A 72,089-nucleotide genomic window follows, 5' to 3' on the forward strand; every position below is an offset into this window, starting at 1 on the left:
TCTCACCATCATTCCCACACACTCTCCCCTTCTCTCTCTCTCTCACACCAGCATTCCCACACCAACACCCCCTCTCTCTCTCTCTCACCAGCATTCCCACACCCTCTCTCTCTCTCTCTCTCACCAGCATTCCCACACCCTCTCCCCCTCTCTCTCTCTCTCAACAGCATTCCCACACCCTCTCCCCTCTCTCTCTCTCTCTCACCAGCATTCCCACACCCTCTCCCCCTCTCTCTCTCTCACCAGCATTCCCACACCCTCTCCCCCTCTCTCTCTCTCTCACCAGCATTCCCACACCCTCTCCCCTCTCTCTCTCTCTCTCTCACCAGCATTCCCACACCCTCTCCCCTTCTCTCTCTCTCTCACCAGCATTCCCACACCCTCTCTCTCTCTCTCTCTCTCACCAGCATTCCCACACCCTCTCCCCTTCTCTCTCTCTCTCTCTCACCAGCATTCCCACACCCTCTCCCCTTCTCTCTCTCTCTCACTCACCAGCATTCCCACACCCTCTCCCTCTCTCTCTCTCTCACCAGCATTCCCACACCCTCTCCCCTTCTCTCTCTCTCTCACCAGCATTCCCACACCCTCTCTCTCTCTCTCTCACCAGCATTCCCACACCTCTCCCCCCTCTCTCTCTCACCAGCATTCCCACACCCTCCCTCTCTCTCTCACCAGCATTCCCACACCCTCTCCACTCTCTCTCACCAGCATTCCCACACCCTCTCCCCTCTCTCTCTCACCAGAATTCCCACACCCTCTCCCCCTCTCTCTCTCTCTCACCAGCATTCCCACACCCTCTCCCCTCTCTCTCTCTCACCAGCATTCCCACACCCTCTCCACTCTCTCTCACCAGCATTCCCACACCCTCTCCCCCTCTCTCTCTCTCACCAGCATTCCCACACCCTCTCCCCCTCTCTCTCTCTCACCAGCATTCCCACACCCTCTCCCCCTCTCGCTCTCTCACCAGCATTCCCACACCCTCTCCAATCTCTCTCTCTCTCTCACCAGCATTCCCACACCCTCTCTCCTCACTCTCTCTCTCTCTCACCAACATTCCCACAGCCTCTCCCCTCTCCCTCTCTCTCTCACCAGCATTCCCACACCCTCTCTCTCTCTCTCTCTCTCTCTCACCAGCATTCCCACACCCTCTCTCTCTCTCTCTCTCTCTCACCAGCATTCCCACAGCCTCTCCCCTCTCCCTCTCTCTCTCACCAGCATTCCCACACCCTCTCTCTCTCTCTCTCTCTCTCACCAGCATTCCCACACCCTCTCTCCTCTCTCTCTCTCACCAGCATTCCCACACCCTCTCTCCTCTCTCTCTCTCACCAACATTCCCACAACCTCTCCCCTCTCTCTCTCTCTCCAGCATTCCCACACCCTCTCTCTCTCCTCTCTCTCTCACCAGCATTCCCACACCCTCTCCAATCTCTCTCTCTCTCTCTCACCAGCATTCCCACACCCTCTCTCCTCACTCTCTCTCTCCAGCATTCCCACACCCTCCCTCCCCCTCTCCCTCTCTCTCACCAGCATTCCCACCCCTCTCTCTCTCTCTCTCTCTCCACCAGCATTCCACACACCCTCTCCCCTCTCTCTCTCTCTCACCAGCATTCCCACACACTCTCTCTCTCTCTCTCTCACCAGCATTCCCACACCCTCTCTCTCTCTCTCTCACCAGCATTCCCACACCCTCTCTCTCTCTCTCTCTCTCACCAGCATTCCCACACCCTCTCTCTCTCTCTCACCAACATTCCCACAGCCTCTCCCCTCTCTCTCTCTCACCAGCATTCCCACACCCTCTCCCCTTCTCTCTCTCTCTCACCAGCATTCCCACACCCTCTCCCCTCTCTCTCTCTCACCAGCATTCCCACACCCTCTCCCCTCTCTCTCACCAGCATTCCCACACCCTCTCCACTCTCTCTCAGCAGCATTCCCACACCATCTCCCCGCCTCTCTCACCAGCATTCCCACACCCTCTCCCCTCTCTCTCTCTCTCTCACCAGCATTCCCACACCCTCTCTCCCCTCTCTCTCACCAGCATTCCCACACCCCTCCCCTCTCTCCCTCACCAGCATTCCCACACCCTCTCCCCTCTCTCTCTCTCTCACCAGCATTCCCACACCCTCTCCTCTCTCTCTCTCTCTCACCAGCATTCCCACACACCTCTCCCTCTCTCTCTCTCTCTCACCAGCATTCCCACACCCTCTCTCTCTCTCTCTCTCTCACCAGCATTCCCACAACCTCTCTCTCTCTCTCTCTCTCTCACCAGCATTCCCACACCCTCTCTCTCTCTCTCTCTCACCAACATTCCCACAACCTCTCCCCTCTCTCTCTCTCTCCAGCATTCCCACACCCTCTCTCTCTCCCTCTCTCTCTCACCAGCATTCCCACACCCTCTCTCTCTCTCTCTCTCTCACCAGCATTCCCACACCCTCTCCCCTCTCTCTCTCTCTCCAGCATGCCCACACCCTCTCCCCTCTCCCTCTCTCTCTCACCAGCATTCCACACCCTCTCTCTCCTCTCTCTCTCTCACCAGCATTCCCACACCCTCTCCCCTCTCTCTCTCAATCACCAGCATTCCCACACACTCTCTCTCTCTCTCTCTCTCACCAGCATTCCCACACCCTCTCTCCTCTCTCTCTCACCAGCATTCCCACACCCTCTCCCCTCTCTCTCTCTCTCCCAGCATTCCCACACCCTCTCTCTCTCTCACCAGCATTCCCACACCCTCTCCCCTCTCTCTCTCTCACCAGCATTCCCACACCCTCTCCCCTCTCTCTCTCTCTCACCAGCATTCCCACACCCTCTCCCCTCTCTCTCTCTCACCAGCATTCCCACACCCTCTCCCCTCTCTCTCACCAGCATTCCCACACCCTCTCCTCTCTCTCTCACCAGCATTCCCACACCCTCTCCCCTCTCTCTCTCACCAGCAATCCCACACCCTCTCTCTCTCTCTCTCTCTCACCAGCATTCCCACACCCTCTCCCCTCTCTCTCACCAGCATTCCCACACCCTCTCCACTCTCTCTCAGCAGCATTCCCACACCCTCTCCCCTCTCTCTCTCTCTCACCATCATTCCACACCCTCTCTCTCTCTCTCTCACCAGCATTCCCACACCCTCTCCCCTCTCTCTCTCTCACACCAGCATTCCCACACCCTCTCCTCTCTCTCTCACCAGCATTCCCACACCCTCTCCCCTCTCTCTCACCAGCATTCCACACCTCTCCACTCTCTCTCACCAGCATTCCCACACCCTCTCCCCTCTCTCTCTCTCACCAGCATTCCCACACCCTCTCCCCTCTCTCTCACCAGCATTCCCACACCCTCTCCCCTCTCTCTCTCTCACCAGCATTCCCACACCCTCTCCCCTCTCTCTCTCTCACCAGCATTCCCACACCCACTCCCCCTCTCTCTCACCAGCATTCCCACACCCTCTCCCCTCTCTCTCTCTCACCAGCATTCCCACACCCTCTCCTCTCTCTCTCTCTCACCAGCATTCCCACACCCTCTCCCCTCTCTCTCTCTCACCAGCATTCCCACACCCTCTCCCTCTCTCTCTCACCAGCATTCCCACACCCTCTCCCTCTCTCTCTCTCTCACCAGCATTCCACACCCTCTCCCCCCTCTCTCTCACCAGCATTCCCACACCCCTCCCCCTCTCTCTCTCTCACCAGCATTCCCACACCCTCTCCCTCTCTCTCTCTCTCACCAGCATTCCCACACCCTCCCCCCCCTCTCTCACCAGCATTCCCACACCCTCTCCCCCTCTCTCTCACCAGCATTCCCACACCCTCTCCCTCTCTCTCTCTCTCACCAGCATTCCCACACCCTCTCCCCCCCTCTCTCACCAGCATTCCCACACCCTCTCCCCTTCTCTCTCTCTCACACCAGCATTCCCACACCCACGCCTCCTCTCTCTCTCTCTCACCAGCTTTCCCACACCCTCTCCCCTCTCTCTCTCTCTCACCAGCATTCCCACACCTCTCCCCCTCTCTCTCTCTCTCACCAGCATTCCCACACCTCTCCCCTCTCTCTCTCTCACACCAGCATTCCCACACCCCACTCTCCTCTCTCTCTCTCTCACCAGCATTCCACACCCTCTCCCCTCTCTCTCACCAGCATTCCACACCCTCCCCTCTCCCTCTCTCTCTCACCAGCATTCCCACACCCTCTCCCCTCTCCCTCTCTCTCTCACCAGCATTCCCACACCCTCTTCCCTCTCTCTCCCACACCAGCATTCCCACACCCTCTCCCTCTCTCTCTCTCTCTCACCAGCATTCCCACACCCTCTCTCTCTCTCTCACCAGCATTCCCACACCCTCTCTCCCTCTCCTCTCTCACCAGCATTCCCACACCCTCTCCCCCTCTCTCTCTCACCAGCATTCCCACACCCTCTCCCTCTCTCTCTCTCTCACACCAGCATTCCCACACCCACTCCCCCTCTCTCTCTCTCTCACCAGCATTCCCACACCCTCTCCCTCTCTCTCTCTCTCACCAGCATTCCCACACCCTCTCCCTCTCTCTCTCTCTCTCACCAGCATTCCCACCCCCTCTCCTCTCTCTCTCTCACCAGCATTCCCACACCCTCTCCCCCTCTCTCTCACCAGCATTCCCACACCCTCTCCCTCTCTCTCTCTCTCTCACCAGCATTCCCACACCCTCTCCCTCTCTCTCTCTCTCTCTCACCAGCATTCCCACACCCTCTCCCCCTCTCTCTCACCAGCATTCCCACACCCTCTCCCTCTCTCTCTCTCTCTCTCACCAGCATTCCCACACCCTCTCCCTCTCTCTCTCTCTCTCTCACCAGCATTCCCACACCCTCTCCCTCTCTCTCTCTCTCACCAGCATTCCCACACCCTCTCTCTCTCTCTCTCACCATTCTCCCACCCTCTCCCTCTCTCTCACACCATTTCCCACACCTCTCCTCTCTCTCTCACCAGCATTCCCACACCCTCTCCTCTCTCTCTCTCCAGCATTCCCAACCCTCTCCCCTCTCTCTCTCTCACCAGCATTCCCACACCCTCTCCCCTCTCTCTCTCACCAGCATTCCCACACCCTCTCCCTCTCTCTCTCTCTCACCAGCATTCCCACACCCTCTCCCTCTCTCTCTCTCTCTCACCAGCATTCCCACACCCTCTCCCCTCTCTCTCTCTCTCTCACCAGCATTCCCACACCCTCTCCCCTCTCTCTCTCTCTCTCACCAGCATTCCCACACCCTCTCCCCTCTCTCTCTCTCACCAGCATTCCCACACCCTCTCCCCTCTCTCTCTCTCACCAGCATTCCCACACCCTCACCCTCCTCTCTCTCTCTCTCACCAGCATTCCCACACCTCTCCCTCTCTCTCACCAGCATTCCCACACCCTCTCCCCTCTCTCTCTCTCTCACCAGCATTCCCACACCCTCTCCTCTCTCTCTCACCAGCATTCCCACACCTCTCCCCCTCTCTCTCTCTCTCTCCCAGCATTCCACACCCCTCTCTCTCTCTCTCACCAGCATTCCCACACCCTCTCCCCTCCTCTCTCACCAGCATTCCACACACTCTCCCCCCCTCTCTCTCACCAGCATTCCCACACCCTCTCCCCCTCTCTCTCTCTCTCACCAGCATTCCCACACCCTCTCCCCCTCTCTCTCTCTCACCAGCATTCCCACACCCTCTCCACTCTATCTCACCAGCATTCCCACACCCTCTCCCCCTCTCTCTCTCTCACCAGCATTCCCACACCCTCTCCCCTCTCTCTCTCTCACCAGCATTCCCACACCCTCTCCCCTCTCTCTCTCTCACCAGCATTCCCACACCCTCTCCTCTCTCTCTCTCTCTCTCACCAGCATTCCCACACCCTCTCTCCCTCTCTCTCTCTCTCACCAGCATTCCCACACCCTCTCCCCTCTCTCTCTCTCACCAGCATTCCCACACCCTCTCCTCTCTCTCTCTCTCTCTCACCAGCATTCCATCCCACCCCTCTCTCTCTCTCTCTCTCTCTCACCAGCATTCCCACACCCTCTCTCTCTCTCTCTCTCTCTCACCAACATTCCCACAGCCTCTCCCCTCTCCCTCTCTCTCTCACCAGCATTCCCACACCCTCTCTCTCTCTCTCTCTCTCTCACCAGCATTCCCACACCCTCTCTCTCTCTCTCTCTCTCACCAGCATTCCCACACCCTCTCTCTCTCTCTCTCTCACCAGCATTCCCACAACCTCTCCCCTCTCTCTCTCTCTCCAGCATTCCCACACCCTCTCTCTCTCTCTCTCTCTCACCAGCATTCCCACACCCTCTCCCCTCTCTCTCTCTCTCCAGCATGCCCACACCCTCTCCCCTCTCCCTCTCTCTCTCACCAGCATTCCCACACCCTCTCTCTCTCTCTCTCTCTCACCAGCATTCCCACACCCTCTCCCCTTCTCTCCCTCTCTCACCAGCATTCCCACACACTCACTCTCTCTCTCTCTCACCAGCATTCCCACACCCTCTCTCTCTCTCTCTCTCACCAGCATTCCCACACCCTCTCCCCTCTCCCTCTCTCTCTCACCAGCATTCCCACACCCTCTCTCTCTCTCTCACCAGCATTCCCACACCCTCCCCTCTCTCTCTCTCACCAGCATTCCCACACCCTCTCCCTCTCTCTCTCTCTCTCACCAGCATTCCCACACCCTCTCCCCTCTCTCTCTCTCACCAGCATTCCCACACCCTCTCCCCTCTCTCTCACCAGCATTCCCACACCCTCTCCCTCTCTCTCTCTCACCAGCATTCCCACACCCTCTCCCCTCTCTCTCTCACCAGCTTTCCCACACCCTCTCCCCTCTCTCTCTCTCTCTCACCAGCATTCCCACACCCTCTCCTCTCTCTCTCTCTCACCAGCTTTCCCACACCTCTCCCCTCTCCTCTCTCTCTCTCACCAGCATTCCCACACACCCTCTCTCCTCTCTCTCTCTCTCTCACCAGCATTCCCACAACCTCTCTCTCTCTCTCTCTCTCACCAGCATTCCCACACCCTCTCTCTCTCTCTCTCTCACCAACAATCCCACAACCTCTCCCCTCTCTCTCTCTCTCCAGCATTCCCACACCCTCTCTCTCTCCCTCTCTCTCTCACCAGCATTCCCACACCCTCTCTCTCTCTCTCTCTCTCACCAGCATTCCCACACCCTCTCCCCTCTCTCTCTCTCTCCAGCATGCCCACACCCTCTCCCCTCTCCCTCTCTCTCTCACCAGCATTCCCACACCCTCTCTCTCTCTCTCTCTCTCACCAGCATTCCCACACCCTCTCCCCTTCTCTCTCTCTCTCACCAGCATTCCCACACCCTCTCCTCTCTCTCTCTCACCAGCATTCCCACACCCTCTCTCTCTCTCTCTCACCAGCATTCCCACACCCTCTCCCTCTCCCTCTCTCTCTCACCAGCATTCCCACACCTCTCTCTCTCTCTCTCTCACCAGCATTCCCACACCTCTCCCCTCTCTCTCTCACCAGCATTCCCACACCCTCTCCCCTTCTCTCTCTCTCTCACCAGCATTCCCACACCCTCTCCCCTCTCTCTCTCTCACCAGCATTCCCACACCCTCTCCACTCTCTCTCACCAGCATTCCCACACCCTCTCCTCTCTCTCTCTCACCAGCATTCCCACACCCTCTCCCCTCTCTCTCTCACCAGCATTCCCACACCCTCTCCCTCTCTCTCTCTCTCTCACCAGCATTCCCACACCCTCTCCCTCTCTCTCACCAGCATTCCCACACCCTCTCCACTCTCTCTCACCAGCATTCCCACACCCTCTCCCCTCTCTCTCTCTCTCACCATCATTCCCACACCCTCTCCACTCTCTCTCACCAGCATTCCCACACCATCTCTCCTCTCTCTCTCTCACCAGCATTCCCACACCCTCTCCACTCTCTCTCACCAGCATTCCCACACCCTCTCCCCCTCTCTCTCACCAGCATTCCCACACCCTCTCCACTCTCTCTCACCAGCATTCCCACACCCTCTCCCCTCTCTCTCTCTCACCAGCATTCCCACACCCACTCCCCCTCTCTCTCACCAGCATTCCCACACCCTCTCCCCTCTCTCTCTCTCACCAGCATTCCCACTCCCTCTCCCCCCCTCTCTCACCAGCATTCCCACACCCTCTCCCCTCTCTCTCTCTCACCAGCATTCCCACACCCTCTCTCTCTCTCTCTCTCTCACCAGCATTCCCACACCCTCTCCCCCTCTCTCTCACACCAGCATTCCCACACCCTCTCCCCTCTCTCTCTCTCACCAGCATTCCCACACCCTCTCCTCTCTCTCTCTCTCACCAGCATTCCCACACCCTCTCCCTCTCTCTCTCTCTCACCAGCATTCCCACACCCTCTCCCCCCCTCTCTCACCAGCATTCCCACACCCTCTCCCCTCTCTCTCTCTCACCAGCATTCCCACACCCTCTCCCTCTCTCTCTCTCTCACCAGCATTCCCACACCCACTCCCCCTCTCTCTCACCAGCATTCCCACACCCTCTCCCCTCTCTCTCTCACCAGCATTCCCACACCCTCTCCCTCTCTCTCTCTCTCACCAGCATTCCCACACCCTCTCCCCCTCTCTCTCACCAGCATTCCCACACCCTCTCCACTCTCTCTCACCAGCATTCCCACACCGTCTCCCCTCTCTCTCTCTCTCTCACCAGCATTCCCACACCCTCTCTCTCTCTCTCTCTCACCAGCATTCCCACACCCTCTCTCTCTCTCTCTCTCACCAGCATTCCCACACCCTCTCCCCTCTCTCTCTCTCTCACCAGCATTCCCACACCCTCTCTCTCTCTCTCACCAGCATTCCCACACCCTCTCCCCTCTCTCTCTCTCACCAGCATTCCCACACCCTCTCCCCTCTCTCTCTCTCACCAGCATTCCCACACCCTCTCCCCTCTCTCTCTCTCACCAGCATTCCCACACCCTCTCCCTCTCTCTCACCAGCATTCCCACACCCTCTCCACTCTCTCTCAGCAGCATTCCCACACCATCTCCCCGCCTCTCTCACCAGCATTCCCACACCCTCTCCCCTCTCTCTCTCTCTCTCACCAGCATTCCCACACCCTCTCCCCTCTCTCTCACCAGCATTCCCACACCCTCTCCACTCTCTCTCACCAGCATTCCCACACCCTCTCCCCTCTCTCTCTCTCTCTCACCATCATTCCCACACCCTCTCTCTCTCTCTCTCTCTCACCAACATTCCCACAGCCTCTCCCCTCTCCCTCTCTCTCTCACCAGCATTCCCACACCCTCTCTCTCTCTCTCTCTCTCTCTCACCAGCATTCCCACAACCTCTCTCTCTCTCTCTCTCTCACCAGCATTCCCACACCCTCTCTCTCTCTCTCTCTCACCAACATTCCCACAACCTCTCCCCTCTCTCTCTCTCTCCAGCATTCCCACACCCTCTCTCTCTCTCTCTCTCTCTCACCAGCATTCCCACACCCTCTCTCTCTCTCTCTCTCTCACCAGCATTCCCACACCCTCTCCCCTCTCTCTCTCTCTCCAGCATGCCCACACCCTCTCCCTCTCCCTCTCTCTCTCACCAGCATTCCCACACTCTCTCTCTCTCTCTCTCACCAGCATTCCCACACCCTCTCCCTTCTCTCTCTCTCACCAGCATTCCCACACTCTCTCTCTCTCTCTCTCACCAGCATTCCCACACCCTCTCTCTCTCTCTCTCTCACCAGCATTCCCACACCCTCTCCCCTCTCTCTCTCTCTCACCAGCATTCCCACACCCTCTCACTCTCTCTCACCAGCATTCCCACACCCTCTCCCCTCTCTCTCTCTCACCAGCATTCCCACACCCTCTCCCCTCTCTCTCTCTCTCACCAGCATTCCCACACCCTCTCCCCTCTCTCTCTCTCACCAGCATTCCCACACCCTCTCCCCTCTCTCTCACCAGCATTCCCACACCCTCTCCACTCTCTCTCAGCAGCATTCCCACACCCTCTCCCTCTCTCTCTCACCAGCATTCCCACACCCTCTCCCCTCTCTCTCTCTCTCACCAGCATTCCCACACCCTCTCCCCTCTCTCTCACCAGCATTCCCACACCCTCTCCACTCTCTCTCAGCAGCATTCCCACACCCTCTCCCCTCTCTCTCTCTCTCACCATCATTCCCACACCCTCTCCACTCTCTCTCACCAGCATTCCCACACCATCTCCCCTCTCTCTCTCTCACCAGCATTCCCACACCCTCTCTCTCTCTCTCACCAGCATTCCCACACCCTCTCCCCCTCTCTCTCACCAGCATTCCCACACCCTCTCCCCTCTCTCTCTCTCACCAGCATTCCCACACCCTCTCCCCTCTCTCTCTCACCAGCATTCCCACACCCTCTCCCCTCTCTCTCTCTCACCAGCATTCCACACCCTCTCCCCTCTCTCTCTCTCACCAGCATTCCCACACCCTCTCCCTCTCTCTCTCACCAGCATTCCCACACCCTCTCCCCCTCTCTCTCACCAGCATTCCCACACCCTCTCCCCTCTCTCTCTCACCAGCATTCCCACACCCTCTCCCCTCTCTCTCTCTCACCAGCATTCCCACACCCTCTCCCTCTCTCTCTCTCACCAGCATTCCCACACCCTCTCCCTCTCTCTCTCTCTCACCAGCATTCCCACACCCTCTCCCCTCTCTCACCAGCATTCCCACACCCTCTCCCTCTCTCTCTCTCTCACCAGCATTCCCACACCCTCTCCCCTCTCTCTCTCACCAGCATTCCCACACCCTCTCCCCTCTCTCTCTCTCACCAGCATTCCCACACCCTCTCCCTCTCTCTCGCTCTCACCAGCATTCCCACACCCTCTCCCCCCCTTTCTCATCAGCATTCCCACACCCTCTCCCCCCCTCTCTCACCAGCATTCCCACACCCTCTCCCTCTCTCTCGCTCTCACCAGCATTCCCACACCCTCTCCCCCTCTCTCTCTCACCAGCATTCCCACACCCTCTCCCCCTCTCTCTCTCACCAGCATTCCCACACCCTCTCCCCTCTCTCTCTCTCTCACCAGCATTCCCACACCCTCCCTCCTCTCTCTCTCTCACCAGCATTCCCACACCCTCTCCCCTCTCTCTCTCTCTCACCAGCATTCCCACACCCTCTCCCCCTCTCTCTCTCACACCAGCATTCCCACACCACTCCTCCCTCTCTCTCTCTCTCACCAGCATTCCCACACCCTCTCCTCTCTCTCTCTCCAGCATTCCCACACCCTCTCCCCTCTCTCTCTCTCTCTCACCAGCATTCCCACACCGTCTCCCCTCTCTCTCTCTCTCTCACCAGCATTCCCACACATTCTCCACTCTCTCTCACCAGCATTCCCACATCGTTTCCCCTCTCTCTCTCTCTCTCACCAGCATTCCAACACCCTCTCTCTCTCTCTCACCAGCATTCCCACACCCTCTCCCCGCCTCTCTCACCAGCATTCCCACACACTCTCCCCCCCTCTCTCACCAGCATTCCCACACCCTCTCCCCTTCTCTCTCTCTCTCACACCAGCATTCCCACACCCACGCCTCCTCTCTCTCTCTCTCACCAGCTTTCCCACACCCTCTCCACTCTCTCTCACCAGCATTCCCACACCCTCTCCCCTCTCTCTCTCTCTCACCAGCATTCCCACACCCTCTCCACTCTCTCTCACCAGCATTCCCACACCCTCTCCCCCTCTCTCTCTCTCTCACCAGCATTCCCACACCCTCTCCCCCCTCTCTCTCTCTCTCACCAGCATTCCCACACCCTCTCCCCTCTCTCTCTCTCTCTCACCAGCATTCCCACACCCTCTCCCTTCTCTCTCTCTCTCACCAGCATTCCCACACCCTCTCCCTCTCTCTCTCTCTCTCTCTCACCAGCATTCCCACACCCTCTCCCTCTCTCTCTCTCTCTCTCTCACACCAGCATTCCCACACCCTCTCCCTCTCTCTCTCTCTCTCTCACCAGCATTCCCACACCCTCTCCCTCTCTCTCACCAGCATTCCCACACCCTCTCCTCTCTCTCTCTCACCAGCATTCCCACACCCTCTCCATCTCTCTCTCACCAGCATTCCCACACCCTCTCCTCTCTCTCTCTCCAGCATTCCCACACCCTCTCCCCCTCTCTCTCTCTCACCAGCATTCCCACACCCTCTCCCCTCTCTCTCTCTCACCAGCATTCCCACACCTCTCCCTCTCTCTCTCTCTCACCAGCATTCCCACACCCTCTCCCCTCTCTCTCTCTCTCTCTCACCAGCATTCCCACACCCTCTCCCTCTCTCTCTCTCTCTCTCACCAGCATTCCCACACCCTCTCCCCTCTCTCTCTCTCCCAGCATTCCCACACCCTCTCCCCTCTCCCTCTCTCTCTCACCAGCATTCCCACACCCTCTCCCTCTCTCTCTCTCTCACCAGCATTCCCACACCCTCTCTCTCTCTCTCTCTCTCTCACAGCATTCCCACACCCTCTCCCTCTCTCTCTCTCTCTCACCAGCATTCCCACACCCTCTCCCCTCTCTCTCTCTCTCCAGCATTCCCACACCCTCTCCCCTCTCTCTCTCTCTCTCACCAGCATTCCCACACCCTCTCCCTCTCTCTCTCTCTCACCAGCATTCCCACACCCTCTCCCCTCTCTCTCTCTCTCTCTCACCAGCATTCCCACACCCTCTCCCCTCTCTCTCTCTCTCTCTCACCAGCATTCCCACACCCTCTCCCCTCTCTCTCTCTCTCTCTCACCAGCATTCCCACTCCCTCTCCCCTCTCTCTCTCTCACCAGCATTCCCACACCCTCTCCCCTCTCTCTCTCTCACACCAGCATTCCCACACCCACGCCTCCTCTCTCTCTCTCTCACCAGCTTTCCCACACCCTCTCCACTCTCTCTCACCAGCATTCCCACACCGTCTCCCCTCTCTCTCTCTCTCTCACCAGCATTCCCACACATTCTCCACTCTCTCTCACCAGCATTCCCACACCGTTTCCCCTCTCTCTCTCTCTCTCTCCAGCATTCCAACACCCTCTCTCTCTCTCACCAGCATTCCCACACCCTCTCCCCGCTTCTCTCACCAGCATTCCCACACACTCTCCCCCCCTCTCTCACCAGCATTCCCACACCCTCTCCCTCTCTCTCTCTCTCACACCAGCATTCCCACACCGTCTCCCCTCTCTCTCTCTCTCTCTCACCAGCATTCCCACACACTCTCCCCTCTCTCTCTCTCTCACCAGCATTCCCACACCCTCTCCCCTCTCTCTCTCTCTCTCACCAGCATTCCCACACCCTCTCCACTCTCTCTCACCAGCATTCCCACACCATCTCCCCTCTCTCTCTCTCTCTCACCAGCATTCCCACACCCTCTCTCTCTCTCTCACCAGCATTCCCACACCCTCTCCCCCTCTCTCTCTCTCACCAGCATTCCCACACCCTCTCCCCTCTCTCTCTCTCTCACCAGCATTCCCACACCCTCTCCCCTTCTCTCTCTCTCTCTCACCAGCATTCCCACACCCTCTCCCCTTCTCTCTCTCTCTCACCAGCATTCCCACACCCTCTCCCTCTCTCTCTCTCTCTCTCTCTCACCAGCATTCCCACACCCTCTCCCCTCTCTCTCTCTCTCTCTCTCACCAGCATTCCCACACCCTCTCCCTCTCTCTCTCTCTCTCACCAGCATTCCCACACCCTCTCCCTCTCTCTCACCAGCATTCCCACACCCTCTCCTCTCTCTCTCACCAGCATTCCCACACCCTCTCCCTTCTCTCTCACCAGCATTCCCACACCCTCTCCTCTCTCTCTCACCAGCATTCCCACACCCTCTCCCCTCTCTCTCTCCAGCATTCCCACACCCTCTCCCCCTCTCTCTCTCTCACCAGCATTCCCACACCCTCTCCCCTCTCTCTCTCTCACCAGCATTCCCACACCCTCTCCCTCTCTCTCTCTCTCACCAGCATTCCCACACCCTCTCCCTCTCTCTCTCTCTCTCTCACCAGCATTCCCACACCCCTCCCTCTCTCTCTCTCTCTCTCACCAGCATTCCCACACCCTCTCCCCTCTCTCTCTCTCTCTCTCACCAGCATTCCCACACCCTCTCCCCTCTCTCTCTCTCTCTCACCAGCATTCCCACACCCTCTCTCTCTCTCTCTCTCTCAGCATTCCCACACCCTCTCCCTCTCCCTCTCTCTCTCACCAGCATTCCCACACCCTCTCCCTCTCTCTCTCTCTCACCAGCATTCCCAAACCCTCTCTCTCTCTCTCTCTCTCTCTCTCAACAGCATTCCCACACCCTCTCCCCTCTCTCTCTCTCTCTCACCAGCATTCCCACACCCTCTCCCCTCTCTCTCTCTCACCAGCATTCCCACACCCTCTCCCCCCTCTCTCTCTCTCTCACCAGCATTCCCACACCCTCTCCCCTTCTCTCTCTCTCTCTCCAGCATTCCCACACCCTCTCCCTTCTCTCTCTCTCTCACCAGCATTCCCACACCCTCTCCCTCTCTCTCTCTCTCTCTCTCACCAGCATTCCCACACCCTCTCCCCCTCTCTCTCTCTCACCAGCATTCCCACACCCTCTCCCCCTCTCTCTCTCTCTCACCAGCATTCCCACACCCTCTCCCCTTCTCTCTCTCTCTCTCTCACCAGCATTCCCACACCCTCTCCCCTTCTCTCTCTCTCTCACCAGCACTCCCACACCCTCTCCTCTTCTCTCTCTCTCTCTCTCACCAGCATTCCCCACTCTCTCTCCCTCTCTCTCTCTCTCTCTCTCTCACCAGCATTCCCACACCCTCTCCCTCTCTCTCTCTCTCTCACCAGCATTCCCACACCCTCTCCCTCTCTCTCACCAGCATTCCCACACCCTCTCCCTCTCTCTCACCAGCATTCCCACACCCTCTCCCTTCTCTCTCACCAGCATTCCCACACCCTCTCCTCTCTCTCTCACCAGCATTCCCACACCCTCTCCCTCTCTCTCTCTCCAGCATTCCCACACCCTCTCCCCTCTCTCTCTCTCACCAGCATTCCCACACCCTCTCCCCCTCTCTCTCTCACCAGCATTCCCACACCCTCTCCCTCTCTCTCTCTCTCACCAGCATTCCCACACCCTCTCCCCTCTCTCTCTCTCTCTCACCAGCATTCCCACACCCTCTCCCCTCTCTCTCTCTCTCTCTCACCAGCATTCCCACACCCTCTCCCCTCTCTCTCTCTCTCCTCTCACCAGCATTCCCACACCCTCTCCCCTCTCTCTCTCTCACCAGCATTCCCACACCCTCTCCCCTCTCCTCTCCTCTCTCACAGCATTCCCACAACCCTCTCCCTCCTCTCTCTCTCTCTCCAGCATTCCCAAACCCTCTCTCTCTCTCTCTCTCTCTCTCTCTACAGCATTCCCACACCCTCTCCCTCTCTCTCTCTCTCTCACCAGATTCCACACCCTCTCCCCTCTCTCGCTCTCTCCAGCATTCCCACTCCTCTCCCCTCTCCCTCTCTCTCTCACCGAGCATTCCACACCCTCTCCCCTCTCTCTCTCTCACCAGCATTCCCACACCCTCTCCTCTCTCTCTTCTCTCTCTCACCAGCATTCCCAAACCCTCTCCCCTCCTCTCTCTCTCTCTCTCACCAGCATTCCCACACCTCTCCCCTTCCTCTCTCTCTCTCTCTCACCAGCATTCCCACTCCCTCTCCCCTCTCTCTCTCTCTCCAGCATTCCACACCCTCTCCCTCTCCCTCTGCTCTCACCAGCATTCCCACACACCTCTCCCTCTCTCTCTCTCTCACCAGCATTCCCAAACCCTCTCTCGCTCTCTCTCTCTCTCAACAGCATTCCCACACTCTCTCCCCTCTCTCTCTCTCTCTCACCAGCATTCCCACACCCTCTCCCCTCTCTCTCTCTCTCCAGCATTCCCACACCCTCTCCCCTCTCCCTCTTCTCTCACCAGCATTCCCTCACCCTCCCCTCTCTCTCTCTCTCACCAGCATTCCCACACCCTCTCCCCCTCTCTCTCTCTCACCAGCATTCCCACACCCTCTCCCCTCTCTCTCTCTCACCAGCATTCCCACACCCTCTCCCCTCTCTCTCTCTCACCAGCATTCCCACACCCTCTCCAGTCTCTCTCACCAGCATTCCCACACCCTCTCCACTCTCTCTCAGCAGCATTCCCACACCCTCTCCTCTCTCTCTCACCAGCATTCCCACACCCTCTCCCCTCTCTCTCTCACCAGCATTCCCACACCCTCTCCCCTCTCTCTCTCTCACCAGCATTCCCACACCCTCTCCCTCTCTCTCACCAGCATTCCCACACCCTCTCCCTTCTCTCTCTCTCTCACCAGCATTCCTTCCCACACCCACTCCCCTCTCTCTCTCTCTCACCAGCATTCCCACACACTCTCCCCTCTCTCTCTCAGCAGCATTCCCACACCCTCTCCCTCTCTCTCTCACCAGCATTCCCACACCCTCTCCCCTCTCTCTCTCTCACCAGCATTCCCACACCCTCTCCCCTCTCTCTCTCTCTCTCACCAGCATTCCCACACCCTCTCCCCTCTCTCTCTCTCTCTCACCAGCATTCCCACACCCTCTCCCCTCTCTCTCTCTCACCAGCATTCCCACACCCTCTCCCTCTCTCTCTCTCTCTCTCACCAGCATTCCCACACCCTCTCCCTCTCTCTCTCTCTCTCTCACCAGCATTCCCACACCCTCTCCCCTCTCTCTCTCTCTCCAGCATTCCCACACCCTCTCCTCTCTCTCTCTCTCTCTCTCACCAGCATTCCCAAACCCTCTCCCCTCTCTCTCTCTCTCTCTCACCAGCATTCCCACACCCTCTCCCCTCTCTCTCTCTCTCTCTCACCAGCATTCCCACACCTCTCCCCCTCTCTCTCTCTCCAGCATTCCCACACCCCTCTCCCCTCTCCCTCTCTCTCTCACCAGCATTCCCACACCCTCTCCCTCTCTCTCTCTCTCACCAGCATTCCCACACCCTCTCTCCTCTCTCTCTCTCTCACCAGCATTCCACACCCTCTCCCCTCTCTCTCTCTCTCTCACCAGCATTCCCACACCCTCTCCCTCTCTCTCTCTCTCAGCATTCCCACACCCTCTCCCCTCTCCCTCTTCTCCTCACCAGCATTCCCACCCTCCCCTCTCTCTCTCTCTCACCAGCATTCCCCACACCCTCTCCCCATCTCTCTCTCACCAGCATTCCCCACACCCTCTCCCCTCTCTCTCTCTCTATCCAGCATTCCCACACCCTCTCCCCTCTCTCTCTCTCACCAGCATTCCCACACCCTCTCCAGTCTCTCTCACCAGCGTTCCCACACCCTCTCACTCTCTCTCACCAGCATTCCCACACCCTCTCCCCTCTCTCTCTCTCACCAGCATTCCCACACACTCTCCACTCTCTCTCACCAGCATTCCCACACCCTCTCCACTCTCTCTCAGCAGCATTCCCACACCCTCTCCCCTCTCTCTCTCTCTCACCAGCTTTCCCACACCCTCTCCACTCTCTCTCACCAGCATTCCCACACCCTCTCTCCCTCTCTCTCTCTCACCAGCTTTCCCACACCCTCTCCACTCTCTCTCACCAGCATTCCCACACCCTCTCCCCTCTCTCTCTCTCTCCAGCATGCCCACACCCTCTCCCCTCTCCCTCTTTCTCTCACCAGCATTCCCACACCCTCTCTCTCTCTCTCTCTCTCACCAGCATTCCCACACCCTCTCTCTGTCTCTCTCTCACCAGCATTCGCACACCCTCTCCCCTTCTCTCCCTCTCTCACCAGCATTCCCACACCCTCTCCCCCTCTCTCTCTCTCACCAGCATTCCCACACCCTCTCCCCTCTCTCTCTCTCACCAGCATTCCCACACCCTCTCCCCTCTCTCTCTCTCACCAGCATTCCCACACCCTCTCTCTCTCTCTCTCACCAGCATTCCCACACCCTCTCCACTCTCTCTCACCAGCATTCCCACACCCTCTCCCCGCCTCTCTCACCAGCAATCCCACACCCTCTCCCCCCCTCTCTCACCAGCATTCCCACACCCTCTCCCCTCTCTCTCTCTCACCATCATTCCCACACCCTCTCCCCTTCTCTCTCTCTCTCTCACCAGCATTCCCACACACTCTCCCCTCTCTCTCTCTCTCACCAGGTTTCCCACACCCTCTCTCTCTCTCTCTCTCACCAGCATTCCCACACCCTCTCCACTCTCTCTCACCAGCATTCCCACACCGTCTCCCCTCTCTCTCTCTCTCTCACCAGCATTCCCACACCCTCTCCACTCTCTCTCACCAGCATTCCCACACCCTCTCTCTCTCTCTCTCACCAGCATTCCCACACCCTCTCCACTCTCTCTCACCAGCATTCCCACACCGTCTCCCCTCTCTCTCTCTCTCACCAGGTTTCCCACACCCTCTCCCCTCTCTCTCTCTCTCTCTCACCAGCATTCCCACACCCTCTCCACTCTCTCTCACCAGCATTCCCACACCGTCTCCCCTCTCTCTCTCTCTCTCACCAGCATTCCCACACCCTCTCTCTCTCTCTCTCTCACCAGCATTCCCACACTCTCTCCCCCCCTCTCTCACCAGCATTCCCACACCCTCTCCCCCTCTCTCTCTCTCTCACCAGCATTCCCACACCCTCTCCCCCCCTCTCTCACCAGCATTCCCACACCCTCTCCCCCTCTCTCTCTCTCTCACCAGCATTCCCACACCCTTTCCCCTCTCTCTCTCTCTCTCTCACCTGCATTCCCACACACTCTCCCCTCTCTCTCTCTCACCAGCATTCCCACACCCTCTCCCCTCTCTCTCTCTCACCAGCATTCCCACACCCTCTCCCCTCTCTCTCTCTCTCTCTCACCTGCATTCCCACACCCTCTCCCCCTCTCTCTCTCTCACCAGCATTCCACACCCTCTCCCCTCTCTCTCTCTCACCAGCATTCCCACACCCTCTCCCCTCTCTCTCTCTCACCAGCATTCCCACACCCTCTCCCCTCTCTCTCTCTCACCAGCATTCCCACACCCTCTCCCCTCTCTCTCTCTCACCATCATTCCCACACCCTCTCCCCTCTCTCTCTCTCACCAGCATTCCCACACCCTCTCCCCTCTCTCTCTCTCACCAGCATTCCACACCTCTCCCCTCTCTCTCTCTCACCAGCATTCCCACACCCTCTCTCTCTCTCTCTCTCTCACCAGCATTCCCACACCCTCTCCCCCTCTCTCTCACCAGCATTCCCACAACCTCTCCCTCTCTCTCTCTCTCTCACCAGCATTCCCACACCCTCTCCCTCTCTCTCTCTCTCACCAGCATTCCCACACCCTCTCCCCCTCTCTCTCACCAGCATTCCCACACCCTCTCCACTCTCTCTCACCAGCATTCCCACACCCTCTCCCTCTCTCTCTCTCTCACCAGCTTTCCCACACCCTCTCCACTCTCTCTCACCAGCATTCCCACACACTCTCCCCTCTCTCTCTCTCTCACCAGCATTCCCACACCCTCTCCCCTCTCTCTCACCAGCATTCCCACACCCTCTCCACCTCCTCTCACCAGCATTCCCACACCCTCTCCCCTCTCTCTCACCAGCATTCCCACACCCTCTCCCCTCTCTCTCTCACCAGCATTCCCACACCCTCTCCACGCATCTCTCACCAGCATTCCCACACCCTCTCCCCTCTCTCTCTCTCACCAGCATTCCCAACACCCCTCTCCCTCTCTCTCTCTCTCTCTCACCAGCATTCCCACACCCTCTCCCCTCTACTCTCTCCTCTCACCAGCATTCCCACACCCTCTCCCCCCTCTCTCTCTCACCAGCATTCCCACACCCTCTTCTCTCTCTCTCTCACCAGCATTCCCACACCCTCTCCCTCTCTCTCTCTCTCATTTCCACCCTCTCTCTCTCTCTCTCTCACCAGCATTCCCACACCCTCTCTCTCTCTCTCTCACCAGCATTCCCACACCCTCTCCCTCTCTCTCTCTCTCACCAGCATTCCCACACCCTCTCCCCCTCTCTCTCTCTCTCACCAGCATTCCACACCCTCTCTCTCTCTCTCTCACCAGCATTCCCACACCCTCTCTTCTCTCTCTCACCAGCATTCCCACACCCTCTCCTCTCTCTCTCTCTCTCACCAGCATTCCCACACCCTCTCTCTCTCTCTCTCTCTCACCAGCATTCCCACACCCTCTCTCTCTCTCTCTCTCTCACCAGCATTCCCACACCCTCTCTCTCTCTCTCTCTCACCAGCATTCCCACACCCTCTCCCCCTCTCTCTCTCCAGCATTCCCACACCCTCTCCTCTCTCTCTCTCTCACCAGCATTCCCACACCCCCTCTCCACTCTCTCTCACAGCATTCCCACACCCTCTCCCCTCTCCTCTCTCTCACCAGCATTCTCACACCCTCTCCACTCTCTCTCACCATCATTCCCACACACTCTCCCCTTCTCTCTCTCTCACCAGCATTCCACACCCTCTCCCCTCTCTCTCTCTCTCACCAGCCTTTCCCACACCCTCTCCCTCTCTCTCTCTCTCTCACCGCCTTCCCACACCCTCTCCCCCTCTCTCTCTCTCTCTCCCAGCATTCCCACACCCTCTCCAGCTCTCTCTCACCAGCTTTCCCACACCCTCTCCCCCGCCCCTCTCTCACCAGATTCCCACCCCTCTCCCCTCTCTCTCTCTCTCACCAGCATTCCCACACCCACTCTCCCCTCTCTCACTCTCTTCACCAGCAATCCCCACACCCTCTCCCCTCTCTCTCTCTCACCAGCATTCCCACACCCCCTCTCCCCCTCTCTCTCACCAGCATTCCCACACCCTCTCCCCTCTCTCTCTCTCACCAGCATTCCCACACCCTCTCCACTCTCTCTCACCAGCATTCCCACACCCTCTCCACTCTTCTCACACCAGCATTCCCACACCCTCTCCCCCCCTCTCTCACCAGCATTCCCACACCCCTCTCCCCTCTCTCTCTCTCTCACCAGCATTCCCACACCTCTCCCCCCCTCTCTCACCAGCATTCCACACCTCTCCCCCCCTCTCTCACCAGCATTCCCACACCCTCTCCCTCTCTCTCTCTCTCTCTCACCAGCATTCCACAACCTCTCCCTCTCTCTCCTCTCTCTCACCAGCATCCCACACCCTCTCCCTCTCTCTCTCTCTCTCACCAGCATTCCCACACCTCTCCCCTCTCTCTCTCTCTCACCAGCATTCCACAGCCCTCTCCCTCTCTCTCTCTCTCACCAGCATTCCCACACCCTCTCCACTCTCTCTCACCAGCATTCCCACAACCTCTCCACTCTCTCTCACCAGCATTCCAACACCCTCTCCCCTCTCTCTCTCTCACCAGCATTCCCACACCCTCTCCACTCTCTCTCACCAGCATTCCCACACCCTCTCCACTCTCTCTCTCTCACCAGCATTCCCACACCCTCTCCACTCTCTCTCACCAGCATTCCCACACCCTCTCCCCCTCTCTCTCACCAGCATTCCCACACCCTCTCCTCTCTCTCACCAGCATTCCCACACCCTCTCCCCTCTCTCTCTCTCACCAGCATTCCCACACCCTCACCTCTCTCTCTCTCACCAGCATTCCCACACCCTCTCCCTCTCTCTCTCTCTCACCAGCATTCCCACACCCTCTCCCCTCTCTCTCTCTCTCACCAGCATTCCCACACACTCTCCCCTCTCTCTCTCTCTCATCAGCTTTCCCACACCCTCTCCCCTCTCTCTCTCTCTCTCACCAGCATTCCCACACCGTCTCCCCCCCTCTCTCACCAGCATTCCCACACCCTCTACCCTTCTCTCTCTCTCTCACCAGCATTCCCACACCCTCTACCCTTCTCTCTCTCTCTCACCAGCATTCCCACACCCTCTCCCCTTCTCTCTCTCTCTCACCAGCATTCCCACACCCTCTCTCTCTCTCTCTCACCAGCATTCCCACACCCTCTCTCTCTCTCTCTCTCACCAACATTCCCCCAGCTTCTCCCCTCTCTCTCTCTCTCCAGCATTCCCACACCCTCTCTCTCTCTCTCTCTCTCTCTCACCAGCATTCCCACACCCTGTCTCTCTCTCTCTCTCTCTCACCAACATTCCCACAGCCTCTCCCCTCTCCCTCTCTATCTAGCATTCCCACACCCTCTCTCTCTCCCTCTCTCTCTCACCAGCATTCCCACACCCTCTCTCTCTCTCTCTCTCTCTCTCTCACCAGCATTCCCACAACCTCTCTCTCTCTCTCTCTCTCACCAGCATTCCCACACCCTCTCTCTCTCTCTCTCTCACCAACATTCCCACAACCTCTCCCCTCTCTCTCTCTCTCTCCAGCATTCCCACACCCTCTCTCTCTCTCTCTCTCTCTCTCACCAGCATTCCCACACCCTCTCTCTCTCTCTCTCTCTCTCACCAACATTCCCACAGCCTCTCCCCTCTCCCTCTCTATCTAGCATTCCCACACCCTCTCTCTCTCCCTCTCTCTCTCACCAGCATTCCCACACCCTCTCTCTCTCTCTCTCTCTCTCTCTCACCAGCATTCCCACAACCTCTCTCTCTCTCTCTCTCTCACCAGCATTCCCACACCCTCTCCCCTTCTCTCCCTCTCTCTCCAGCATTCCCTCACACTCACTCTCTCTCTCTCTCACCAGCATTCCCACACCCTCTCTCTCTCTCTCTCTCACCAGCATTCCCACACCCTCTCCCCTCTCCCTCTCTCTCTCACCAGCATTCCCACACCCTCTCTCTCTCTCTCACCAACATTCCCACAGCCTCTCCCCTCTCTCTCTCTCACCAGCATTCCCACACCCTCTCCCCTTCTCTCTCTCTCTCACCAGCATTCCCACACACTCTCTCTCTCTCTCTCTCACCAGCATTCCCACACCCTCTCTCTCTCTCTCTCTCACCAGCATTCCCACACCCTCTCTCTCTTTCTCTCTCTCACCAGCATTCCCACACCCTCTCCCTCTCTCTCTCTCTCACCAGCATTCCCACACCCTCTCCCCCCCTCTCTCTCCAGCATTCCCACACCCTCTCCCCCTCTCTCTCTCTCACCAGCATTCCCACACCCTCTCCCCTCTCTCTCTCTCACCAGCATTCCCACACCCTCTCCACTCTCTCTCACCAGCGTTCCCACACCCTCTCCACTCTCTCTCACCAGCATTCCCACACCCTCTCCACTCTCTCTCACCAGCATTCCCACACCATCTCCCCGCCTCTCTCACCAGCATTACCACACCCTCTCCCCTCTCTCTCTCTCACCAGCATTCCCACACCCTCTCCACTCTCTCTCACCAGCATTCCCACACCCTCTCCCCTTCTCTCTCTATCTCACACCAGCATTCCCACACCCACGCCCCCTCTCTCTCTCTCTCACCAGCATTCCCACACACTCTCCCCTCTCTCTCTCTCTCTCTCTCTCTCTCACCAGCATTCCCACACACTCTCCCCTCTCTCTCACCAGCATTCCCACACCCTCTCCCCTCTCTCTCTCTCTCTCACCAGCATTCCCACACCCTCTCCCCTCTCTCTCACCAGCATTCACACACCCTCTCCCCTCTCTCTCTCTCACCAGCATTCCCACACCCTCTCCCCTCTCTCTCTCTCTCTCACCAGCATTCCCACACCCTCTCCCCTCTCTCTCACCAGCATTCCACCACCCTCTCCCCTCTCTCTCTCTCACAAGCATTCCCACACCCTCTCCACTCTCTCTCACCAGCATTCCCACACCCTCTCCACTCTCTCTCACCAGCATTCCCACACCCTCTCCCCTCTCTCTCTCTCACCAGCATTCTCACACCCTCTCCACTCTCTCTCACCAGCATTCCCACACCCTCTCCTCTCTCTCTCTCTCACCAGCTTTCCCACACCCTCTCCACTCTCTCTCACCAGCATTCCCACACCCTCTCCCCTCTCTCTCTCTCACCAGCATTCTCACACCCTCTCCACTCTCTCTCACCAGCATTCCCACACCCTCTCCCCTCTCTCTCTCTCACCAGCATTCCCACACCCTCTCCCCTCTCTCTCTCTCTCACCAGCTTTCCCACACCCTCTCCCCTCTCTCTCTCTCTCACCAGCTTTCCCACACCCTCTCCCCTCTCTCTCTCTCTCTCACCAGCATTCCCACACCCTCTCCACTCTCTCTCACCAGCTTTCCCACACCCTCTCCCCGCCTCTCTCACCAGAATTCCCACACCCTCTCCCCCTCTCTCTCTCTCTCACCAGCATTCCCACACCCTCTCCCCTCTCTCTCTCTCTCTCACCAGCATTCCCACACCCTCTCCCCTCTCTCTCTCTCACCAGCATTCCCACACCCTCTCCACTCTCTCTCACCAGCATACCCACACCCTCTCCCTCTCTCTCTCTCTCTCACCAGCATTCCCACACCCTCTCCCTCTCTCTCACCAGCATACCCACACCCTCTCCCTCTCTCTCTCTCTCTCACCAGCATTCCCACACCCTCTCCACTCTCTCTCACCAGCATACCCACACCCTCTCCCTCTCTCTCTCTCTCTCACCAGCATTCCCACACCCTCTCCCTCTCTCTCTCTCTCTCACCAGCATTCCCACACCCTCTCCACTCTCTCTCACCAGCATTCCCACACCCTCTCCCTCTCTCTCTCTCACTCACCAGCATTCCCACACCCTCTCCCTCTCTCTCTCTCTCTCACCAGCATTCCCACACCCTCTCCCCCTCTCTCTCACCAGCATTCCCACACCCTCTCCCCTCTCTCTCTCTCACCAGCATTCCCACACCCTCTCCACTCTCTCTCACCAGCATTCCCACACCCTCTCCACTCTCTCTCACCAGCATTCCCACACCCTCTCCCCCCCTCTCTCACCAGCATTCCCACACCCTCTCCCCTCTCTCTCTCTCTCACCAGCATTCCCACACCCTCTCCCCCCCTCTCTCACCAGCATTCCCACACCCTCTCCCCCCCTCTCTCACCAGCATTCCCACACCCTCTCCCTCTCTCTCTCTCTCTCTCACCAGCATTCCCACAACCTCTCCCTCTCTCTCTCTCTCTCACCAGCATTCCCACACCCTCTCCCTCTCTCTCTCTCTCTCACCAGCATTCCCACAACCTCTCCCCTCTCTCTCTCTCTCACCAGCATTCCCACACCCTCTCCCCTCTCTCTCTCTCTCACCAGCATTCCCACACCCTCTCCACTCTCTCTCACCAGCATTCCCACACCGTCTCCCCTCTCTTTCTCTCTCTCACCAGCATTCCCACACCATCTCCCCTCTCTCTCTCTCTCACCAGCATTCCCACACCCTCTCCACTCTCTCTCACCAGCATTCCCACACCGTCTCCCCTCTCTTTCTCTCTCTCACCAGCATTCCCACACCATCTCCCCTCTCTCTCTCTCTCTCACCAGCATTCCCACACCATCTCTCTCTCTCTCACCAGCATTCCCACACCCTCCCCCCGCCTCTCTCACCAGCATTCCCACACACTCTCCCCCCCTCTCTCACCAGCATTCCCACACCCTCTCCCCTTCTCTCTCTCTCTCTCACCAGCATTCCCACACCCTCTCCCCCTCTCTCTCTCTCTCACCAGCATTCCCACACCCTCTCCCCTTCTCTCTCTCTCTCTCTCACCAGCATTCCCACACCCTCTCCCCTTCTCTCTCTCTCTCACCAGCATTCCCACACCCTCTCCCTCTCTCTCTCTCTCTCACCAGCATTCCCACACCCTCTCCCTCTCTCTCTCTCTCTCACCAGCATTCCCACACCCTCTCCCTCTCTCTCACCAGCATTCCCACACCCTCTCCACTCTCTCTCACCAGCATTCCCACACCCTCTCCATTCTCTCTCACCAGCATTCCCACACCCTCTCCACTCTCTCTCACCAGTATTCCCACACCCTCTCCACTCTCTCTTTCCAGCATTCCCACATCCTCTCCCCCTCTCTCTCTCTCACCAGCATTCCCACACCCTCTCCCCCTCTCTCTCTCTCACCAGCATTCCCACACCCTCTCCCTCTCTCTCTCTCTCACCAGCATTCCCACACCCTCTCCCCTCTCTCTCTCTCTCTCTCACCAGCATTCCCACACCCTCTCCCCTCTCTCTCTCTCTCTCTCACCAGCATTCCCACACCCTCTCCCCTCTCTCTCTCTCTCCAGCATTCCCACACCCTCTCCCCTCTCCCTCTCTCTCTCACCAGCATTCCCACACCCTCTCCCTCTCTCTCTCTCTCACCAGCATTCCCAAACCCTCTCTCTCTCTCTCTCTCTCTCTCTCAACAGCATTCCCACACCCTCTCCCCTCTCTCTCTCTCTCCAGCATTCCCACACACTCTCCCCTCTCCCTCTCTCTCTCACGAGCATTCCCACACCCTCTCCCTCTCTCTCTCTCTCACCAGCATTCCCACACCCTCTCCCCTCTCTCTCGCTCTCTCTCACCAGCATTCCCAAACCCTCTCCCCTCTCTCTCTCTCTCTCTCACCAGCATTCCCACACCCTCTCCCCTCTCTCTCTCTCTCTCTCACCAGCATTCCCACTCCCTCTCCCCTCTCTCTCTCTCTCCAGCATTCCCACACCCTCTCCCCTCTCCCTCTCTCTCTCACCAGCATTCCCACACCCTCTCCCTCTCTCTCTCTCTCACCAGCATTCCCAAACCCTCTCTCTCTCTCTCCCTCTTCTCTCACCAGCATTCCCTCACCCTCCCCTCTCTCTCTCTCTCAACAGCATTCCCACACCCTCTCTCTCTCTCTCTCTCTCACCAGCATTCCCACACCCTCTCCCCCTCTCTCTCTCTCACCAGCATTCCCACACCCTCTCCCCTCTCTCTCTCTCACCAGCATTCCCACAACCTCTCCACTCTCTCTCACCAGCGTTCCCACACCCTCTCCACTCTCTCTCACCAGCATTCCCACACCCTCTCCAGTCTCTCTCACCAGCATTCCCACACCCTCTCCCCTCTCTCTCTCTCACCAGCATTCCCACACCCTCTCCACTCTCTCTCACCAGCATTCCCACACCCTCTCCCCTTCTCTCTCTATCTCACACCAGCATTCCCACACCCACGCCCCCTCTCTCTCTCTCTCACCAGCATTCCCACACACTCTCCCCTCTCTCTCTCTCTCTCACCAGCATTCCCACACCCTCTCCCCTCTCTCTCTCTCTCTCACCAGCATTCCCACACCCTCTCCCCTCTCTCTCACCAGCATTCCCACACCCTCTCCCCTCTCTCTCTCTCACCAGCATTCCCACACCCTCTCCCCTCTCTCTCTCTCTCACCAGCTTTCCCACACCCTCTCCCCCTCTCTCTCTCACCAGCATTCCCACACCCTCTCCCCTCTCTCTCTCTCACCATCATGCCCACACCCTCTCCCCTTCTCTCTCTCTCTCACACCAGCATTCCCACACCCACGCCCCCTCTCTCTCTCTCTCAACAGCATTCCCACACACTCTCCCCTCTCTCTCTCTCTCACCAGGTTTCCCACACCCTCTCCCCTCTCTCTCTCTCTCTCTCACCAGCATTCCCACACCCTCTCTCTCTCTCTCTCACCAGCATTCCCACACCGTCTCCCCTCTCTCTCTCTCTCTCACCAGCATTCCCACACCCTCTCCACTCTCTCTCACCAGCATTCCCACACCCTCTCCCCCTCTCTCTCTCTCTCTCTCACCTGCATTCCCACACCCTCTCCCCCTCTCTCTCTCTCTCACCAGCATTCCCACACCCTCTCCCCTCTCTCTCTCTCACCAGCATTCCCACACCCTCTCCCCTCTCTCTCTCTCACCAGCATTCCCACACCCTCTCCCCTCTCTCTCTCTCTCTCACCAGCATTACCACACCCTCTCCCCCTCTCTCTCACCAGCATTCCCACACCCTCTCCACTCTCTCTCACCAGCATTCCCACACCCTCTCCCCTCTCTCTCTCTCTCTCACCAGCATTCCCACACCCTCTCTCTCTCTCTCACCAGCATTCCCACACCGTCTCCCCTCTCTCTCTCTCTCTCTCACCAGCATTCCCACACCGTCTCCCCTCTCTCTCTCTCTCAGCAGCATTCCCACACCGTCTCCCCTCTCTCTCTCTCTCTCTCACCAGCATTCCCACACCGTCTCCCCTCTCTCTCTCTCTCTCACCAGCATTCCCACACCCTCTCTCTCTCTCTCACCAGCATTCCCACACCCTCTCCCCGCCTCTCTCACCAGCATTCCCACACCCTCTCCCCTTCTCTCTCTCTCTCACACCAGCATTCCCACACCCACGCCCCCTCTCTCTCTCTCTCACCAGCATTCCCACACACTCTCCCCTCTCTCTCTCTCTCACCAGCATTCCCACACCCTCTCCCCTCTCTCTCTCTCTCTCACCAGCATTCCCACACCCTCTCTCTCTCTATCACCAGCATTCCCACACCGTCTCCCCTCTCTCTCTCTCTCTCACCAGCATTCCCACACCCTCTCTCTCTCTCACCAGCATTCCCACACCCTCTCCCCCTCTCTCTCTCTCACCAGCATTCCCACACCCTCTCCCCCTCTCTCTCTCTCTCACCAGCATTCCCACACCCTCTCCCCTTCTCTCTCTCTCTCTCTCACCAGCATTCCCACACCCTCTCCCCTTCTCTCTCTCTCTCACCAGCATTCCCACACCCTCTCCCTCTCTCTCTCTCTCTCTCTCTCTCACCAGCATTCCCACACCCTCTCCCCTCTCTCTCTCTCTCTCTCACACCAGCATTCCCACACCCTCTCCCTCTCTCTCTCTCTCTCACCAGCATTCCCACACCCTCTCCCTCTCTCTCACCAGCATTCCCACACCCTCTCCACTCTCTCTCACCAGCATTCCCACACCCTCTCCATTCTCTCTCACCAGCATTCCCACACCCTCTCCACTCTCTCTCACCAGTATTCCCACACCCTCTCCACTCTCTCTTTCCAGCATTCCCACATCCTCTCCCCCTCTCTCTCTCTCACCAGCATTCCCACACCCTCTCCCCCTCTCTCTCTCTCACCAGCATTCCCACACCCTCTCCCTCTCTCTCTCTCTCACCAGCATTCCCACACCCTCTCCCCTCTCTCTCTCTCACCAGCATTCCCACACCCTCTCTCCTCTCTCTCTCTCTCTATCACCAGCATTCCCACACCCTCTCCCCTCTCTCTCTCTCTCTCTCACCAGCATTCCCACACCCTCTCCCCTCTCTCTCTCTCTCCAGCATTCCCACACCCTCTCCCCTCTCCCTCTCTCTCTCACCAGCATTCCCACACCCTCTCCCTCTCTCTCTCTCTCACCAGCATTCCCAAACCCTCTCTCTCTCTCTCTCTCTCTCAACAGCATTCCCACACCCTCTCCCCTCTCTCTCTCTCTCCAGCATTCCCACACCCTCTCCCCTCTCCCTCTCTCTCTCACCAGCATTCCCACACCCTATCCCTCTCTCTCTCTCGCACCAGCATTCCCACACCCTCTCCCCTCTCTCTCTCTCTCTCTCACCAGCATTCCCAAACCCTCTCCCCTCTCTCTCTCTCTCTCTCACCAGCATTCCCACACCCTCCCCTCTCTCTCTCTCTCAACAGCATTCCCACACCCTCTCCCTCTCTCTCACTCTCACCAGCATTCCCTCACCCTCCCCTCTCTCTCTCTCTCACCAGCATTCCCACACCCTCTCCACTCTCTCTCACCAGCATTCCCACACCCTCTCCCCCTCTCTCTCTCTCACCAGCATTCCCACACCCTCTCCACTCTCTCTCACCAGCATTCCCACACCCTCTCCACTCTATCTCACCAGCATTCCCACACCCTCTCCCCCTCTCTCTCTCTCACCAGCATTCCCACACCCTCTCCCTCTCTCTCTCTCTCACCAGCATTCCCACACCCTCTCCCTCTCTCTCTCTCTCACCAGCATTCCCACACCCTCTCCCCTCTCTCTCTCTCTCTCTCACCAGCATTCCCACACCCTCTCCCTCTCTCTCTCTCTCACCAGCATTCCCACGCCCTCTCCCTCTCTCTCTCTCTCACCAGCATTCCCACACCCTCTATCCTCTCTCTCTCCCTCTCTCACCAGCATTCCCCCACCCTCTCCCCTCTCTCTCCCTCTCTCTCACCAGCATTCCCACACCCTCTCACCCTCTCTCTCTCTCTCACCAGCATTCCCACACCCTCTCCCCTTATCTCTCTCTCTCACCAGCATTCCCACACCCTCTCCCTCTCTCTCTCTCTCACCAGCATTCCCACGCCCTCTCCCTCCCTCTCTCTCTCTCTCACCAGCATTCCCACACCCTCTATCCTCTCTCTCTCTCTCTCTCACCAGCATTCCCACACCCTCTCCCCTCTCTCTCTCTCTCTCTCACCAGCATTCCCACACCCTCTCCCCCTCTCTCTCTCACCAGCATTCCCACACCCTCACCACTCTCTCACACCAGCATTCCCAAACCCTCTCCACTCTCTCTCAGCAGCATTCCCACAACCTCTCCCGCTCTCTCACAAGCATTCCCACACCCTCTCCCTCTCTCTCACCAGCATTCCCACATCCTCTCTCTCTCTCTCACACCAGCATTCCCACACCCTCTCCCCTCTCTCTCTCTCTCACCAGCATTCCCACACCCTCTCTCTCTCTCTCTCTCACCAGCATTCCCACACCCTCTCCCCTCTCTCTCTCTCTCACCAGCATTCCCACACCCTCTCTCTCTCTCTCTCACCAGCATTCCCACACCCTCTCCACTCTCTCTCTCTCACCAGCATTCCCACACCCTCTCTCTCTCTCTCACCAGCATTCCCACATCCTCTCCCCTCTCTCTCTCTCTCTCACACCAGCATTCCCACACCCTCTCCCTCTCTCTCTCTCACCAGCATTCCCACACCCACTCCTTCTCTCTCTCTCACCAGCATTCCCACATCCTCTCCCCTCTCTCTCTCTCTCTCACACCAGCATTCCCACACCCTCTCCCTCTCTCTCTCTCACCAGCATTCCCACATCCTCTCCCCTCTCTCTCTCTCTCTCACACCAGCATTCCCACACCCTCTCTCTCACACCAGCATTCCCACATCCTCTCTCTCTCTCTCTCACACCAGCATTCCCACACCCTCTCTCTCTCTCCCTCACCAGCATTCCCACATCCTCTCTCTCTCTCTCACCAGCATTCCCACACCCTCTCTCTCTCTCTCACCAGCATTCCCACATCCTCTCCCCTCTCTCTCTCTCTCTCACACCAGCATTCCCACATCCTCTCTCTCACACCAGCATTCCCACATCCTCTCCCCTCTCTCTCTCTCTCTCACACCAGCATTCCCACATCCTCTCTCTCACACCAGCATTCCCACACCCTCTCTCTCTCTCTCACCAGCATTCCCACACCCTCTCCCCTCTCTCTCTCTCTCTCACACCAGCATTCCCACACCCTCGCTCTCTCTCTCACCAGCATTCCCACATCCTCTCCCCTCTCTCTCTCTCTCTCACACCAGCATTCCCACACCCTCTCTCTCACACCAGCATTCCCACATCCTCTCTCTCTCTCTCTCACACCAGCATTCCCACACCCTCTCTCTCTTTCTCTCACCAGCATTCCCACATCCTCTCTCTCTCTCTCTCACACCAGCATTCCCACACCCTCTCTCTCTCTCTCACACCAGCATTCCCACAGCCTCTCTCTCTCTCTCACACCAGCATTCCCAAACCCTCTCTCTCTCTCTCACACCAGCATTCCCACACCCTCTCTCTCTCTCTCACACCAGCATTCCCAAACCCTCCCCTCCCTCTCTCTCTCACACCAGCATTCCCACACCCTCTCCCCTCTCTCTCTCACACCAGCATTTCCACACCATCTCCCCTCTCTCTCTCTCTCTCATACCAGCATTCCCACACCCTCTCCCCTCTCTCTCTCTCCCACCAGCATTCCCACACCCTCTCCCCCTCTCTCTCTCTCTCACCAGCTTTCCCACACCATCTCCCCTCTCTCTCTCTCTCTCTCACCAGCATTCCCACACCCTCTCCCTCTCTCTCTCACCAGCATTCCCACACCCTCTCCCCTCTCTCTCTCACACCAGCATTCCCACACCATCTCCCCTCTCTCTCTCTCTCACCAGCATTCCCACACCCTCTCCTCTCTCTCTCTCTCTCACCAGCATTCCCACACCGTCTCCCCTCCCTCTCTCTCTCACCAGCATTCCCACACCCTCTCCCTCCCTCTCTCTCTCACCAGCATTCCCACACCCTCTCCAATCTCTCTCTCTCTCACCAGCATTCCCACACCCACTCCCTCTCTCTCACACCAGCAATCCTACACCCTCTCCCCAATCTCTCTCTCTCTCACCAGCATTCCCAAACGTTCTGCCCCTCTCTCTCTCACACCAGCATTCCCACACCCTCTCCCCAATCTCTCTCTCTCACACCAGCATTCCCACACCCTCTCCCCCTCTCTCTCTCACCAGCATTCCCACACCCTCTCCCCTCTCTCTCTCTCTCAACAGCATTCCCACACCCACTCCCTCTCTCTCTCACCAGCATTCCCACACCCTCTCCCCTCTCTCTCTCTCTCTCACCAGCATTCCCACACCCTCTCCAATCTGTCTCTCTCTCTCTCACCAGCATTCCCACACCCTCTCCCCTCTGTCTCTCTCTCTCTCACCAGCATTCCCACAGCCTCTCCAATCTCTCTCTCTTTCTCACCAGCATTCCCACACCCTCTCTCTCTCTCTCTCTCACCAGCATTCCCACACCCTCTCTCTCTCTCACACCAGCATTCCCACACCCTCTGTCTCTCTCTCTCTCACCAGCATTCCCACAGCTTCTCCAATCTCTCTCTCTCTCTCACCAGCATTCCCACACCCTCTGTCTCTCTCTCTCTCACCAGCATTCCCACAGCCTCTCCAATCTCTCTCTCTCTCTCTCACCATCATTCCCACACCCTCTCTCACTCTCTCTCTCACCAGCATTCCCACAGCCTCTCCAATCTCTCTCTCTCTCTCACCAGCATTCCCACACCCTCTCTCCTTCTCTCTCTCTCACCTGCATTCCCACACCCTCTCCCTCTCTCTCTCAGGAGCATTCCCAAACCCTCTCCTCCTCTCTCTCTAACCAGCATTCCCACACCCTCTCCCCTCTGTCTCTCTCTCTCTCACCAGCATTCCCAAAGACTCTCCAATCTCTCTCTCTTTCTCACCAGCATTCCCACACCCTCTCTCTCTCTCTCTCTCACCAGCATTCCCACACCCTCTCCTCTCTCTCACACCAGCATTCCCACACCCTCTGTCTCTCTCTCTCTCACCAGCATTCCCACAGCCTCTCCAATCCCTCTCTCTCTCTCACCAGCATTCCCACACCCTCTCCCTCTCTCTCTCTCTCACCAGCATTCCCACACCAACTCTCTCTCTCTCTCTCCCCAGCATTCCCACACCCTCTCCCTCTCTCTCTCTCACCAGCATTCCCACAGCCTCTCCAATCTCTCTCTCTCTCTCACCAGCATTCCCACACCCTCTCCAATCTCTCTCTCACCAGCATTCCCACACCCTCTCATTCTCTCTCTCTCCAGCATTCCCACACACTCTCCCCTCTCTCTCTCTCTCTCTCACACCAGCATTCCCACACCCTCTCCTCTCTCTCTCTCTCACCAGCATTCCCACACCCTCTCCCTCTCTCTCTCACCAGCATTCCCACACCCTCTCCCTCTCTCTCTCACCAGCATTCCCACACCCTCTCCCTCTCTCTCTCACCAGCATTCCCACACCCTCTCCCTCTCTCTCTCACCAGCATTCCCACACCCTCTCCCCACCTCTCTCTCTCTCACCAGCATTCCCACACCCTCTCTCTCTCTCTCACCAGCATTCCCACACCCTCTCCCCTTCTCTCTCTCACCAGCATTCCCACACCCTCTCTCTCTCTCACCAGCATTCCCACACCCTCTCCCCTTCTCTCTCTCACCAGCATTCCCACACCCTGTCCCCTCTCTCTCTCTCTCTCTCACACCAGAATTCCCACACCCACTCCCTCTCTCTCTCAGCAGCATTCCCAAACCCTCTCCCTTCTCTCTCTCTCTCTCTCACCAGCATTCCCACACCCTCTCCCTCTCTCTCTCACCAGCATTCCCACACCCTCTCATTCTCTCTCTCACCAGCATTCCCACACCCTCTCCCTCTCTCTCTCACCAGCATTCCCACACCCTCTCCCCTCTCTCTCTCTCACCAGCATTCCCACACCCTCTCCCCTCTCTCTCTCTCACCAGCATTCCCACACACTCTCCCCTCTCTCTCTCTCTCTCTCTCACCAGCATTCCCACACACTCTCCACTCTCTCTCTCTCTCTCTCTCACACCAGCATTCCCACACCCTCTCCTCTCTCTCTCTCTCACCAGCATTCCCAAACACTCTCCCCTCTATCTCCCTCTCTCTCTCTCTCTCTCTCTCACCAGCATTCCCACACCCTCTCTCTCTCTCTCACCAGCATTCCCCACCCTCTCTCTCTCTCTCTCTCACCAGCATTCCCACAGCCTCTCTCTCTCTCTCACCAACATTCCCACACCCTCTCCCCTTCTCTCTCTCTCTCTCACCACCATTCCCACACCCTCTCCCTTCTCTCTCTCTCTCTCACCTACATTCCCACACCCTCTCTCTCTCTCTCTCTCTCACCAGCATTCCCACACCCTCTCTCTCTCTCTCACCAGCATTCCCCACCCTCTCTCTCTCTCTCTCTCACCAGCATTCCCACACCCTCTCTCTCTCTCTCACCAGCATTCCCACACCCTCTCCCCTTCTCTCTCTCTCACCAGCATTCCCACACCCTCTCCCCTCACTCTCTCTCTCTCTCACCAGCATTCCCCACCCTCTCTCTCTCTCTCTCTCTCTCACCAGCATTCCCACACCCTCTCTCTCTCTCTCACCAGCATTCCCACACCCTCTTTCCCTTCTCTCTCTCTCACCAGCATTCCCATACCCTCTCTCTCTCTCTCACCAGCATTCCCATACCCTCTCTCTCTCTCTCACCAGCATTCCCACACCCTCTCTCTCTCTCTCACCAGCATTCCCACACCCTCTCTCTCTCTCTCTCTCACCAGCATTCCCATACCCTCTCTCTCTCTCTCACCAGCATTCCCACACCCTCTCTCTCTCTCTCTCACCAGCATTCCCATACCCTCTCTCTCTCTCTCACCAGCATTCCCATACCCTCTCTCTCTCTCACCAGCATTCCCACACCCTCTCTCTCTCTCTCACCAGCATTCCCACACCCTCTCTCTCTCTCTCTCTCACCAGCATTCCCATACCCTCTCTCTCTCTCTCACCAGCATTCCCACACCCTCTCTCTCTCTCACCAGCATTCCCATACCCTCTCTCTCTCTCTCACCAGCATTCCCATACCCTCTCTCTCTCTCTCACCAGCATTCCCACACACTCTCTCTCTCTCTCACCAGCATTCCCACACCCTCTCCCCCTCTCTCTCTCTGTCCCCCTCTCTCTCTCCCCGCATTCCCTCACCCTCTCTCTCTTCCCCTCTTTCTGTCTGTCCTTCCCTCTGTCTCTCCCTCCCTTGTCCTCTCACTCCCTTTATCTCTCTATTCCTCTTTCAATCTCTGCACCCCCCCCCCCATGGGCAGTGTGTTATGAGTCATGCTGGGCACATGTCAGACCCAGTCGGGTGTGAAATGCTGCGTGACATCATCAGCTCAGCCCGCTGATGTTCTGGTGCCCTGGTGTGATATTTTGGTGGGTGTGAGAGATGGTACTGTGCCCACTGACAATTCCCAGGCCCTATTAACCCTACTCATCAACTCACTGAGTAATATTTTTCACTGACTCTCCGTCCCTACAGTTGGTGGGTGAATTTGCCAGCGGCTTTTGGATTTTTTAGGAAACCTCATCTATGGGCGGGATGAAGTTTCCAAAATTAATTAAAAAAAACAAAACATTCTAAGCATCGTTTTTAATTTGTCCCAGTTCATGTGACTGAGTCACACGTGGGGACGGGTTCCCCTCATTGTTAAAATCATCATTTTTCATTGTAAAATTATTCAGCTTCCAGCCTTCAGGGTATCAGTGCTCAGCCCACCACACCCCCTCCTCACCCCCCAACCCCACCCCCTCCTCACCCCCCAACCCCACCCCCTCCTCACCCCCCAACCCCACCCCCTCCTCACCCCCCAACCCCACCCCCTCCTCACCCCCCAACCCCACCCCCACCCCCAACCCCACCCCCTCCTCACCCCCCAACCCCACCCCCACCCCCAACGCCACCCCCTCCACACCCCACACCCCCACCCCACCCCCTCCCCAACCACCAACCCCATCCCAACACCCCCTCCCCACGCCCTCCCCAACCCCCCGCCCACCAACCCCCTCCCCACCCCCCCCACACCCCCTCCTCAAACCCCCTCCCCACCCCTTCCTCAAACCCCCTCTCCAACCCCCCAACCCCACCCCCCACCCCCTCCTCAAACCCCATTCCCCACCCCCTCCCCAAACCCAACCCCACCCCAAACCCAACCCCACACCCCCTCCACACCCCCTCCTCAAATCCCCTCCACACCCCCATCTCCTCCCCCCACCCCTCCTCAAACCCCATCCCCCACCCCCTCCCCAAACCCAACCCCACTCCCACCCCCCACCCCAAACTCAACCCCTCCCCAAACCCAAACCCAACCCCACCCCCACCACAAACCCACGCTCCAACCCACCCACCCCCACCCACCCCCAACCTCCGCCCCCGCCCCCACCCCACCTCTTTACCCATCCTGGCTGGCAGACTAACACTTCCTTGGGCTTCCCTGTAACCCGCCGGAATGGGGAAGAAAGCCTCAAATCTCTCGAAGGAAAATCACAGCAAAACTCAGAAAGTGAAGAATTCTCCAGATGCTGATAAAATCTCAGCGATACGTCCGCAAGCCCAGTGAAATATTTCAGCCTCACAGCTCAATCACACTGAGAGCCAGCGAGGTACAAAGGCAGCGAGTTAGCTACCTCAGGTCAGTCTTAGGACAAGGAACACAAACTACCTCCCAAAAAGTTGCAAGGAATTTTCAGACAAGGAGACTCTTTTTTCAGAAAAGTGAAATGAACAATAGGCTAGAGCATGCACAGAATCTGAATCAAACACTCGGATCAAAGTTTAATCTCGAGATTAACTCCTTCTCTGCTGAGCTGGCGGTCTCACTGGCAAGTATTAACATTCCAGATGGGAAGCGAGGACCTTCTCCCTTGGGTCACTAAGATAGACTGGGAGGCAGTCAGCTGTATGTGACAGTGTCACAGTGACGCCCGACTCCAGCCAGTGTGTGACAGTGTCACAGTGATCACCGACTCCAGCCAGTTTGTGAGTGTCACAGTGATGCCTGACTCCAGCCAGTGTGTCACAGTGATGCCTGACTCCAGCCAGTGTGTCACAGTGATGCCTGACTCTAGCCAGTGTGTCACAGTGATGCCTGACGCCAGCCAATGTGTCAGTGACACAGTGATGCCCGACTCCAGCCAGTGTGTCACAGTGATGCCCGACTCCAGCCAGTGTGTCACAGTGATGCCCGACTCCAGCCAGTGTGTCACAGTGATCCCCGACTCCAGCCAGTGTGTCACAGTGATCCCCAAATCCAGCCAGTGTGTGACAGTGTCACAGTGATCCCCGACTCCAGCCAGTGTGTCACAGTGATGCCTGACTCCAGCCAGAGTGTCACAGTGATGCCTGATGCCAGCCGGTGTGTCACAGTGTCACAGTGATGCCTGACTCCAGCCAGTGTCTCACAGTGATGCCCAGCTCCAGCCAGGGTGTCACAGTGATCCTCGACTCCAGCCAGCGTGTGACAGTGTCACAGTGATGCCTAGAACCAGCCAGTGTGTCACAGTGATGCCTGATGCCAGCCAGTGCGTGACAGTGTCACAGTGATCCCCGACTCCAGCCAGTGTGTGACAGTGTCACAGTGATCCCTGACTCCAGCCAGTATGTGACAGTGTTACAGTGATGCCTGGCTCCAGCCAGTGTGTCACAGTGATGCCTAATGCCAGCCAGTGCGTGACAGTGTCACAGTGATCACCGACACCAGCCAGTGTGTGACAGTGCCACAGTGATCCCCAACTCCAGCCAGATTGTGACAGTGCCACAGTGATCCCCGACTCCAGCCAGTATGAGAAAGTGTCACAGTGATGCCTGACCCCAGCCAGTGTGTCACAGTGTCACAGTGATGCCTGACTCCAGCCAGTGTGTGACAGTGTCACAGTGATGCCTGACTCCAGCCAGTGTGTGACAGTGCCACAGTGATGCCTGACTCCAGCCAGTGTGTGACAGTGTCACAGTGATGCCCGACTCCAGCCAGAGTGTGACAGTGCCACAGTGATCCCCGACTCCAGCCAGTATGTGACAGTGTCACAGTGATGCCTGACCCCAGCCAGTGTGTCACAGTGATGTCCGACTCAAGCCAATGTGTCACAGCGTTGCCCGAATGCAGCCAGCGTGTGACAGTATCACAGTGATCCTCGACTCCAGCCAGCGTGTGACAGTGTCACAGTGATGCCTGACTCCAGCCAGTGTGGGACAGTGATGCCCATCTCCAGCCAGTGTGTGACAGTGTCACAGTGATGCCTGACTCCAGCCAGTGTGTCACAGTGATCCCGACTCCAGCCAGTGTATCACAGTGATCCCCAACTCCAGCCAGTGTGTCACAGTGATGCCAAACTCCAGCCAGCATGTGACAGTGTCAAAGCGATGCCTGACTCCAGCCAGTATGGCACAGTGATCCCTGACTCCAGCCAGTGTGTCACAGTGATGCCCGACTCCAGCCAGCGTGTGTCAGTGTCACAGTGATGCCTGACTCCAGCCAGTGTGTCACAGTGACCCCCGAATCCAGCCAGTGTGTCACAGTGATGCCCGACTCCAGCCAGTGGGTCACAGTGATGCCCGACTCCGGCTAGTGTGTCACAGTGATGCCCGACTCCAGACAGTGTGTCACAGTGATGCCCGACTCCAGCCAGTGAGTCACAGTGATGCCCGACTCCAGCAAGTGTGTTCACAGTGATGCCCGACTCCAGCCAGTGTGTCACAGGGATGCCCGACTCCAGCCAGTGTGTCACAGTGATGCCCGACTCCGGCCAGTGTGTCAGAGTGATGCCCGACTCCAGCCAGTGTGTCACAGTGATGCCCGACTCCAGCCAGTGTGTCACAGTGATGCCCGACTCTATCCAGTGCGTCACACTGTCACAGTGATGCCTGACTCCAGCCAGTGCATCACAGTGATGCCTGACTCCAGCCTGTGCGTCACAGTGATGCCTGACTACAGCCAGTGTGTGACAGTGTCACAGTGATGCCTGACTCCAGCCAGTGTGTGATAGTGTCACAGTGATGCTTGACTCCAGCCAGTGTGTCAGTGTCACAGTGATATCTGACTCCAGCCAGTGTGTCACAGTGTCACAGTGATGCCTGACTCCAGCCAGTGTGTGACAGTGTCACAGTGATGCCTCACTCAAGCCAGGGTGTGACAATGTCACAGTGATGCCTAACTCCAGCCAGTGTGTGAAAGTATCACAGTGATGCCTGACTCCAGCCAGTGTGTGACAGTGTCACAGTGATGCCCGACCCCAGCCAATGTGTCACAGTGATGCCTGACTCCAGCCAGTGTGTGACATTGCCACAGTGATGCCTGACTCCAGCCAGTGTGTCACAGTGTCACAGTGATGCCTGACCCCAGCCAGTGTGTGACAGTGTCACAGTGATGCCTGACTCCAGCCAGTGTGTGACAGTATCACAGTGATCCCCGACTCCAGGCAGTGTTTCACAGTGATGCCCGACTCCAGCCAGCATGTGACAGTGTCACAGTGATGCCCGACTCCAGCCAGTGTGGCACAGTGATCCCGGACTCCAGCCAGTGTGTCACAGTGATCACCGACTCCAGCCAGTGTGTCACAGTGATGCCCGACTCCAGCCAGTGGGTCACAGTGATGCCCGACTCCAGCCAGTGTGTCACAGTGATGCCCGACACCAGCCAGTGAGTCACAGTGATGCCCGACTCCAGCAAGTGTGTTCACAGTGATGCCCAACTCCAGCCAGTGTGTCACAGTGATGCCCGACTCCAGCCAGTGTGTCACAGTGATGCCCGACTCTATCCAGTGCGTCACAGTGTCACAGTGATGCTTGACTCCAGCCAGTGCATCACAGTGATGCCTGACTCCAGCCTGTGCGTCACAGTGATGCCTGACTACAGCCAGTGTGTGACAGTGTCACAGTGATGCCTGACTCCAGCCAGTGTGTGACAGTGTCACAGTGATGCCCAACCCCAGCCAGTGTGTCACAGTGATGCCTGACTCCAGCCAATGTGTCACAGTGATGCCTGACTCCAGCCAGTGTGTGACAGTGTCACAGTGATGCCCGACTCCAGCCAGTGGGTCACAGTGATGCCCGACTCCAGCCAGGGTGTCACAGTGATGCCCGACTCCAGCCAGTGTGTCACAGTGATGCCCGACTCCAGCCAGTGTGTCACAGTGATGCCCGACTCCTCCAAGTGTGTTCACAGTGATGCCCGACTCCAGCCAGTGTGTCACAGTGGTGCCCGACTCCAGCCAGTGTGTCACAGTAATGCCCGACTCCAGCCAATGTGTCACAGTGATGCCCGACACTATCCAGTGCGTCACAGTGTCACAGTGATGCCTGACTCCAGCCAGTGCATCACAGTGATGCCTGACTCCAGCCTGTGCATCACAGTGATGCCTGACCACAGGCAGTGTGTGACAGTGTCACAGTGATGCCTGACTCCAGCCAGTGTGTGACAGTGTCACAGTGATGCTTGACTCCAGCCAGTGTGTGACAGTGTCACAGTGATGCCTGACTCCAGCCAGTGTGTCACAGTGTCACAGTGATGCCTGACTCCAGCCAGTGTGTGACAGTGTCACAGTGATGCCTGACTCCAGCCAGTGTGTGACAATGTCACAGTGATGCCTCAATCCAGCCAGTGTGTGACAGTGTCACAGTGATGCCCGACCCCAGCCAGTGTGTGACAGTGTCACAGTGATGCCTGACTCCAGCCAGTGTGTGACAATGTCACAGTGATGCCTGACTCCAGCCAGTGTGTGACAATGTCACAGTGATGCCTCAATCCAGCCAGTGTGTGACAGTGTCACATTGATGCCCGACCCCAGCCAGTGTGTCACAGTGATGCCCCACTCCAGCCAATGTGTCACAGTGATGCCTGACTCCAGCCAGTGTGTGACAGTGCCACAGTGATGCCTGACTCCAGCCAGTGTGTCACAGTGTCACAGTGATGTCTGACTCCAGCCAGTGTGTGACAGTGTCACAGTGATGCCTGACTCCAGCCAATGTGTGACAGTATCACAGTGATCCCCGACTCCAGGCAGTGTGTCACAGTGATGCCAGACTCCAGCCAGCGTGTGACAGTGTCACAGTGATGCCCGACTCCAGCCAGTGTGGCACAGTGATCCCGGACTCCAGCCAGTGTGTCACAGTGATCCCCGACTCCAGCCAGTGTGTCAGAGTGATGCCCGACTCTAGCCAGAGGGTCACAGTGATGCCCGACTCCAGCTAGTGTGTCACAGTGATGCCCGACTCCAGCCAGTGTGTGACAGTGTCACAGTGATGACTGACTCCAGCTAGTGAGACAGTGTCACAGTGATGCCTGACTCCAGCCATTGTGTGAAAGTGTCACAGTGTTGCCTGACTCCAGCCAGTGTGTGACAGTGTCACAGTGATGCCTGACTCCAGCCAGTGTGTCACAGTGTCACAGTGATGCCTGACTCCAGCCAGTGTGTGACAGTGTCACAGTGATGCCTGACTCCAGCCAGTGTGTGACAATGTCACAGTGATGCCTGACTCCAGCCAGTGTGTGACAGTGTCACAGTGATGCCTGACTCCAGCCAGTGTGTCACAGTGATCTCCGACTCCAGCCAGTGTGTCACAGTGATGCCAGACTCCAGCCAGCGTGTGACAGTGTTACAGTGATGCCTGACTCCAGCCAGTGTGTGACAGTGTCACAGTGATGCCTGAGTGCAGCCAGTGTGTGACAGTGTCACAGTGTTGCCTGAGTGAAGCCAGTTCGTGAAAGTGTCACACTGATGCCCGACTCCAGCCAGTGGGTCACAGTGATGCTCGATTCCAGCCAGTGTGTCACAGTGATGCCCAACTCCAGGCAGTGTATCACAATGATGCCCGACTCCAGCTAGTATGTCACAGTGATGAGCAACTGCAGCCAGTGTGTCACAGTGATGCCTGACTCCAGCCAGTGTGTCACAGTGATGCCCGACTTCAGCCAGTACGTCACAGTGTCACAGTGATGCCTGACTCCAGCCAGTGTGTGACAGTGTCACAGTGATGCCTGACTCCAGCCAGTGTGTGACAGTGTCACAGTGATGCCTGACTCCAGCCAGTGTGTGACAGTGTCACAGTGATGCCCGACACCAACCAATAGGTCACAGTGATGCCCGACTCTAGCCAGTGTGTGATAGTGTCACAGTGATGCCCGAGTGCAGCCGGTGTGTGACAGTGTCACAGTGATGCCGGAGTGCAGCCGGTGTGTGACAGTGTCACAGTGATGCCGGAGTGCAGCCGGTGTGTGATAGTGTCACAGTGTTGCCTGAGTGCAGCCAGTGTGTGACAGTGTCACAGTGATGCCTGACTCCAGCCAGTGTGTGACAGTGTCATAGTGATGCCTGACTCCAGCCAGTGTGTGACAGTGTCACAGTGATGCCTGACTCCAGCCAGTGTGTGACAGTGTCACAGTCATGCCCCAATCCAGCCAGTGGGTCACAGTGATGCCTGACTCCAGCTAGTGTGTCACAGTGATGCCTGACTTCACCCAGTGTGTGACAGTGTCACAGTGATGCCCGACTAGAGCCAGTGTGTCACAATGATGCCCGACTCCAGCCAGTGTGTCACAGTGATGCCTGACTTCACCCAGTGTGTCACAGTGTCACAGTGATGCCTGACTCCAGCCAGTGTGTGAGAGTGCCACAGTGATGCCTGACTCTAGCCAGTGTGTCACAGTGTCACAGTGATGTCTGACTCCAGCCAGTGTGTGACAGTGTCACAGTGATGCCTGACTCAAGCCAATGTGTGACAGTATCACAGTGATCCCCGACTCCAGGCAGTGTGTCACAGTGATGCCCGACTCCAGCCAGCGTGTGACAGTGTCACAGTGATCCCCGACTCCAGGCAGTGTGTCACAGTGATCCCCGACTCCAGCCAGTGTGTCAGAGTGACGCCCGACTCTAGCCAGAGGGTCACAGTGATGCCCGACTCCAGCTAGTGTGTCACAGTGATGCCCGACTCCAGCCAGTGTGTGACAGTGTCACAGTGATGACTGACTCCAGCTAGTGAGACAGTGTCACAGTGATGCCTGACTCCAGCCATTGTGTGACAGTGTCACAGTGTTGCCTGACTCCAGCCAGTGTGTGACAGTGTCACAGTGATGCCTGACTCCAGCCAGTGTGTCACAGTGATGCCTGACTCCAGCCAGTGTGTGACAGTGTCACAGTGATGCCTGACTCCAGCCAGTGTGTGACAATGTCACAGTGATGCCTGACTCCAGCCAGTGTGTGACAGTGTCACAGTGATGCCTGACTCCAGCCAGTGTGTGATAGTGTCACAGTGATTGCCTCACTACAGCCAGTGTGTCACAGTGTCACAGTGATGCCTGACTCCAGCCAGTGTGTGACAGTATCACAGTGATGCCTGACTCCAGCCAGTGTGTGACAGTGTCACAGTGATGCCTCAATCCATCCAGTGTGTGACAGTGTCACAGTGATGCCCGACCCCAGCCAGTGTGTTACATGTGATGCGCGACTCCAGCCAATGTGTCACAGTGATGCCTGACTCCAGCCAGTGTGTGACAGTGCCACAGTGATGCCTGACTCCAGCTAATGTGTGACAGTTTCACAGTGATCCCCGACTCCAGGCATTGTGTCACAGTGATGCCCGACTCCAGCCAGCGTGTGACAGTGTAACAGTGATGCCTGACTCCAGCCAGAGTGGCACAGTGATCCCGGACTCCAGCCAGTGTGTCACAGTGAACCCCGACTCCAGCCAGTGTGTCAGAGTGATGCCCGACTCTAGCCAGAGGGTCACAGTGATGCCCGACTACAGCTAGTGTGTCACAGTGATGCCCGACTCCAGCCAGTGTGTGACAGTGTCACAGTGATGACTGACTCCAGCCAGTGTGTGACAGTGTCACAGTGATGCCTGACTCCAGCCATGTGTGACAGTGTCACAGTGTTGCCTGACTCCAGCCAGTGTGTGACAGTGTCACAGTGTTGCCTGACTCCAGCCAGTGTGCGACAGTGTCACAGTGATGCCTGACTCCAGCCAGTGTGTGACAGTGTCACAATGATCCTGGACTCCAGCCAGTGTGTGACAGTGTCACAGTGATGCCCGAATCCAGCCAGTGGGTCACAGTGATGCCTGACTCCAGCTAGTGTGTCACAGTGATGCCCGACTCCATCTAGTGTGTCACAGTGATGCCTGACTTCAGCCAGTGTGTCACAGTGATGCCTGACTTCAGCCAGTGCGTCACAGTGTCACAGTGATGCCCGACTCCAGCCAGTGCGTGACAGTGTCACAGTGTTGCCTGACTCCAGCCAGTGTGTAACAGTGTCACAGTGATGCCCGACACCAACCAGTAGGTCACAGTGATGCCTGACTCCAGCCAGTGTGTGACAGTGTCACAGTGATGCCCTAGTGCAGCCGATGTGTGACTATGTCACAGTGATGCCTGACTCCAGCCAGTGTGTGACAGTGTCACAGTGATGCCGGACTCCAACCAGTAGGTCACAGTGATGCCCGACTCCAACCAGGGTGTGACAGTGTCACAGTGATGCCAGACTCCAGCCAGTGTGTGACAGTGTCACAGTGATGCCCACGTGCAGCCGGAGTGTGACAGTGTCACAGTGATGCCAGACTCCAGCCAGTGTGTGACAGTGTCACAGTGATGCCCAAGTGCAGCCGGTGTGTGACAGTGTCAAAGTTATCCCTGAGTGCAGCCGGTGTGTGACAGTGTCACAGTGATGCCGGAGTGCAGCCGGTGTGTGACAGTGTCACAGTGATGCCCGACTCCAGCCAGTGGGTCACAGTGGTGCTCGACTCCAGCCAGTGTGTCACAATGATGCCCAACTCCAGCCAGTGTGTGACAGTCATGCCCGACTCCATCTAGTGTGTCACAGTGATGCCTGACTCCAGCCAGAGTGTCACAGTGATGCCTGACTTCAGCCAGTGCGTCACAGTGTCACAGTGATGCCCAACTCCAGCCAGTGCGTGACAGTGTCACAGTGATGCCTGACTCCAGCCAGTGTGTGACACTGTCACAGTGATGCCTGACTCCAGCCAGTGTGTGACAGCGTCACAGTGATGCCTGACACCAGCCAGTGTGTGACAGTGTCACAGTGATGCCTGACTCCAGCCAGTGTGTGACAGTGTCACTGTGATACACGAGTGCAGCCGATGTGTGACAGTGTCACAGTGATGCCTCACTCCAGCCAGTGTGGGACAATGTCACAGTGATGCCTGAGTGCAGCCGGTGTGTGACAGTGTCACAGTGATGCCTGACTCCAGCCAGTAGGTCACAGTGATGCCCTAATCCAGCCAGTGTGTCACAGTGATGCCCGACTCCAGCCAGTGTGTGACAGTGATGCCCGACTCCAGCCAGTGTGTGACAGTGATGACTGACTCCAGCCAGTTTATCACAGTGATGCCGGACTCCAGACAGTGTGTGACAGTGTCACAGTGATGCCTGAAACCACAAGTGTGTGACAGTGTCACAGTGATGCCTGACTCCAGCCAGTGTGTGACAGTGTCACAGTGATGCCTGAGTTCAGCCAGTGTGTGACAGTGTCACAGTGATGCCCGACTCCAACCAGTAGGTCACAGTGATGCCCGACTCCAACCAGGGTGTGACAGTGTCACAGTGATGCCAGACTCCAGCCAGTGTGTGACAGTGTCACAGTGATGCCCACGTGCAGCCGGAGTGTGACAGTGTCACAGTGATGCCAGACTCCAGCCAGTGTGTGACAGTGTCACAGTGATGCCCAAGTGCAGCCGGTGTGTGACAGTGTCAAAGTTATCCCTGAGTGCAGCCGGTGTGTGACAGTGTCACAGTGATGCCGGAGTGCAGCCGGTGTGTGACAGTGTCACAGTGATGCCCGACTCCAGCCAGTGGGTCACAGTGGTGCTCGACTCCAGCCAGTGTGTCACAATGATGCCCAACTCCAGCCAGTGTGTGACAGTCATGCCCGACTCCATCTAGTGTGTCACAGTGATGCCTGACTCCAGCCAGAGTGTCACAGTGATGCCTGACTCCAGCCAGTGTGTCACAGTGATGCCTGACTTCAGCCAGTGCGTCACAGTGTCACAGTGATGCCCAACTCCAGCCAGTGCGTGACAGTGTCACAGTGATGCCTGACTTCAGCCAGTGCGTCACAGTGTCACAGTGATGCCCAACTCCAGCCAGTGTGTGACAGTGTCACAGTGATGCCTGACTCCAGCCAGTGTGTGACACTGTCACAGTGATGCCTGACTCCAGCCAGTGTGTGACAGCGTCACAGTGATGCCTGACACCAGCCAGTGTGTGACAGTGTCACAGTGATGCCTGACTCCAGCCAGTGTGTGACAGTGTCACTGTGATACACGAGTGCAGCCGATGTGTGACAGTGTCACAGTGATGCCTCACTCCAGCCAGTGTGGGACAATGTCACAGTGATGCCTGAGTGCAGCCGGTGTGTGACAGTGTCACAGTGATGCCTGACTCCAGCCAGTAGGTCACAGTGATGCCCTAATCCAGCCAGTGTGTCACAGTGATGCCCGACTCCAGCCAGTGTGTGACAGTGATGCCCGACTCCAGCCAGTGTGTGACAGTGATGACTGACTCCAGCCAGTTTATCACAGTGATGCCTGACTCCAGACAGTGTGTGACAGTGTCACAGTGATGCCTGAAACCACAAGTGTGTGACAGTGTCACAGTGATGCCTGACTCCAGCCAGTGTGTGACAGTGTCACAGTGATGCCTGAGTTCAGCCAGTGTGTGACAGTGTCACAGTGATGCCCGACTCCAACCAGTAGGTCACAGTGATGCCCGACTCCAACCAGGGTGTGACAGTGTCACAGTGATGCCAGACTCCAGCCAGTGTGTGACAGTGTCACAGTGATGCCCACGTGCAGCCGGAGTGTGACAGTGTCACAGTGATGCCAGACTCCAGCCAGTGTGTGACAGTGTCACAGTGATGCCCAAGTGCAGCCGGTGTGTGACAGTGTCAAAGTTATCCCTGAGTGCAGCCGGTGTGTGACAGTGTCACAGTGATGCCGGAGTGCAGCCGGTGTGTGACAGTGTCACAGTGATGCCCGACTCCAGCCAGTGGGTCACAGTGGTGCTCGACTCCAGCCAGTGTGTCACAATGATGCCCAACTCCAGCCAGTGTGTGACAGTCATGCCCGACTCCATCTAGTGTGTCACAGTGATGCCTGACTCCAGCCAGAGTGTCACAGTGATGCCTGACTCCAGCCAGTGTGTCACAGTGATGCCTGACTTCAGCCAGTGCGTCACAGTGATGCCCAACTCCAGCCAGTGCGTGACAGTGTCACAGTGATGCCTGACTCCAGCCAGTGTGTGACACTGTCACAGTGATGCCTGACTCCAGCCAGTGTGTGACAGCGTCACAGTGATGCCTGACACCAGCCAGTGTGTGACAGTGTCACAGTGATGCCTGACTCCAGCCAGTGTGTGACAGTGTCACTGTGATACACGAGTGCAGCCAATGTGTGACAGTGTCACAGTGATGCCTCACTCCAGCCAGTGTGGGACAATGTCACAGTGATGCCTGAGTGCAGCCGGTGTGTGACAGTGTCACAGTGATGCCTGACTCCAGCCAGTAGGTCACAGTGATGCCCTAATCCAGCCAGTGTGTCACAGTGATGCCCGACTCCAGCCAGTGTGTGACAGTGATGCCCGACTCCAGCCAGTGTGTGACAGTGATGACTGACTCCAGCCAGTTTATCACAGTGATGCCTGACTCCAGACATTGTGTGACAGTGTCACAGTGATGCCTGAAACCACAAGTGTGTGACAGTGTCACAGTGATGCCTGACTCCAGCCAGTGTGTGACAGTGTCACAGTGATGCCTGAGTTCAGCCAGAGTGTGACAGTGTCACAGTGATGCCCGACACCAACCAGTAGGTCACAGTGATGCCCGACTCCAGCCAGTGTGTGACAGTGTCACAGTGATTCCAGACTCCAGCCAGTGTGTGACAGTTTCACAGTGATGCCCAAGTGCAGCCTGTGTGTGACAGTGTCACAGTGATGCCTGAGTGCAGCCGGTGTGTGACAGTGTCACAGTGATGCCTGAGTGCAGCCGGTGTGCGATAGTGTCACAGTGATGCCCGACTCCAGCCAGTGGGTCACAGTGGTGCTCGACTCCAGCCAGTGTGTCACAGTGATGCCCAACTCCAGCCAGTGTGTGACAGTGATGCCCGACTCCATCTAGTGTGTCACAGTGATGCCTTTTCAGCCAGTGCGTCACAGTGTCACAGTGATGCCCGACTCCAGCCAGTGCGTGACAGTGTCACAGTGTTGCCTGACTCCAGCCAGTGTGTGACAGTGTCACAGTGATGCCTGACTCCAGCCAGTGTGTGACAGTGTCACAGTGATGCCTGACTCCAGCCAGTGTGTGACAGTGTCACCGTGATGCCCGACACCAACCAGTAGGTCACAGTGATGCCCGACTGCAGCCAGTGTGTGATAGTGTCAAAGTAATGCCCGAGTGCAGCCGGTGTGTGACAGTGTCACAGTGATGCCGTAGTGCAGCCGGTGTGTGACAGTGTCACAGTGATGCCGGAGTGCAGCCGGTGTGTGATAGTGTCACAGTGTTGCCTGAGTGCAGCCAGTGTGTGACAGTGTCACAGTGATGCCTGACTCCAGCCAGTGTGTGACAGTGTCATAGTGATGCCTGACTCCAGCCAGTGTGTGACAGTGTCACAGTGATGCCCGACTCCAGCCAGTGGGTCACAGGATGCTCGATTCCAGCCAGTGTGCCACAGTGATGCCCAACTCCAGGCAGTGTATCACAATGATGCCCGACTCCAGCTGGTATGTCACAGTGATGAGCAACTGCATCCAGTGTGTCACAGTGATGCCTGACTCCAGCCAGTGTGTCACAGTGATGCCCGACTTCAGCCAGTGCGTCACAGTGTCACAGTGATGCCTGACTCCAGCCAGTGTGTGACAGTGTCACAGTGATACCTGACTCCAGCCAGTGTGTGACAGTGTCACAGTGATGCCCGACACCAACCAATAGGTCACAGTGATGCCCGACTCAAGCCAGTGTGTGATAGTGTCACAGTGATGCCCGAGTGCCCCCGGTGTGTGACAGTGTCACAGTGATGCCGGAGTGCAGCCGGTGTGTGACAGTGTCACAGTGATGCCGGAGTGCAGCCGGTGTGTGATAGTGTCACAGTGTTGCCTGAGTGCAGCCAGTGTGTTACAGTGTCACAGTGATGCCTGACTCCAGCCAGTGTGTGACAGTGTCACAATGATGCCTGACTCCAGCCAGTGTGTGACAGTGTCACAGTGATGCCTGACACCAGCCAGTGTGTGACAGTGTCACAGTGATGCCTGACTCCAGCCAGTGTGTGACAGTGTCACAGTGATGCCCTAGTGCAGCCGATGTGTGACTATGTCACAGTGATGCCTGAGTGCAGCCAGTGTGTGACAGTGTCACAGTGATGCCCGACTCCAACCAGTAGGTCACAGTGATGCCCGACTCCAGCCAGTGTGTGACAGTGTCACAGTGATGCCAGACTCCAGCCAGTGTGTGACAGTGTCACAGTGATGCCCAAGTGCAGCCAGTGTGTGACAGTGTCACAGTGATGCCTGAGTGCAGCCGATGTGTGACAGTGTCACAGTGATGCCTGAGTGCAGCCGGTGTGTGACAGTGTCACAGTGATGACTGACTCCAGCCAGTGTGTGACAGTGTCACAGTGATGCCTGACTCCAGCCATGTGTGACAGTGTCACAGTGTTGCCTGACTCCAGCCAGTGTGTGACAGTGTCACAGTGTTGCCTGACTCCAGCCAGTGTGTGACAGTGTCACAGTGATGCCTGACTCCAGCCAGTGTGTGACAGTGTCACAGTGATCCTGGACTCCAGCCAGTGTGTGACAGTGTCACAGTGATGCCCGAATCAAGCCAGTGTGTGACAGTGTCACAGTGATGCCCGAGTGCAGCCGGGGTGTGACAGTGTCACAGTGATGACTGACTCCAGCCAGTGTGTGACAGTGTCACAGTGATGCCTGACTCCAGCCATGTGTGACAGTGTCACAGTGTTGCCTGACTCCAGCCAGTGTGTGACAGTGTCACAGTGTTGCCTGACTCCAGCCAGTGTGTGACAGTGTCACAGTGATGCCTGACTCCAGCCAGTGTGTGACAGTGTCACAGTGATCCTGGACTCCAGCCAGTGTGTGACAGTGTCACAGTGATGCCCGAATCAAGCCAGTGGGTCACAGTGATGCCTGACTCCAGCCAGTGTGTCACAGTGATGCCCAACTCCAGCCAGTGTGTGACAGTGATGCCCGACTCCATCTAGTGCGTCACAGTGATGCCTGACATCAGCCAGTGTGTCACAGTGATGCCTGACTTCAGCCAGTGCGTCACAGTGTCACAGTGATGCCCGACTCCAGCCAGTGCGTGACAGTGTCACAATGTTGCCTGACTCCAGCCAGTGTGTAACAGTGTCACAGTGATGCCTGACTCCAGCCAGTGTGTGACAGTGCCACAGTGATGCCTGACTCCAGCCAGTGTGTGACAGTGTCACCGTGATGCCCGACACCAACGAGTAGGTCACAGTGATGCCCGACTCCAGCCAGTGTGTGATAGTGTCACAGTAATGCCCGAGTGCAGCCGGTGTGTGACAGTGTCACAGTGATGCCTTAGTGCAGCCGGTGTGTGACAGTGTCACAGTGATGCCGGAGTGCAGCCGGTGTGAGATAGTGTCACAGTGTTGCCTGAGTGCAGCCAGTGTGTGACAGTGTCACAGTGATGCCTGACTCCACCCAGTGTGTGACAGTGTCATAGTGATGCCTGACTCCAGCCAGTGTGTGACAGTGTCACAGTGATGCCTGACACCAGCCAATGTGTGACAGTGTCACAGTGATGCCTGACTCCAGCCAGTGTGTGACAGTGTCACAGTGATGCCCTAGTGCAGCCGATGTGTGACTATGTCACAGTGATGCCTGACTCCAGCCAGTGTGTGACAGTGTCACAGTGATGCCCGACTCCAACAAGTAGGTCACAGTGATGCCCGACTCCAACCAGGGTGTGACAGTGTCACAGTGATGCCAGACTCCAGCCAGTGTGTGACAGTGTCACAGTGATGCCCACGTGCAGCCGGAGTGTGACAGTGTCACAGTGATGCCAGACTCCAGCCAGTGTGTGATAGTGTCACTGTGATGACCAAGTGCAGCCGGTGTGTGACAGTGTCAAAGTTATCCCTGAGTGCAGCCGGTGTGTGACAGTGTCACAGTGATGCCTGAGTGCAGCCGGTGTGTGACAGTGTCACAGTGATGCCCGACTCCAGCCAGTGGGTCACAGTGGTGCTCGACTCCAGCCAGTGTGTCACAATGATGCCCAACTCCAGCCAGTGTGTGACAGTCATGCCCGACTCCATCTAGTGTGTCACAGTGATGCCTGACTCCAGCCAGTGTGTCACAGTGATGCCTGACTCCAGCCAGTGTGTCACAGTGATGCCTGACTCCAGCCAGTGTGTGACAGTGTCACTGTGATACACGAGTGCAGCCGGTGTGTGACAGTGTCACAGTGATGCCTCACTCCAGCCAGTGTGTGACAATGTCACAGTGATGCCTGAGTGCAGCCGGTGTTTGACATTGTCAAAGTGATGCCTGAGTGCAGCCAGCGTGTGACAGCGTCACAGTGATGCCCGACTCCAACCAGTAGGTCACAGTGATGCCCGACTCCAGCCAGTGTGTGACAGTGTCACAGTGATGCCCGAGTGCAGCCGGGGTGTGACAGTGTCACAGTGATGCCTGACTCCAGCCAGTAGGTCACAGTGATGCCCTAATCCAGCCAGTGTGTCACAGTGATGCCCGACTCCAGCCATTGTGTGACAGTGATGCCCGACTCCAGCCAGTGTGTGACAGTGATGCCTGACTCCAGCCAGTTTATCACAGTGATGCCTGACTCCAGACAGTGTGTGACAGTGTCACAGTGATGCCTGAAACCACAAGTGTGTGACAGTGTCACAGTGATGCCTGACTCCAGCCAGTGTGTGACAGTGTCACAGTGATGCCTGAGTTCAGCCAGTGTGTGACAGTGTCACAGTGATGCCCGACACCAACCAGTAGATCACAGTGATGCCCGACTCCAGCCAGTGTGTGACAGTGTCACAGTGATTCCAGACTCCAGCCAGTGTGTGACAGTTTCACAGTGATGCCCAAGTGCAGCCTGTGTGTGACAGTGTCACAGTGATGCCTGAGTGCAGCCGGTGTGTGACAGTGTCACAGTGATGCCTGAGTGCAGCCGGTGTGTGATAGTGTCACAGTGATGCCCGACTCCAGCCAGTGTGTCACAGTGATGCCCAACTCCAGCCAGTGTGTGACAGTGATGCCCGACTCCATCTAGTGTGTCACAGTGATGCCTGACTCCAGCCAGTGCGTCACAGTGTCACAGTGATGCCCGACTCCAGCCAGTGTGTGACAGTGTCACAGTGTTGCCTGACTCCAGCCAGTGTGTGACAGTGTCACAGTGATGCCTGACTCCAGCCAGTGTGTGACAGTGTCACAGTGATGCCTGACTCCAGCCAGTGTGTGACAGTGTCACCGTGATGCCCGACACCATCCAGTAGGTCACAGTGATGCCCGACTGCAGCCAGTGTGTGATAGTGTCACAGTAATGCCCGAGTGCAGCCGATGTGTGACAGTGTCACAGTGATGCCGGAGTGCAGCCGGTGTGTGATAGTGTCACAGTGTTGCCTGAGTGCAGCCAGTGTGTGACAGTGTCACAGTGATGCCTGACTCCAGCCAGTGTGTGACAGTGTCATAGTGATGCCTGACTCCAGCCAGTGTGTGACAGTGTCACAGTGATGCCTGACACCAGCCAGTGTGTGACAGTGTCAGAGTGATGCCTGACTCCAGCCAGTGTGTGACAGTGTCACAGTGATGTCCGACTCCAACCATTAGGTCATAGTGATGCCTGACTCCAACCAGGGTGTGACAGTGTCACAGTGATGCCAGACTCCAGCCAGTGTGTGACAGTGTCACAGTGATGCCCAAGTGCAGCCGGTGTGTGACAGTGTCACAGTGATGCCAGACTCCAGCCAGTGTGTGACAGTGTCACAGTGATGCCCAAGTGCAGCCGGTGTGTGACAGTGTCACAGTTATCCCTGAGTGCAGCCGGTGTGTGACAGTGTCACAGTGATGCCTGAGTGCAGCCGGTGTGTGATAGTGTCACAGTGATGCCCGACTCAAGCCAGTGGGTCACAGTGATGCCCAACTCCAGCCAGTGTGTGACAGTGATGCCCGCCTCCATCTAGTGTGTCACAGTGATGCCTGACTACAGCCAGTGTGTCACAGTGATGCCTGACTCCAGCCAGTGCGTCACAGTGTCACAGTGATGCCCGACTCCAGCCAGTGCGTGACAGTGTCACAGTGATGCCTGACTCCAGCCAGTGTGTGACAGCGTCACAGTGATGCCTGACTCCAGCCAGTGTGTGACAGTGTCACAGTGATGCCTGACTCCAGCCAGTGTGTGACAGTGTCACTGTGATACACGAGTGCAGCCGGTGTGTGACAGTGTCACAGTGATGCCTCACTCCAGCCAGTGTGTGACAATGTCACAGTGATGCCTGAGTGCAGCCGGTGTTTGACATTGTCAAAGTGATGCCTGAGTGCAGCCAGCGTGTGACAGCGTCACAGTGATGCCCGACTCCAACCAGTAGGTCACAGTGATGCCCGACTCCAGCCAGTGTGTGACAGTGTCACAGTGATGCCCGAGTGCAGCCGTGGTGTGACAGTGTCACAGTGATGCCTGAGTGCAGCCAGTGTTTGACAGTGTCACAGTGATGCCTGACTCCAGCCAGTAGGTCACAGTGATGCCCTAATCCAGCCAGTGTGTCACAGTGATGCCCGACTCCAGCCAGTGTGTGACAGTGATGCCCGACTCCAGCCAGTGTGTGACAGTGATGCCTGACTCCAGCCAGTGTATCACAGTGATGCCTGACTCCAGACAGTGTGTGAGAGTGTCACAGTGATGCCTGACACCACAAGTGTGTGACAGTGTCACAGTGATGCCTGACTCCAGCCAGTGTGTGACAGTGTCACAGTGATGCCTGACACCACAAGTGTGTGACAGTGTCACAGTGATGCCTGACTCCAGCCAGAGTGTGACAGTGTCACAGTGATGCCTGACTCCAGCCAGTGTGTGACAGTGTCACAGTGATGCCCGACACCAACCAATAGGTCACAGTGATGCCCGACTCAAGCCAGTGTGTGTTGGTGTCACAGTGATGCCCGAGTGCAGCCGGTGTGTGACAGTGTCACAGTGATGCCGGACTGCAGCCGGTGTGTGACAGTGTCACAGTGATGCCGGAGTGCAACCAGTGTGTGACAGTGTCACAGTGATGCCGGACTGCAGCCGGTGTGTGATAGTGTCACAGTGTTGCCTGAGTGCAGCCAGTGAGTGACCGTGTCACAGTGATGCCTGACTCCAGCCAATGTGTGACAGTGTCACAGTGATGCCTGACTCCAGCCAGTGTGTGACAGTGTCACAGTGATGCCTGACACCAGCCAGTGTGTGACAGTGTCACAGTGATGCCTGACTCCAGCCAGTGTGTGACAGTGTCACAGTGATGCCCTAGTGCAGCCGATGTGTGACTATGTCACAGTGATGCCTGAGTGCAGCCAGTGTGTGACAGTGTCACAGTGATGCCCGACTCCAACCAGTAGGTCACAGTGATGCCCGATTCCAGCCAGTGTGTGACAGTGTCACAGTGATGCCAGACTCCAGCCAGTGTGTGACAGTGTCACAGTGATGCCCCAGTGCAGCCAGTGTGTGACAATGTCACAGTTATGCCTATGTGCAGCCGGTGTGTGATAGTGTCACAGTGATGCCCGACTCCAGCCAGTGGGTCACAGTGTTGCTCGACTCCAGCCAGTGTGTCACAGTGATGCCCAACTCCAGCCAGTGTGTGACAGTGATGCCCGACTCCATCTAGTGTGTCACAGTGATGCCTGACTTCAGCCAGTGTGTCAAAGTGATGCCTGACTTCAGCCAGTGCGTCACAGTGTCACAGTGATGCCCGACTCCAGCCAGTGCGTGACAGTGTCACAGTGTTGCCTGACTCCAGCCAGTGTGTGACAGTGTCACAGTGATGCCTGACTCCAGCCAGTGTGTGACAGTGTCACAGTGATGCCTGACTCCAGCCAGTGTGTGACAGTGTCACAGTGATGCCTGACTCCAGTCAGTGTGTGACAGTGTCACAGTGATTCTGGACTCCAGCCAGTGTGTGACAGTGTCACAGTGATGCCCGAATCCAGCCAGTGGGTCACAGTGATGCCTGACTCCAGCCAGTGTGTCACAGTGATGCCCAACTCCAGCCAGTGTGTGACAGTGATGCCCGACTCCATCTAGTGTGTCACAGTGATGCCTGACTTCAGCCAGTGTGTCACAGTGATGCCTGACTTCTGCCAGTGCGTCACAGTGTCACAGTGATGCCCGACTCCAGCCAGTGCGTGACAGTGTCACAGTGTTGCCTGACTCCAGCCAGTGTGTGACAGTGTCACAGTGATGCCTGACTCCAGCCAGTGTGTGACAGTGTCACCGTGATGCCCGACACCAACCAGTAGGTCACAGTGATGCCCGACTGCAGCCAGTGTGTGATAGTGTCACAGTAATGCCCGAGTGCAGCCGGTGTGTGACAGTGTCACAGTGATGCCGTAGTGCAGCCGGTGTGTGACAGTTTCACAGTGATGCCGGAGTGCAGCCGGTGTGTGATAGTGTCACAGTGTTGCCTGAGTGCAGCCAGTGTGTGACAGTGTCACAGTGATGCCTGACTCCAGCCAGTGTGTGACAGTGTCATAGTGATGCCTGACTCCAGCCAGTGTGTGACAGTGTCACAGTGATGCCTGACACCAGCCAGTGTGTGACAGTGTCACAGTGATGCCTGACTCCAGCCAGTGTGTGACAGTGTCACAGTGATGCCCTAGTGCAGCCGATGTGTGACTATGTCACAGTGATGCCTGAGTGCAGCCAGTGTGTGACAGTGTCACAGTGATGCCCGACTCCAACCAGTAGGTCACAGTGATGCCCGACTCCAACCAGGGTGTGACAGTGTCACAGTGATGCCAGACTCCAGCCAGTGTGTGACAGTGTCACAGTGATGCCCAAGTGCAGCCGGTATGTGACAGTGTCACAGTGATGCCAGACTCCAGCCAGTGTGTGACAGTGTCACTGTTATCCCTGTTTGCAGCCGGTGTGTGATAGTGTCACAGTGATGCCCGACTTCAGCCAGTGGGTCACAGTGGTGCTCGACTCCAACCAGTGTGTCACAATGATGCCCAACTCCAGCCAGTGTGTGACAGTGATGCCCGACTCCATCTAGTGTGTCACAGTGATGCCTGACTCCAGCCAGTGTGTCACAGTGATGCCTGACTCCAGCCAGTGTGTCACAGTGATGCCTGACTTCAGCCAGTGCGTCACAGTGTCACAGTGATGCCCAACTCCAGCCAGTGCGTGACAGTGTCACAGTGATGCCTGACTCCAGCCAGTGTGTGACACTGTCACAGTGATGCCTGACTCCAGCCAGTGTGTGACAGCGTCACAGTGATGCCTGACTCCAGCCAGTGTGTGACAGCGTCACAGTGATGCCTGACTCCAGCCAGTGTGTGATCGTGATGCCTGACTCCTGCCAGTGTATCACAGTGATGCCTGACTCCAGACAGTGTGTGACAGTGTCACAGTGATCCCTGAAACCACAAGTGTGTGACAGTGTCACAGTGATGCCTGACTCCAGCCAGTGTGTGACAGTGTCACAGTGATGCCTGAGTGCAGCCAGCGTGTGACAGTGTCACAGTGATGCCTGACACCAACCAGTATGTCACAGTGATGCCCGACTCCAGCCAGCGTGTGACAGTGTCACAGTGATGCCAGACTCCAGCCAGTGTGTGACAGTGTCACAGTGATGCCCAAGTGCAGCCAGTGTGTGACAGTGTCACAGTGATGCCTGAGTGCAGCCGGTGTGTGACAGTGTCACAGTGATGCCTGAGTGCAGCCGGTGTGTGATAGTGTCACAGTGATGCCCGACTCCAGCCAGTGGGTCACAGTGGTGCTCGACCCCAGCCAGTGTGTCACAGTGATGCCCAACTCCAGCCAGTGAATGACAGTGATGCCGGACTCCATCTAGTGTGTCACAGTGTTGCCTGACTTCAGCCAGTGTGTCACAGTGATGCCTGACTTCAGCCAGTGCGTCTCAGTGTCACAGTGATGCCCGACTCCAGCCAGTGTGTGACAGTGTCACAGTGATGCCTGACTCCAGCCAGTGTGTGACAGTGTCACAGTGATGCCTGACTCCAGCCAGTGTGTGACAGTGTCACCGTGATGCCCGACACCAACCAGTGTGTGATAGTGTCACAGTAATGCCCGAGTGCAGCCGGTGTGTGATAGTGTCACAGTGATGCCGTAGTGCAGCCGGTGTGTGACAGTGTCACAGTGATGCCGGAGTGCAGCCGGTGTGTGATAGTGTCACAGTGTTGCCTGAGTGCAGCCAGTGTGTGACAGTGTCACAGTGATGCCTGACTCCAGCCAGTGTGTGACAGTGTCACAGTGATGCCTGACTCCAGCCAGTGTGTGATGTGTCACAGTGATGCCAAACTCCAGCCAGTAGGTCACAGTGATGCCCGACTCCAACCAGGGTGTGACAGTGTCACAGTGATGCCAGACTCCAGCCAGTGTGTGACAGTGTCACAGTGATGCCCAAGTGCAGCCGGTGTGTGACAGTGACACAGTGATGCCAGACTCCAGCCAGTGTGTGACAGTGTCACAGTGATGCCCAAGTGCAGCCGGTGCGTGACAGTGTCACAGTTATCCCTGAGTGCAGCCGCTGTGTGACAGTGTCACAGTGAAGCCTGAGTGCAGCCAGTGTGTGATAGTGTCACAGTGATGCCCGACTCCAGCCAGTGGATCACAGTGGTGCTCGACTCCAGCCAGTGTGTCACAGTGATGCCCAACTCCAGCCAGTGTGTGACAGTGATGCCCGACTCCATCTAGTGTGTCACAGTGATGCCTGACTCCAGCCAGTGTGTCACAGTGATGCCTGACTCCAGCCAGTGTGTCACAGTGATGCCTGACTTCAGCCAGTGCGTCACAGTGTCACAGTGATGCCCAACTCCAGCCAGTGCGTGACAGTGTCACAGTGATGCCTGACTCCAGCCAGTGTGTGACACTGTCACAGTGATGACTGACTCCAGCCAGTGTGTGACAGCGTCACAGTGATGCCTGACTCCAGCCAGTGTGTGACAGTGTCACAGTGATGCCTGACTCCAGCCAGTGTGTGACAGTGTCACTGTGATACACGAGTGCAGCCGGTGTGTGACAGTGTCACAGTGATGCCTCACTCCAGCCAGTGTGTGACAATGTCACAGTGATGCCTGAGTGCAGCCGGTGTTTGACATTGTCAAAGTGATGCCTGAGTGCAGCCAGCGTGTGACAGCGTCACAGTGATGCCCGACTCCAACCAGTAGGTCACAGTGATGCCCGACTCCAGCCAGTGTGTGACAGTGTCACAGTGATGCCCAAGTGCAGCCGTGGTGTGACAGTGTCACAGTGATGCCTGAGTGCAGCCAGTGTTTGACAGTGTCACAGTGATGCCTGACTCCAGCCAGTAGGTCACAGTGATGCCCTAATCCAGCCAGTGTGTGTCACAGTGATGCCTGACTCCAGCCAGTGTGTGACAGTGATGCCCGACTCCAGCCAGTGTGTGACAGTGATGCCTGACTCCAGCCAGTGTATCACAGTGATGCCTGACTCCAGACAGTGTGTGAGAGTGTCACAGTGATGCCTGACACCACAAGTGTGTGACAGTGTCACAGTGATGCCTGACTCCAGCCAGTGTGTGACAGTGTCACAGTGATGCCTGAGTTCAGCCAGTGTGTGACAGTGTCACAGTGATGCCCGACACCAACCAATAGGTCACAGTGATGCCCGACTCAAGCCAGTGTGTGATAGTGTCACAGTGATGCCCGAGTGCAGCCGGTGTGTGACAGTGTCACAGTGATGCCGGAGTGCAGCCGGTGTGTGACAGTGTCACAGTGATGCCGGAGTGCAGCCGGTGTGTGATAGTGTCACAGTGTTGCCTGAGTGCAGCCAGTGAGTGACCGTGTCACAGTGATGCCTGACTCCAGCCAGTGTGTGACAGTGTCACAGTGATGCCTGACTCCAGCCAGTGTGTGACAGTGTCACAGTGATGCCTGACACCAGCCAGTGTGTGACAGTGTCACAGTGATGCCTGACTCCAGCCAGTGTGTGACAGTGTCACAGTGATGCCCTAGTGCAGCCGATGTGTGACTATGTCACAGTGATGCCTGAGTGCAGCCAGTGTGTGACAGTGTCACAGTGATGCCCGACTCCAACCAGTAGGTCACAGTGATGCCCGACTCCAGCCAGTGTGTGACATTGTCACAGTGATGCCAGACTCAGGCCAGTGTGTGACAGTGTCACAGTGATGCCCCAGTGCAGCCAGTGTGTGACAGTGTCACGTTTATGCCTATGTGCAGCCGGTGTGTGACAGTGTCACAGTGATTCCTGAGTGCAGCCGGTGTGTGATAGTGTCACAGTGATGCCCGACTCCAGCCAGTGGGTCACAGTGGTGCTCGAATCCAGCCAGTGTGTCACAGTGATGCCCAACTCCAGCCAGTGTGTGACAGTGATGCCCGACTCCATCTAGTGTGTCACAGAGATGCCTGACTTCAGCCAGTGTGTCAAGGTGATTCCTGACTTCAGTCAGCGCGTCACAGTGTCACAGTGATGCCCGACTCCAGCCAGTGCGTGACAGTATCACAGTTTTGCCTGACTCCAGCCAGTGTGTAACAGTGTCACAGTGATGCCTGACTCCAGCCAGTGTGTGACAGTGTCACAGTGATGCCTGACTCCAGCCAGTGTGTGACAGTGTCACCGTGATGCCCGACACCAACCAGTAGGTAACAGTGATGCCCGACTCCAGCCAGTGTGTGATAGTGTCACAGTAATGCCCGAGTGCAGCCGGTGTGTGACAGTGTCACAGTGATGCCGTAGTGCAGCCGGTGTGTGACAGTGTCACAGTTATGCCTGAGTGCAGCCAGTGTGTGACAGTGTCACAGTGATGCCTGACTCCAGCCAGTGTGTGACAGTGTCACAGTGATGCCTGACTCCAGCCAGTGTGTGACAGTGTCACAGTGATGCCTGACACCAGCCAGTGTGTGACAGTGTCACAGTGATGCCTGACTCCAGCCAGTGTGTGACAGTGTCACAGTGATGCCCTAGTGCAGCCGATGTGTGACTATGTCACAGTGATGCCTGAGTGCAGCCAGTGTGTGACAGTGTCACAGTAATGCCCGACTCCAACCAGTTGGTCACAGTGATGCCCGACTCCAGCCAGGGTGTGACAGTGTCACAGTGATGCCAGACTCCAGCCAGTGTGTGACAGTGTCACAGTGATGCCCAAGTGCAGCCGGTGTGTGACAGTGTCACAGTGATGCCAGACTCCAGCCAGTGTGTGACAGTGTCACAGTGATGCCCAAGTGCAGCCGGAGTGTGACAGTGTCACAGTTATCCCTGAGCGCAGCCGGTGTGTGACATTGTCACAGTGATGCCTGAGTGCAGCCGGAATGTGATAGTGTCACAGTGATGCCCGACTCCAGCCAGTGGGTCACAGTGGTGCTCGACTCCAGCCAGTGTGTCACAGTGATGCCTGACTACAGCCAGTGTGTCACAGTGATGAATGACTTCAGCCAGTGCGTCACAGTGTCACAGTGATGCCCGACTCCAGCCAGTGCGTGACAGTGTCACAGTGATGCCTGACTCCAGCCAGTGTGTGACACTGTCACAGTGATGCCTGACTCCAGCCAGTGTGTGACAGTGTCACAGTGATGCCTGACTCCAGCCAGTTTGTGACAGTGTCACAGTGATGCCTGACTCCAGCCAGTGTGTGACAGTGTCACTGTGATACACGAGTGCAGCCGGTGTGTGACAGTGTCACAGTGATGCCTCACTCCAGCCAGTGTGTGACAATGTCACAGTGATGCCTGAGTGCAGCCGGTGTTTGACATTGTCAAAGTGATGCCTGAGTGCAGCCAGCGTGTGACAGCGTCATAGTGATGCCCGACTCCAACCAGTAGGTCACAGTGATGCCCGACTCCAGCCAGTGTGTGACAGTGTCACAGTGATGCCCGAGTGCAGCCGGGGTGTGACAGTGTCACAGTGATGCCTGAGTGCAGCCAGTGTGTGACAATGTCACAGTGATGCCTGACTCCAGCCAATAGGTCACAGTGATGCCCTAATCCAGCCAGTGTGTCACAGTGATGCCCGACTCCAGCCAGTGTGTGACAGTGATGCCCGACTCCAGCCAGTGTGTGAAGTGATGCCTGACTCCAGCCAATGTGTGACAGTGTCACAGTGATGCCTGACTCCAGCCAATGTGTGAAAGTGTCACAGTGATGCCTGACTCCAGCCAGTTTGTGACAGTGTCACATTGATGCCTGACTCCAGCCAGTGTGTGACAGTGTCACAGTGATTCCCGAGTGCAGCCGGTGTGTGATAGTGTCACAGTGATGCCAGAGTGTAGCCGGTGTGTGATAGTGTCACTGTGTTGCCTGAGTGCAGCCAGTGTGTGACAGTGTCGCAGTGATGCCCGACTCCAGCCAGTGTGTGACAGTGTCACAGTGATGCCCGACTCCAGCCAGTGGGTCACAGTGGTGCTCGACTCCAGCCAGAGTGTGACAGTGATGCCCGACTCCAGCTAGTGTGTCACAGTGATGCCTGACTCCAGCCAGTGTGTCACAGTGATGCCTGACTTCATACAGTGTGTCACAGTGATGCCTGACTTCAGCCAGTGCGTCACAGTGTCACAGTGATGCCAGACTCCAGCCAGTGCATGACAGTGTCACAGTGATGCCTGACTCCAGACAGTGTATGAAACTGTCACAGTGATGCCTGACTCCAGCCAGTGTGTGACAGTGTCACAGTGATGCCTCACTCCAGCCAGTGTGTGACAATGTCACAGTGATGCCTGTGTGCAACCGGTGTGTGACAGTGTCACTGTGATACACGAGTGCAGCCGGTGTGTGACAGTGTCACAGTGATGCCTGACTCCAGCCAGTGTGTAACAGTGTCACAGTGATGCCTGACTCCAGCCAGTGTGTGACAGTGTCACAGTGATGCCTGACTCCAGCCAGTGTGTGACAGTGTCACCGTGATGCCCGACACCAACCAGTAGGTCACAGTGATGCCCGACTCCAGCCAGTGTGTGATAGTGTCACAGTAATGCCCGAGTGCAGCCGGTGTGTGACAGTGTCACAGTGATGCCGTAGTGCAGCCGGTGTGTGACAGTGTCACAGTTATGCCTGAGTGCAGCCAGTGTGTGACAGTGTCACAGTGATGCCTGACTCCAGCCAGTGTGTGACAGTGTCACAGTGATGCCTGACTCCAGCCAGTGTGTGACAGTGTCACAGTGATGCCTGACACCAGCCAGTGTGTGACAGTGTCACAGTGATGCCTGACTCCAGCCAGTGTGTGACAGTGTCACAGTGATGCCCTAGTGCAGCCGATGTGTGACTATGTCACAGTGATGCCTGAGTGCAGCCAGTGTGTGACAGTGTCACAGTGATGCCCGACTCCAACCAGTTGGTCACAGTGATGCCCGACTCCAGCCAGGGTGTGACAGTGTCACAGTGATGCCAGACTCCAGCCAGTGTGTGACAGTGTCACAGTGATGCCCAAGTGCAACCGGTGTGTGACAGTGTCACAGTGATGCCAGACTCCAGCCAGTGTGTGACAGTGTCACAGTGATGCCCAAGTGCAGCCGGAGTGTGACAGTGTCACAGTTATCCCTGAGCGCAGCCGGTGTGTGACAGTGTCACAGTGATGCCTGAGTGCAGCCGGAATGTGATAGTGTCACAGTGATGCCCGACTCCAGCCAGTGGGTCACAGTGGTGCTCGACTCCAGCCAGTGTGTCACAGTGATGCCTGACTACAGCCAGTGTGTCACAGTGATGAATGACTTCAGCCAGTGCGTCACAGTGTCACAGTGATGCCCGACTCCAGCCAGTGCGTGACAGTGTCACAGTGATGCCTGACTCCAGCCAGTGTGTGACACTGTCACAGTGATGCCTGACTCCAGCCAGTGTGTGACAGTGTCACAGTGATGCCTGACTCCAGCCAGTTTGTGACAGTGTCACAGTGATGCCTGACTCCAGCCAGTGTGTGACAGTGTCACTGTGATACACGAGTGCAGCCGGTGTGTGACAGTGTCACAGTGATGCCTCACTCCAGCCAGTGTGTGACAATGTCACAGTGATGCCTGAGTGCAGCCGGTGTTTGACATTGTCAAAGTGATGCCTGAGTGCAGCCAGCGTGTGACAGCGTCATAGTGATGCCCGACTCCAACCAGTAGGTCACAGTGATGCCCGACTCCAGCCAGTGTGTGACAGTGTCACAGTGATGCCCGAGTGCAGCCGGGGTGTGACAGTGTCACAGTGATGCCTGACACCAGCCAGTGTGTGACAGTGTCACAGTGATGCCTGACTCCAGCCAGTGTGTGACAGTGTCACTGTGATACACGAGTGCAGCCGATGTGTGACAGTGTCACAGTGATGCCTCACTCCAGCCAGTGTGGGACAATGTCACAGTGATGCCTGAGTGCAGCCGGTGTGTGACAGTGTCACAGTGATGCCTGACTCCAGCCAGTAGGTCACAGTGATGCCCTAATCCAGCCAGTGTGTCACAGTGATGCCCGACTCCAGCCAGTGTGTGACAGTGATGCCCGACTCCAGCCAGTGTGTGACAGTGATGACTGACTCCAGCCAGTTTATCACAGTGATGCCTGACTCCAGACAGTGTGTGACAGTGTCACAGTGATGCCTGAAACCACAAGTGTGTGACAGTGTCACAGTGATGCCTGACTCCAGCCAGTGTGTGACAGTGTCACAGTGATGCCTGAGTTCAGCCAGTGTGTGACAGTGTCACAGTGATGCCCGACTCCAACCAGTAGGTCACAGTGATGCCCGACTCCAACCAGGGTGTGACAGTGTCACAGTGATGCCAGACTCCAGCCAGTGTGTGACAGTGTCACAGTGATGCCCACGTGCAGCCGGAGTGTGACAGTGTCACAGTGATGCCAGACTCCAGCCAGTGTGTGACAGTGTCACAGTGATGCCCAAGTGCAGCCGGTGTGTGACAGTGTCAAAGTTATCCCTGAGTGCAGCCGGTGTGTGACAGTGTCACAGTGATGCCGGAGTGCAGCCGGTGTGTGACAGTGTCACAGTGATGCCCGACTCCAGCCAGTGGGTCACAGTGGTGCTCGACTCCAGCCAGTGTGTCACAATGATGCCCAACTCCAGCCAGTGTGTGACAGTCATGCCCGACTCCATCTAGTGTGTCACAGTGATGCCTGACTCCAGCCAGAGTGTCACAGTGATGCCTGACTCCAGCCAGTGTGTCACAGTGATGCCTGACTTCAGCCAGTGCGTCACAGTGATGCCCAACTCCAGCCAGTGCGTGACAGTGTCACAGTGATGCCTGACTCCAGCCAGTGTGTGACACTGTCACAGTGATGCCTGACTCCAGCCAGTGTGTGACAGCGTCACAGTGATGCCTGACACCAGCCAGTGTGTGACAGTGTCACAGTGATGCCTGACTCCAGCCAGTGTGTGACAGTGTCACTGTGATACACGAGTGCAGCCAATGTGTGACAGTGTCACAGTGATGCCTCACTCCAGCCAGTGTGGGACAATGTCACAGTGATGCCTGAGTGCAGCCGGTGTGTGACAGTGTCACAGTGATGCCTGACTCCAGCCAGTAGGTCACAGTGATGCCCTAATCCAGCCAGTGTGTCACAGTGATGCCCGACTCCAGCCAGTGTGTGACAGTGATGCCCGACTCCAGCCAGTGTGTGACAGTGATGACTGACTCCAGCCAGTTTATCACAGTGATGCCTGACTCCAGACATTGTGTGACAGTGTCACAGTGATGCCTGAAACCACAAGTGTGTGACAGTGTCACAGTGATGCCTGACTCCAGCCAGTGTGTGACAGTGTCACAGTGATGCCTGAGTTCAGCCAGAGTGTGACAGTGTCACAGTGATGCCCGACACCAACCAGTAGGTCACAGTGATGCCCGACTCCAGCCAGTGTGTGACAGTGTCACAGTGATTCCAGACTCCAGCCAGTGTGTGACAGTTTCACAGTGATGCCCAAGTGCAGCCTGTGTGTGACAGTGTCACAGTGATGCCTGAGTGCAGCCGGTGTGTGACAGTGTCACAGTGATGCCTGAGTGCAGCCGGTGTGCGATAGTGTCACAGTGATGCCCGACTCCAGCCAGTGGGTCACAGTGGTGCTCGACTCCAGCCAGTGTGTCACAGTGATGCCCAACTCCAGCCAGTGTGTGACAGTGATGCCCGACTCCATCTAGTGTGTCACAGTGATGCCTTTTCAGCCAGTGCGTCACAGTGTCACAGTGATGCCCGACTCCAGCCAGTGCGTGACAGTGTCACAGTGTTGCCTGACTCCAGCCAGTGTGTGACAGTGTCACAGTGATGCCTGACTCCAGCCAGTGTGTGACAGTGTCACAGTGATGCCTGACTCCAGCCAGTGTGTGACAGTGTCACCGTGATGCCCGACACCAACCAGTAGGTCACAGTGATGCCCGACTGCAGCCAGTGTGTGATAGTGTCAAAGTAATGCCCGAGTGCAGCCGGTGTGTGACAGTGTCACAGTGATGCCGTAGTGCAGCCGGTGTGTGACAGTGTCACAGTGATGCCGGAGTGCAGCCGGTGTGTGATAGTGTCACAGTGTTGCCTGAGTGCAGCCAGTGTGTGACAGTGTCACAGTGATGCCTGACTCCAGCCAGTGTGTGACAGTGTCATAGTGATGCCTGACTCCAGCCAGTGTGTGACAGTGTCACAGTGATGCCCGACTCCAGCCAGTGGGTCACAGGATGCTCGATTCCAGCCAGTGTGCCACAGTGATGCCCAACTCCAGGCAGTGTATCACAATGATGCCCGACTCCAGCTGGTATGTCACAGTGATGAGCAACTGCATCCAGTGTGTCACAGTGATGCCTGACTCCAGCCAGTGTGTCACAGTGATGCCCGACTTCAGCCAGTGCGTCACAGTGTCACAGTGATGCCTGACTCCAGCCAGTGTGTGACAGTGTCACAGTGATACCTGACTCCAGCCAGTGTGTGACAGTGTCACAGTGATGCCCGACACCAACCAATAGGTCACAGTGATGCCCGACTCAAGCCAGTGTGTGATAGTGTCACAGTGATGCCCGAGTGCCCCCGGTGTGTGACAGTGTCACAGTGATGCCGGAGTGCAGCCGGTGTGTGACAGTGTCACAGTGATGCCGGAGTGCAGCCGGTGTGTGATAGTGTCACAGTGTTGCCTGAGTGCAGCCAGTGTGTTACAGTGTCACAGTGATGCCTGACTCCAGCCAGTGTGTGACAGTGTCACAATGATGCCTGACTCCAGCCAGTGTGTGACAGTGTCACAGTGATGCCTGACACCAGCCAGTGTGTGACAGTGTCACAGTGATGCCTGACTCCAGCCAGTGTGTGACAGTGTCACAGTGATGCCCTAGTGCAGCCGATGTGTGACTATGTCACAGTGATGCCTGAGTGCAGCCAGTGTGTGACAGTGTCACAGTGATGCCCGACTCCAACCAGTAGGTCACAGTGATGCCCGACTCCAGCCAGTGTGTGACAGTGTCACAGTGATGCCAGACTCCAGCCAGTGTGTGACAGTGTCACAGTGATGCCCAAGTGCAGCCAGTGTGTGACAGTGTCACAGTGATGCCTGAGTGCAGCCGATGTGTGACAGTGTCACAGTGATGCCTGAGTGCAGCCGGTGTGTGACAGTGTCACAGTGATGACTGACTCCAGCCAGTGTGTGACAGTGTCACAGTGATGCCTGACTCCAGCCATGTGTGACAGTGTCACAGTGTTGCCTGACTCCAGCCAGTGTGTGACAGTGTCACAGTGTTGCCTGACTCCAGCCAGTGTGTGACAGTGTCACAGTGATGCCTGACTCCAGCCAGTGTGTGACAGTGTCACAGTGATGCCCGAATCAAGCCAGTGTGTGACAGTGTCACAGTGATGCCCGAGTGCAGCCGGGGTGTGACAGTGTCACAGTGATGACTGACTCCAGCCAGTGTGTGACAGTGTCACAGTGATGCCTGACTCCAGCCATGTGTGACAGTGTCACAGTGTTGCCTGACTCCAGCCAGTGTGTGACAGTGTCACAGTGTTGCCTGACTCCAGCCAGTGTGTGACAGTGTCACAGTGATGCCTGACTCCAGCCAGTGTGTGACAGTGTCACAGTGATGCAGGACTCCAGCCAGTGTGTGACAGTGTCACAGTGATGCCCGAATCAAGCCAGTGGGTCACAGTGATGCCTGACTCCAGCCAGTGTGTCACAGTGATGCCCAACTCCAGCCAGTGTGTGACAGTGATGCCCGACTCCATCTAGTGCGTCACAGTGATGCCTGACATCAGCCAGTGTGTCACAGTGATGCCTGACTTCAGCCAGTGCGTCACAGTGTCACAGTGATGCCCGACTCCAGCCAGTGCGTGACAGTGTCACAATGTTGCCTGACTCCAGCCAGTGTGTAACAGTGTCACAGTGATGCCTGACTCCAGCCAGTGTGTGACAGTGCCACAGTGATGCCTGACTCCAGCCAGTGTGTGACAGTGTCACCGTGATGCCCGACACCAACGAGTAGGTCACAGTGATGCCCGACTCCAGCCAGTGTGTGATAGTGTCACAGTAATGCCCGAGTGCAGCCGGTGTGTGACAGTGTCACAGTGATGCCTTAGTGCAGCCGGTGTGTGACAGTGTCACAGTGATGCCGGAGTGCAGCCGGTGTGAGATAGTGTCACAGTGTTGCCTGAGTGCAGCCAGTGTGTGACAGTGTCACAGTGATGCCTGACTCCACCCAGTGTGTGACAGTGTCATAGTGATGCCTGACTCCAGCCAGTGTGTGACAGTGTCACAGTGATGCCTGACACCAGCCAATGTGTGACAGTGTCACAGTGATGCCTGACTCCAGCCAGTGTGTGACAGTGTCACAGTGATGCCCTAGTGCAGCCGATGTGTGACTATGTCACAGTGATGCCTGACTCCAGCCAGTGTGTGACAGTGTCACAGTGATGCCCGACTCCAACAAGTAGGTCACAGTGATGCCCGACTCCAACCAGGGTGTGACAGTGTCACAGTGATGCCAGACTCCAGCCAGTGTGTGACAGTGTCACAGTGATGCCCAAGTGCAGCCGGTATGTGACAGTGTCACAGTGATGCCAGACTCCAGCCAGTGTGTGACAGTGTCACTGTTATCCCTGTTTGCAGCCGGTGTGTGATAGTGTCACAGTGATGCCCGACTTCAGCCAGTGGGTCACAGTGGTGCTCGACTCCAACCAGTGTGTCACAATGATGCCCAACTCCAGCCAGTGTGTGACAGTGATGCCCGACTCCATCTAGTGTGTCACAGTGATGCCTGACTCCAGCCAGTGTGTCACAGTGATGCCTGACTCCAGCCAGTGTGTCACAGTGATGCCTGACTTCAGCCAGTGCGTCACAGTGTCACAGTGATGCCCAACTCCAGCCAGTGCGTGACAGTGTCACAGTGATGCCTGACTCCAGCCAGTGTGTGACACTGTCACAGTGATGCCTGACTCCAGCCAGTGTGTGACAGCGTCACAGTGATGCCTGACTCCAGCCAGTGTGTGACAGCGTCACAGTGATGCCTGACTCCAGCCAGTGTGTGATCGTGATGCCTGACTCCAGCCAGTGTATCACAGTGATGCCTGACTCCAGACAGTGTGTGACAGTGTCACAGTGATCCCTGAAACCACAAGTGTGTGACAGTGTCACAGTGATGCCTGACTCCAGCCAGTGTGTGACAGTGTCACAGTGATGCCTGAGTGCAGCCAGCGTGTGACAGTGTCACAGTGATGCCTGACACCAACCAGTATGTCACAGTGATGCCCGACTCCAGCCAGCGTGTGACAGTGTCACAGTGATGCCAGACTCCAGCCAGTGTGTGACAGTGTCACAGTGATGCCCAAGTGCAGCCAGTGTGTGACAGTGTCACAGTGATGCCTGAGTGCAGCCGGTGTGTGACAGTGTCACAGTGATGCCTGAGTGCAGCCGGTGTGTGATAGTGTCACAGTGATGCCCGACTCCAGCCAGTGGGTCACAGTGGTGCTCGACCCCAGCCAGTGTGTCACAGTGATGCCCAACTCCAGCCAGTGAATGACAGTGATGCCGGACTCCATCTAGTGTGTCACAGTGTTGCCTGACTTCAGCCAGTGTGTCACAGTGATGCCTGACTTCAGCCAGTGCGTCTCAGTGTCACAGTGATGCCCGACTCCAGCCAGTGTGTGACAGTGTCACAGTGATGCCTGACTCCAGCCAGTGTGTGACAGTGTCACAGTGATGCCTGACTCCAGCCAGTGTGTGACAGTGTCACCGTGATGCCCGACACCAACCAGTGTGTGATAGTGTCACAGTAATGCCCGAGTGCAGCCGGTGTGTGATAGTGTCACAGTGATGCCGTAGTGCAGCCGGTGTGTGACAGTGTCACAGTGATGCCGGAGTGCAGCCGGTGTGTGATAGTGTCACAGTGTTGCCTGAGTGCAGCCAGTGTGTGACAGTGTCACAGTGATGCCTGACTCCAGCCAGTGTGTGACAGTGTCACAGTGATGCCTGACTCCAGCCAGTGTGTGATGTGTCACAGTGATGCCAAACTCCAGCCAGTAGGTCACAGTGATGCCCGACTCCAACCAGGGTGTGACAGTGTCACAGTGATGCCAGACTCCAGCCAGTGTGTGACAGTGTCACAGTGATGCCCAAGTGCAGCCGGTGTGTGACAGTGACACAGTGATGCCAGACTCCAGCCAGTGTGTGACAGTGTCACAGTGATGCCCAAGTGCAGCCGGTGCGTGACAGTGTCACAGTTATCCCTGAGTGCAGCCGCTGTGTGACAGTGTCACAGTGAAGCCTGAGTGCAGCCAGTGTGTGATAGTGTCACAGTGATGCCCGACTCCAGCCAGTGGATCACAGTGGTGCTCGACTCCAGCCAGTGTGTCACAGTGATGCCCAACTCCAGCCAGTGTGTGACAGTGATGCCCGACTCCATCTAGTGTGTCACAGTGATGCCTGACTCCAGCCAGTGTGTCACAGTGATGCCTGACTCCAGCCAGTGTGTCACAGTGATGCCTGACTTCAGCCAGTGCGTCACAGTGTCACAGTGATGCCCAACTCCAGCCAGTGCGTGACAGTGTCACAGTGATGCCTGACTCCAGCCAGTGTGTGACACTGTCACAGTGATGACTGACTCCAGCCAGTGTGTGACAGCGTCACAGTGATGCCTGACTCCAGCCAGTGTGTGACAGTGTCACAGTGATGCCTGACTCCAGCCAGTGTGTGACAGTGTCACTGTGATACACGAGTGCAGCCGGTGTGTGACAGTGTCACAGTGATGCCTCACTCCAGCCAGTGTGTGACAATGTCACAGTGATGCCTGAGTGCAGCCGGTGTTTGACATTGTCAAAGTGATGCCTGAGTGCAGCCAGCGTGTGACAGCGTCACAGTGATGCCCGACTCCAACCAGTAGGTCACAGTGATGCCCGACTCCAGCCAGTGTGTGACAGTGTCACAGTGATGCCCAAGTGCAGCCGTGGTGTGACAGTGTCACAGTGATGCCTGAGTGCAGCCAGTGTTTGACAGTGTCACAGTGATGCCTGACTCCAGCCAGTAGGTCACAGTGATGCCCTAATCCAGCCAGTGTGTGTCACAGTGATGCCTGACTCCAGCCAGTGTGTGACAGTGATGCCCGACTCCAGCCAGTGTGTGACAGTGATGCCTGACTCCAGCCAGTGTATCACAGTGATGCCTGACTCCAGACAGTGTGTGAGAGTGTCACAGTGATGCCTGACACCACAAGTGTGTGACAGTGTCACAGTGATGCCTGACTCCAGCCAGTGTGTGACAGTGTCACAGTGATGCCTGAGTTCAGCCAGTGTGTGACAGTGTCACAGTGATGCCCGACACCAACCAATAGGTCACAGTGATGCCCGACTCAAGCCAGTGTGTGATAGTGTCACAGTGATGCCCGAGTGCAGCCGGTGTGTGACAGTGTCACAGTGATGCCGGAGTGCAGCCGGTGTGTGACAGTGTCACAGTGATGCCGGAGTGCAGCCGGTGTGTGATAGTGTCACAGTGTTGCCTGAGTGCAGCCAGTGAGTGACCGTGTCACAGTGATGCCTGACTCCAGCCAGTGTGTGACAGTGTCACAGTGATGCCTGACTCCAGCCAGTGTGTGACAGTGTCACAGTGATGCCTGACACCAGCCAGTGTGTGACAGTGTCACAGTGATGCCTGACTCCAGCCAGTGTGTGACAGTGTCACAGTGATGCCCTAGTGCAGCCGATGTGTGACTATGTCACAGTGATGCCTGAGTGCAGCCAGTGTGTGACAGTGTCACAGTGATGCCCGACTCCAACCAGTAGGTCACAGTGATGCCCGACTCCAGCCAGTGTGTGACATTGTCACAGTGATGCCAGACTCAGGCCAGTGTGTGACAGTGTCACAGTGATGCCCCAGTGCAGCCAGTGTGTGACAGTGTCACGTTTATGCCTATGTGCAGCCGGTGTGTGACAGTGTCACAGTGATTCCTGAGTGCAGCCGGTGTGTGATAGTGTCACAGTGATGCCCGACTCCAGCCAGTGGGTCACAGTGGTGCTCGAATCCAGCCAGTGTGTCACAGTGATGCCCAACTCCAGCCAGTGTGTGACAGTGATGCCCGACTCCATCTAGTGTGTCACAGAGATGCCTGACTTCAGCCAGTGTGTCAAGGTGATGCCTGACTTCAGTCAGCGCGTCACAGTGTCACAGTGATGCCCGACTCCAGCCAGTGCGTGACAGTGTCACAGTTTTGCCTGACTCCAGCCAGTGTGTAACAGTGTCACAGTGATGCCTGACTCCAGCCAGTGTGTGACAGTGTCACAGTGATGCCTGACTCCAGCCAGTGTGTGACAGTGTCACCGTGATGCCCGACACCAACCAGT

The sequence above is a fragment of the Carcharodon carcharias genome, chromosome 12 (assembly GCF_017639515.1).
Source record: "Carcharodon carcharias isolate sCarCar2 chromosome 12, sCarCar2.pri, whole genome shotgun sequence".
Classification (NCBI taxonomy): Eukaryota; Metazoa; Chordata; class Chondrichthyes; order Lamniformes; family Lamnidae; genus Carcharodon; species Carcharodon carcharias.